Raw genomic sequence first — 71,978 nt, forward strand, 5'->3', positions numbered from 1 at the left:
CTAAAGGTGACAGTGATCCCTTATAGAACTTAACTGTCAAGAAAACAATCAGTCTAAGTTCATTAAAATAGATGTGAGGTAACTTAATTGAAGGGCATCACTCCTTCACTAATTTCAAATCTAAGTAAAATTATTTCCCTGTCTCTGATTCATTTGAGGGAAACAGCACAATTACCACTCTAAATTTCTACCTAACCAAAATAAGATATGATATTATATATTATTATACTGGTAGTAAATGAACCTCTCCCAAAAATATTAAATACAAAAAATTTATTCCTAAATTCAAAATTCATAAGTGAAATTCCCAATCTCAGGGAAATTGTTATTACTTGAAAACAAAAGTTTAATTAATTTTTGAATTAATTATTCAACAAAATTAAATCAACGTTTATCAGAAAAATTAATTAAATTAAATTATAAAAATAATAATTAAATTTAAAATGAAATTTAAATTAAATACAAATTAATTCACAAGTGTTAGATTTAAACAATTACACAATAGAAAATTATTCAAACTAATTAAACAAAATAAAGAAAGTGCAAAAACCTAATGCATAACATGAAAACAATTAAAGCATTGACAGTACAAACATAAAGCCTTTAAAATGGACATGTCAAAAGATCAAAGCAAAAGAAAAATGCATAAAAATAATTTTTTCCAAACACTAACAATAAAACCCCGAAGTGCACTTCAAAAAAGTTTTTTTAAAATACCTGCAATCAGTTGCAACTTCTCACTCTAAAAGAAAAGGGCTGTTACAGTTTTCAACAATCTTTCACACTTTTCGTGGGCGCCTTCACAATAATAATAATAATAATAATAACACTATGCTCAGATTCCACAAGCAACACACACATTACTAAGAAAATTAGCTAGCAATATTGAGTGACCAATTCATATATAAACGTGAGTTACGTGACGATAATGAAACAGTCTCGCGAGTGAGCTAGCGAGGGAGAGAGAGAGAGAGATTTGAGAGAGATGCTACACTCCCTAACACACGCAGCTACGTCCCAAAAGTGAATGTTTTATATGCGTAAATATGTGTATTAGGGTGACTGGACGTGGTTGAGTGTACAAAAGTCCGAGACGAAAACATATTACATAATCTGCATTCGTGTATGTGGATGAATAGGTCCCCTTGTGTTCGTCATGGGACCGCTTGGAACGATGAAAAATTAGCTGGCTAATACATTCTCAAGTTATGAATAACAACCTTCACTAGAGGCTTATAAGCTCTTACTCTTTCTCTCTGTCTTACGTATGTTTCAAAATGAAAAGTTACACTACTTAAACATGTTATCTTTAAATGCGGGAATCTGAACACAAAAATATATATTTTACAACATGATACACAGGTTCTGAGGGGAATTAATTTTATTACCAAAATTTTAATTGCATTACAAAACTTGCATTATAAGAATATATGTATATATATATTTATATATATAGATATAATATCTATATAATAATATATACTATATATACATATATTAGATATATATATCTATAATATAATCTATATAGATATATCTAATATATATCAGTATTATATATATATATATATATATTATATATATATTTAATATATATATAGATATAATATATATATTATATATTATCTATATATATCTCATATTATATCTATCTATATCTATATATCTATATATATAAAGATATAGATATCTATATATATATATAATATATATATATATATATATATATTATATATATATATATAATACCGAATAAAAATGTGATGAATGTAACATAGATAAAGACAAAAGCCTATAATATTATACATACACTAATACATGCATATGCAGTCGTGGCTCTCTATACTGATACCATATATCTTGAACTATTCTTATGGTTCCCAGAGTAAAATAAAAATTGCGACTGAATGACAAACATTTTTTGATAGGACTTCTTCCTAGACACAATTTCTACCAAGGCAAGAAAGAAAGGCTGAACAAAAATATTTCTGTTTAATCCAGCTTTTCTTCAAGGTCATTTGCCCAAATATCTACTGTCATTATGAAATAAAAAAAGAAAAAATCTGTTCATTTGGCAATTTTGCTTCATGCTAATTCCAGTCTCTCTCTCTCTCTCTTTCTCTCTCTCTCTCTCTTTCTCTCTCTTGGACCGTTTTAGTAACTTTTACTTCATTTCTAACCGAATACCTACCTTTTTTGTTTATGGTTCTTTATATCTATTCGAATTCACGCCCCCCCCTCTCTCTCTCTCTGTTGTTAAAAAATGTCAGTGTTGCTTCCAACCGATCCTCTGCTGTTTTGCTGTGTCGCATGTTTGTCTCTTGTTTTCGGATGATGGCTCTACATTTGCTAGGAGTGTATGGAATCGTTGGCTATGATTGAATATGCTTATGCGCATTTTCATGTAGTTTCTATAATCATGTTCATAGCCATATTGTAATTACGTAGTGCTGTATGGCTCCTGTAAACATCTCTCCTATTCAGCCAATATTTGCATCACACTCTCGTCTTTTTCATTATACATCTGCAAATTATCATGCAGCACACCGCTTTCTTTTATGAGCAATACTAGTCACCATAGTTTTCGTACGGCACTCGAGTCGACAGTGTACTAGCATCGTCAGGCAAGTCCGCTAGTACAAGAGGTAAGGTCCTTTGAGCTAACCGAGAATGGCCAAAAGCGAGAAACGTTGTTTCTATGGTAAAAAAGTTTGCTGAATTCAAAAATGAGCGTCTTACAAGTCCCTGATGGGACATATGCCTATAAGAAACTATTTACCATCATGACGGCCGTGACTGAGTTTCGACCAAATGTGACAACTTAAGGCGGAACTGTTAGTGATTAATGATATCTTTACTAATGTTTTAAAAACCATATATTGGATTTTTTACGTTTCAACTCATGACCAAATGAGCGCACAAAAACGTTTCTGTGCATCATAATAATGTTTATAAATATCCAACATTACAGTTTTTATTTATTTTTTTTTAATTTTTATTTCAGAGTGATATGATTGATGAATGCATGATGGCAGAGACTCCCAATGAAGCAATCCCAGGATCTTCCAAGCCTGTGGAACGCATTTTCATACTTCACATTACATCAGACACAAAAGACAGCGATGTTGAGGAATTTGATGAAAAAACATGGAAGACTGCGAAAAGAGCGTCAAATGTGAGGAAATAGGCTTCTGTTTGCGAAGCGTTGCAATCTCTAAATCATAGTGAGGAATATGGCTACCACAGGCAGTGGTACAAGAGATTCACTGCAGTACCCAAGGTCCTTCCTGAAAAATAAACATATAAAGAGAGGACAGATTATAACCACCAGTCTTTGCTGCGATCGAAAATATATACAATATCTCCAACTACATCCTACACCGGAGTTCTCCAACCTGTGTGTATATTCTGCAATCGGTCTCGGAAAAAACGTCAAGGAACCGTGAAGGTTTAGGGAAATGTGAAACCTCTGAATTCTAATGAGAAAATTAAATATTCAGCAACTGTACTCAAGGATAAAGTCTTGTTATTGAAAATAAGTAATGTAGATTTTATAGCAAAGGAAGTTAAAATTCACCACAGCTGTCGAAAAGACTATTTGAATGAAGCAGAAAGACAAGAAAAGACGCACAAGGACAGTGAACATGCTCAAATTCGTGATCTCCATGAGATAGCTTTCAAAAGAGTGTCTGAGCACATCTACATTTATTATACAAAAAGGTTGTGATGAATTACTGAACTCTCTGAAGTCCCGTTACCTCTGGATAATGATGGGCCTTGGTGAATACGATTCTTCATACACATAACAAAAATCATGTGAGAAGATATTGACTCAGTTCAGTGACAGATTAAGGACATATCGTTTGTCAAACAAAGGCACTGTGGTCTGTGCTAATCATATTGAGATGCATGATGCAATGAAGGAAGCCTTTTTTTGTGCTTTCTTCTACCAATGCTACTATTGCTGATGGTACCTTACAGCTTCACCCTGTCATTCTACAGCTACAGGAAAACACAAATCCTTGCCTTAGGACCTGTTGCTACCTTATGTGCTGGTGAGGCAGATGCTCCTGCAGAGCTTCTTCTATTTTTCCAAGACACTCTACACTGGCAGCCACTCTTCTGTAATGAGTCCACGTGTTGAACGTTATGTCCAGCCATCTGCGACGATTCAGTATTTGCAACAACTCGTGGAAGGGTAAAACTAGCAAAGCACAATCCTTCGGACTTGGTATAAAGAGCATGACTGGAAGCAGGAAGGTCTTGAACATACTCAACCATTTTGGTCACTGTATAAGCTATAAGGTAGCTGAAGCTTTGGAGACAGATATGGCTGGCAACCACTGTGGTAAGAAGGTAAAGTGTAGCTCCAGATGGAATAGTTCAAGAGCCTAGTTTGTCCAGAGGTACAGCATGGGACAATTATGAAGAAAACCCTGAAAACATATCAGGGAAAGGGACTTTACATGATACCATTGGCATTTGCTACCAAAATGTTCTTAAAGAAGACTTATCAACCACCAGTCCATCAGGTAAAGGTACAACACAAGCAGACATACCACCAAAAAAATTTAAACGAAAAAGAAAGTTTGACTCTAAGCTGGTTCATCCTATTCCGTATCCAACAAAGAAACCTTGTATCTCTACCTTTAACAATTCAGTTAAAGGAGTTAATAAACCCAGTCACCTGATTCAGATAAGAGGAATGTCACGTGAACTATTTGACGATACACCAATGTGGTCCAGTTAGAATTCACGCAACACATTAGATAAACAATTGCAAAACCAGCTATGCAGATACAGGACCAAGAATCTCCAATGTATGATGCTCTCTTCATATGCTTTGGTGTTTTTCACATCATTGCTTATATTTTTTGCTTCACTTGGACATTTCATAGATGAATCTGGAGGTCCCCATACTCTTTTGGAAACAGAGGTCTTGGGACTTGGATCGCTTGAGAGGATTTATAACTGGAAAACACTTCAATCGTTGCAAAAGACTACACCCACTGCTAGCCACAGCTTTCCAGGTGTTGCATTTTCAAATCTTTCTTAAAAGCAATGGAGCAATACCTGCAAACCTACAAAGAATGTTGCATGCTTTGAACTCAGGGCCAAAGGTATTGCAGTGAATCCCTTGTACCATTGCCTGTGGTAGCCATATTCCTCACTAAGATTTAGTGATCACAAAGTTTCGCAGACAGAAGCATATTTCCTCACATTTGATGCTCTTTTCACAGTCTTCCAAGTTTTTTCATCAAATGTGTTCCACGTGCTTGGAAGATCCTGGGATTGCTTTAGGAGTCTGCCATCATGCATTCATCAATCATATCACTCTGAAATGAGAATTAAAAAAATAAAAACTGAATATTGGATATTTATAAACAATATCATGATGCACACAAACGTTTTTGCACTGCGCCCATTTGGTCATGAGTTGAAACAAAAAATCCAATATATGTTTTTTAAAACATTAGTAATTCATTTAAATGATACAAGATATCATTAATCAATGACAGTTCCGCCTTAAGTTGTCACATTTGGTCGAAACTCAGTCACGGCCATCATGATGGTAAATGGTGGCTTACTGGCATATGTCCCATCAGGGACTTGTAAGACGCCATTTTTGGATTCAGCACACTTTTTCACCTTAGAAACAACCGCTCTTGCTTTTGGCCATTCTCGGTTAGTTCAAAGGACCTTAGCTCTTGGACTACGTTCATTCGTCAACTTTACTGTGTGGACAAAACTCACGGGTAAGCCCGGCAGAATTTGCTCGCCTTCTGCATTCCCCGGAGATCACGCCCACTCTTTTGGACAGGCCTTTAGCTATAGCCTAAGTTCTCAGAGCCACAGATGTTAAAGGCCCCATACACACAATAATTACAATGATCATCGTTATTGAAAGTAACACCGAGTCTGTATGGGGTCATTGTCCTACCTAAAGTGGGTGTTGCCTAGTGATTGGAGAATTTTAGCAGAAACATGGCTATGCCAGCTCCATATCTCTGTTTACTTTTAATACTTCCAGGCTATAAAGAGTGGGGGCTTACCTAGCGATACTAGTCAGTAGTTTGGCATCTTTAGCAAAACAAATTTTGTAGGCTATAGGCCATATGAACCATAATGGGTTCAAGTGATACAGAATTTTGGAGTGATTTTATTGAATTATGTAAAGAACACCAGTATCTTTGGAAAATGAATAAAAAAATATATTGAAAAATGAAAGAGAAATAATGCCTACATAAGTCAACTTGAAAAGTTAACGAAGGTTGAGTCAGCAACCAGAGAATCAGTTGTTCAAAAAGATAATCAACTTCATAATAGCCTACCACATGGATATGAAAAAGTCGAAACATCAAAGAAATCAGGAGCTGTCCCTGAAGATATATATACTCCATCTCTCTGGTATTGTGGTTTGATGCATTAAGGGACAAAGACATGACAAAACCTTCTTGTTTCAATTTAAGCATCCAGGATGCATCACATGCGCCAAATTAAACCTTAAACACCGAGCTGGTATTTCAGAAATCGTCTCCCTTATGCCGGCGGGGTTCGGAAGTGAGCGCCGAAGAAAAAAAGTTTTTTTCAAAAAGTTCCAGTATTCTTAGTTTAGTATGTAACCATCAGAAATGAAAAAAGTATCATTATCATATAAGTATTGGAATATATGACTACGAAAAAAAATTTCATATATAATTGTATACAAAGCGCGCTTTGAGCAAAACGGTTGAAGCTAATGAGTTAATTCTTTTTTTGCATTGTACACTAAATTGCAATCATTTTGGTATAAACAAATTGTAAAACGATCAAAGCAACACAGAGAAAATATTTTCACAAAATGATGCGTGAATTCATGAAGCGCAAACGTAAAAAAAAGTTTTTTTTTTCAAAAATTCACTATAAATCGAAATACTGTGCTAGAGACTTCCCGTTTGTTGCAAAATGAAGGTAAATGATTGAATATTACCAGACTGTGAGATTTTTAGCTTACAATTGCGTTTTTTGACCATTTCGGTCGAATCAAAGATGACCAAATGTCGAATTTTTTCTATTTATCGTGATTTATATGCAAATTTTTCAAAATGATAAAAGCTACGACCATGAGTTATTTTATGTTGTATTTTACATGAAATTTCACACATTTTCATATATAAAACTATAAAACGGCTAATATAAAACAGTGCAAATATTACGACAAAGTGACTCAAGGATTTCGGAGCTTTGCGGACAAGATACCCCGCGCGGAGGGAAGGAAAAAGTTTTATTTTTAAATTCACATTAAATCGAAATATTGTGCTAGAGACTTCCAATTTGTTTCAAAATAAAGGTAAATAATGGAATATTATTAGGCTGTAAGAGAATTAGCTTACAATTGCGTTTCTTGACCATTTCGGTCGAGTCAAAGTTGACCTAATGTCGAATTTTTTCTATTTATCGTGATTTATATGCATATTTTTCAAAAATGATAAAACTTACGACCATGAGTTATTTTCTGTTGTATTCTACATAAAATTGCGCACATTTTCATATATAAAACTCTATATAACGGTTAATATAAAACGGTGCAAATCTGACGGCAAAGTGACTCAAGCATTTCGGAGTTTTGCGGCCAAGATACCGTGCGCGGAGGGAAGAAAAAAGTTTTTTTTTTCTAAAATTCACCCTAAATCGAAATATTGTGCTAGAGACTTCCAATGTGTTTCAAAATTAAAGCATATGGTTGAATATCACTAGAATGTTAGATTTTTTGTTTACCCAAAAATCCAAAAAATACCCAATCTATATATATATATACGTATATGTATATATATATGTATATATATATATATAGTATATATATATATATATATATGTAATATATATATATATGTATATATATACTATATATATGATATAGTATATATATATACTTATATATATATATATATAGATATATTATATATATTTGTATATATCTTATTATATTATCGTGATATATACTTATATCTATATCTCTATAATGTATATATATACATATATATATATATATATATATATATATATATTTTTTTTATTTAATATTTAAAAAAATAAAATATTAAATTTTTTTTTAAAATTCTGGTACGAATGCATAATTAAAAGGAATGCGGGTGAAAAACTTTTTTTTTTTGGCATAAAACGAAATAATATACAAAACACCAATAAAAACCGATATATAAAAACTTGCAATGAATATAAAACTAAATATAAAATCAAAGCAGAATACTCACTCGTAATCCTGACTCTTCATTCTATTCTTGTTTTCTCCCTCCTCCATTGAAGAGTCTTGCATTTTTTTCTTCTCGACATTATGAGGTACAGGTGGAGGAGGGAGACGCACGCCGTTACTGCTAATGGGCCGCCGCCCTTCAGCGGCCCTCTGCGCCCTCCGTTTGTCCCCTGGTCAGGCGCAAGGTGTGGTACTTGTGGTCACACTCCCTGATCCTGCAAAGTGCTATATTGCAGGTGCGACAGAAGAACCGGGTGTCTCTCCTTCTGCCATTCATATGGCACACACGGCACCGTCTGCCTGCGCCCTTGTAGGGGGTCCAGTGTGTGATCACCTGGCTGCAGCCGACATACAGGGTCTACTATCCGACGGGAAGTCGGAATCTGAGCGTGGGCAGGATCATCAAGGGCGCGGCAGCAGGGGTGGCGGCAGCAGGGTCAGCGGCAGCAGCAGGACGGCCGAGGTTGGCCCTCCTAACATCTGCCCTTACCTTTAGGGGCAGATCTGGAGCTCGGGGCAGGGGGGCGGTGATGGAAGGCCAGTCATCGGGATTAAAGTTGATGAGGGCATTCCCGGCCACCTTGAGACTCTGGATGTGGGACAACCTCCGGATTTCCGAATTGTAGTACCCACAGTAGAGGATGTAGGCATTCTGGAAGGCCAACTGAAGTATGTATTTGATGAGCTTCTGTGTCCACCTCCTGGTTCTCCGGGCGAGGGGATAATACTGGATGAGTTGATCAAAGAGATCAACTCCTCCTATATACCTATTGTAGTGCCCAATGACAGTAAGCCGCTCGACACGAAACTCCTCATATGTAACTCGGCCCTGCTGACATGTCTTCTTTCGCTGAACGACCTCTTCTTGGATGGGCTCATGACTCGTCGTAATCATGGGGACGAGTTGGACCCCTTCCAACAGATGACGAAGACATCTCCCCTCCGCCGCCAGATGTAGCGGCTGGCTAGCGAACCTCTTGAGGACATTTGGGGCCCCACGCACCAACCGAAAGGTACCACTGATGTGCACACCTGCTTCATACAGTTCCTGGGCCTGGGATACCGAGTTATAATAATTATCTATAATCAGTGAGGATAATCATTTCAGCATGAAACGAGGACCAGCTTGAGGTCAGGTTAATGGCTCTATGAGGTAGAGTAGACTAGGATTTCATTTTAAAACTGCAAAACACGAACTATACAAATTCGTGTCAAGTCTTAATTTGAATATTAACCCCCCAACCTTTATTCCCTAGTGCCCCCAACTTATGTCTGTATGCAAGATTCCCTTTTTTATATGAGAATAGATTTCGGAAAGAATGTATCAGGCTATTCAACGAACAATTACCCGCTCTTAATCTCAAGTTAATCCCAGTAAACCCACGAAACATTGGATCTCTTTTCGATGTTAAGGACAGGATTAGGCCACTGTTATTTAATTAATAATATCTTCTTCTTCCCAGCTTTTTCCCATTTTTATATGGGGTCGCCGTTTCGGATGAGCCGTTTCCATCTATTTCTATCTTGCGCTTCTGCCTCATCAATTCCCTTCTCATGTAAATCTCCTCTCACACAGTCCTTCCATCTCTTTCTTGGTCTCCCTCTCTTTCTTCTTCCTTGCACCTCCACTCCCATAGTATGTCTCCCAGCGTGGTCCTCATCTCTCCTCAACAGGTGTCCATACCATCTCAGCCTCCCCTCCTGCACTTTCTTTGATACTTCCACCACCTTAGTTGACCCCCTTATGTAGTCATTTCTGATCCTATCCACTCTTGTTACCCCAGACATCCACCTAAGCATTCTCATTTCTGCCACATCCATCTTCTTCTGCTCTGCTTTTCTCATGCTTGCTGTTTCCGTACCATACAGCATTGCTGTTCTTACCACCGTCTTGTGAAATTTTCCTTTTAACCTAAGCGGCACTCTTTTGTCACAAAGAACTCCCGAGGCCGCTCTCCAGTTGTTCCAGCCTGCCTGTACCCGATGTTTATGATTGTCCTAAATGTGATCTTGGCACTTTCATCGGATGTACCAGGAGCTGCTGAAAGTCCGAATTTCCTCTCATCATCAGGGAGTTAGTTTTAGAATGGGCTGTCGATTGTCTAATTCCGAACAGTCCAATGTAAGAAATCACAGCAAAATTGGTAAAACCCACATAGATTCTAAAAATTTTAGTATTGAGGGGAGAACCCGACATGGAGAGTTAACCACACTCGAATCTATTATAATAAAATTAACTGTCCCTACCCTTATTCACCAATCAACTTCTACCAAGCTGTTCATCACTTAAAGTGCCGGCTGTAACCTCACTGTTAATATTAACCCCTCTCACCCCTTGCACTGGTTTTCTCTGTCATAACACTACCAGTGTGGGTAGGAGTCTTTCTTATATGTTCTGTAGTTTCTTATATATATTTTAAATGTTTTTGAAATATCTTTCAAAGGTTTTTATGGTTATCTCTCTTTTTTTATATTGTCTTTTGATATGGCGTTGACAAGTATATGATTTGTATACCTCTTATTGATTATACACAATTACTGTTCAGTTCATCGCTTTTTCAGCATTGAAGATGTATCAAGAGATATGAAACATCCGTTTATTAAGTGAATAAAAAAAGTGCCTTTCCGTTACTCCAATTTATATATATATATATATATATATATATATATATATATATATATATATATATATATATATATATATATACATATATATATATAAGCGAACACCACAGGAAAATGACAGGCAGAAGGTCGGTACAAAGAACTTTTATATATATATATATATATATATATATATATATATATATATATATATATATATATATATATATATATATATATATATATATTTATTTATGGATCAAACTGACAAGCAGTAAAATTTGTACTCTAAAATAATTGTCATCTCTAATGCTGTCATCCCAAATAAGCTTGATCCACAGTCATAATAATATTATTATAATAATAATATTATAATAATAGTCTAGGTTTAATCTCATCCTGTGGTAGGGGTGTAAGAGTACTACCACAGTGGGCCGTGTGTGTCGTAAAAGGCGACTAAAAGTACAGCTGGCTAGGCCCACTGCCAATAACTGTGGTTGATAATAGCAAAGGCATGTGGTCATATTAACCCCCTTTGCCAAACGATAAACCATGCCTGATGATGCCTTTGGAGAAGGTGCATTAGGCAACCGACCCCTTAATGTAGGGATAACGGAGGGAAAGACGAAGAAGAGCCCAGGTTTAATAGCCTGATACCTAACAGCCAATATTTAATAGTCTGTATAATCATTTTATTGGATTTTAAAATTTACTGTATCTAATACTATTAATAAGGATACAATAAATACTGTAGTTTGCAGAGCTGTATAAATCTTATAGCTGCCAGTACAGATGTATATGCTGGCTTGCCCATTCTGGTTACTTCTTATTAGACTAAATCTGCTTTGGTAGCCACTTTGTTGCCTCTTAACATATTCTGGACTTCAAAGTCTGTTGCAGAAACTTAGGCTTATGCATACTAGGAGGTTTGAAAATATTCTTTGGCAAAAAATGCTTGCTGCAATATGTGTGGCTCTTTATCCCGTCTTTATCCCAAGTAAGGTAGTGGTCTTGCTCTTTGTTCTTGTCAGGAAAATCTTGAACACAAAATTGACAAAAATCAGTTCTGAATTTTTAATATTATTAACAACAGGCTTTCTACACTGACCTGCAGATAATTCTTAGGCATATTTGAACCTACGAGGCTGCTCACACATCTTATAAGAGAAATTATTTATTTGATTACAGTACAAATGTAATTACAATCTGCATAAATTCTTATTCATACAGTTGTGATTTAGGAGAAAATACACTGTATGTACTTTACAGAATCAGATCAATGCATCTGAACCATGAGATAGAAGCAAAGGCATAACTAGGAGTCTATTAATGGGGGGATGATATTAAGGGTTTTAAAATATTTAAGACTATGAATTTGTGAATCACGTTTTTATAAAACTCAAATTAGCTCAAATATTTTGTACAGGTTCAAGTGCAATTATTACAAGAAGGTACATACTTATAAATCTAAATTAGATATCTTATTTAATGGTTTGGCAATGAAATAAAACCTCTTGGCATGTAAATAAAATATTAAGAGAATCAAAATTAACACTAACTTATTGTTAAGAAAAATATTGGAATTATTCATTTAATACATCTATGATATGCTTAAAAACAGTTAGATCAAAAGTAAATATGACATTTGATTGCTTCAATTAATGACTTCAAATAAAGTATATAATAAGATATTTTACAGTTATATAGTAAAACTCCACTTATCTTCTTGTGAAAAAAAGGCCAAACTACTTGATGTATAAAACTTTAATATTAGAAATAATACCGCCGCCAGCCAATAGGAGATCAGCATGGGGCAGACCCCTTGCTGACGACCCCAAATATAAGGCAGACGGACACAACTCTAGAGGCAGTCCAACCTCAGCTTCCCAGCCTAGAGGATGTCTGGCAGCTCCAGACAAAAGCTCGCTATAAACAAACAGGAGAGAGAGGAACCGTTCATGACTTTGAAGACTATGATATCAAAGTTTATCTGTATAAGCTGAAATATATACATCGATCTTGGCCCTATATTTGATGATGACCTCCATAGTTGCTCTACTAGCCTGTTTAAGTAGTATGGAAAAAGTCGCTATTCGAAAAATACAGAAAAATCTCTACAAGTGTAATGCTGATAAGGTAGCCATCACATTTAATAATAATAATCAATAATAATAATAATAATAATATAATAATAATAATAATAATAATAATAATAATAATAATAAATGAAAATTAAGCTTAGGCTTTTACTACAAGCTTCATGTCAAATTTGGGGGCCTCCTGGGGGTGCACCAGTTTCAAATGGGGGGTACATGCCCCCATGCTCCCCTGCAGTTACGCCTATGCATAGAAGGTATTTGTACAGGTTCAAGTGCAATTATTACAAGAAGGTACATATATAAAGCCATGCAATATGTCAGCCATACTGACCTTTAATTCAACTTACTTATTTACATTGTAAGTATAATTCAGGATAGAATATAACAGTAACTTAAGACTTTGATAGCTAACCAAGATTTGAGTTGTATTTCATAGTTTGTGGAGAAAGACAGATAGAAAAAATCAGCATTCCTGAAAGTTATGCCAAGACAGGGTACCTTTGCTAGGCTAAGGTTGGGCTATGGTAGGCTACCCTTGCTTATTTGATGATCAACCCTGGTAGACTGGCTAGTTGGTAAAGTTTACTTGTAGAATAGCTAGTTGAAAAGTTTACTTTTAAAGCTATAATGTAGTATAAATTTGAAGTAGAGGGTAAAAATGATAAAACAGGTTGCCGCCGTTGAGTCCTCAAGGTTTACCCTTTCCATGGTCTATCCATGGTGACCAGACTAATGTCAAAGAATTCTCTTAACTGGTGTTGTGGTCAGGCATTGTGTCGTAATGATAAACATTATAGAGTGATAGAGTATAAAGACTCAGGATAAGAGGGCACTTTCTATTACCCTCAGCGAACGCTAGTAACCAGTTTACCTACGTCAAAACTGCAAGAAGAAGTGGTTATGTGCATACACGCTGTCAAATTGTTTACATGCAATTCAAATCCAACCAGGCCGCCATTCTTTCTGTTGGTCAATGCAGGATGATCCCTTATCCAAATTCCATGGCTTTTCATCAGGGAAGCGGGAGGGTTTTGAGGACTCAACAGCAACTACCAAAACTAAGTTTTTCCTATGTCAAAACCTGTTTTTTGATAGTGTAGTTGCTGTCTCATCCTCAAGGAGCCTTACAAAGAAATTGACAGTTGACAAAAAGCTCTTGAATCTTAACCCCAACAACCCAAATACATTTTTGTCCAGGGTCAAGCCACTAGTTTCAAGGCCCCATTCTCTATTCCAAATATCTTTAGTTTTGGTAGCAGAGAACAAGAAACTAGGTGCGAACTCACGTTTTTTAGGGTGAAGTTCTGTGGTGACTTACCTAAGCATGATAGGTATGGTTGTAGTATTGTCAAACCTTCCCCAGTGATAGTTAGCATACCTGCCTGTTAGGAGGACCTGACGTTTACCATTGTAGCGCCTATGGGTCATGACTATCCATGCCACCTGCCAATACACAGTGTAGGTGGATTTGTTCGAGCTCATGGCAAGTATTGCTAGAGTGTAGGAAAAATGGAGCTTTTGGGATGTCTGCTGTGACCTCTAGGTAAACCTTAAGTGCTTGAACTGGGCATAATGTTTTACCTGCTAATTCTAGTTTGCCTAGGATAGATTTCCTTCTTAAAGAAATCCAATTCTCGGCAAGGAATGACAGGCCAGAGGACAATAATAATTGATTGCCAGCCATTCGCGTGATGTATTGTCCCTGTCTAAGAAAGCCCAGTTTACTAATACAAGCTCCTGATGCCAATGTAATCAAGAAGCACCTTGTTTAGGGACCAAGTGATTGGAATTCTTCTAGAGCGAATCTTTGTAGTGCAAAGGACCGCAGAAGGTAAGCGGCAACTTATATACCAGAGTCAAATCACTAAATCATAAAACAATGGTTCCATAAATGCTTCCTTGTATTCCATGATTGTTGTAACTGCAAGGCGTTTGAAATTTTAAAATTGTTTCACTAGAATTTTTGACTGGGCTTTTGGTATAGATATAATGTAACTACATCTTCCATACATATTGATATTGCCAGAGATAAAAATATAATATTTGCACTAGGTACCTAGCAATGGTGGGGAAGTAATCTTCATGGTATAGATGATATTTAAGAAAATCCGCCAGTGAATTGTCTTAGAAAGGAGGACCCTTAAACGACTTTCCCTCCTACTGACTAGGATAAAAAGGTGGGCAGTTCTGAAATTTATTTCTTTGCCTATTGTTAAAGTAATAGGAACCAATGCCTGTTTGGCCAATTTGGGGCTATTAAGTAAGCTGTTCGAAATCTGGAACAGTGGAGGAAAATGGCATATCATCCTCCATACATTGCAGTCTTGTAGGAAGGCATATCTTGCTGTTGCTTGCCTGGCAGTTTCTGATTCTCATATGAGGCAAACAGATCCACTTCCATTTGTGGAAGCATGTTGGCTATTTTCTGAAAAAGGGTGGTTGTCTAACCCCACTCTGTTAAGGCTGTTGTTTTCCTTGATAGGGAGGCTACTATTACATTGAGAGGCCCCATAAGGTGAATTGCATTCAATTACCACTTCCTTGCTTGTCCCATCAAGGATGGCTAGCATTACTATATTGAGAGGGGGTGAGTATCATCCTGACCTCTTAATGTAGGACATTGCAGTCATGTTGTCTAAAACCAACCAAATGTCTCTCTTCTGGAGGTTTGAGTTTTTTGAGAGACAAAAGACAGCCACCAGCTCCAGGAAATTCCAGGAAATTGATATGACAATTTCTCAGAGTAGCTGAACACCTCTTTGCCACCTGACAATCCTCCCAAACTGTCAGTGAGGCATCTGTGCTTATTGCCATTCATACAGACTAAGGAGTCAAGGTGACCTGTATCGTCAAAGATTCCCTCCGGGATCAACTTGTTTAATCTTTTGATAAGGTCAGTCTCGCATCTTGTTTGTTGTATGCGATAGCTAGAGTTTGTTCAAATTCATTTGTTGTAATCTGAGTATTAGATCAATTGCACTGGCCTGCATCTCAAAACTTTTTATGCAAAGGTCAAGGGTTTTCCAACTGATTTAGGACCCTTTTTGCATGCTGAATTAAAAAATACAGTTCATTTTCCTGGGTTAAGTCTGGTTTCTAAGATATAGTCTACTTCTATTCCAGCATATTCTTCCAAAATATTGTAATTATCCAAGCGTTTATGGGCTTTGTTTTTGCAAAGCCGGGTTATGGGTAACCTTTTGCAATTGTTTTTATTTCTCTCTTCAGGTCTAGATATGTATAAAAATGGATCGGAAGTGTAAAAACCATCCTAATAGGTTCTGTTACATATGTGGACATGTGGTTCTTCCAGAATGTCAAGCAAAAATCACAGATTTTGTGAAGAAGGCCTATAAAATTTACTTTGGAGTCAAACTAGGGGACCAGGATAAGCCATTCGCTCCCCATATCTGTTGCAAAACATGTGTAGAGAACTTGTGGGATTGGAGGAACAAGAAAAGGAAGAGTATGCTATATGGTGTCCCAATGGTGTGGAGGGAGGGGAAATATCACGTTACCGACTGATACTTTTGCATGACAAATCTAAAAGGCATCAGTTACAAGAACAAGCACCATGTTCAATACCTTGATGTTCCTTTTGCCATAAAGCCAGTCCCCCATGGCCCTGATCTTCCTGTTCCCGAGCCAAATGTCAGCATGGAATCTAGTTCTGATTATGAATTTAGTGACATGACTGATACAGCTGAGTGTGGTGCATACAGGCCAGAAGAGGATGGCCAACCGGTGCCTTTGACCCAAGCCGAACTCAATGACCTGACATGAGACCTGAACCTTTCCAAGGAGTCTGCCCAGCTACTGGGTTCTTTTCTTCAAGAGAAACGTCTACTGGTACCAGGAACAACATTCCTGGTACCAGTAGGAAAATTTTTCACGTAGGAAATTCTTCAGGTTTGATGAAGCAGCTTCACAGGTCTACTGTAACAGTATTGCTGACCTGATTGAATTACTTGGTCTGATGCTATGGAATGGAGAATTTTCATTGACTCATCTAACAGAAGTCTCAAGGCAGTTCTTCAGAATAACGGAAATAAGTTTTCATCGATCCCTGTTAGGCACTCAGTTGAAATGAAAAGAATCCCACAAAAGCATGGAACGTCTGTTGTCTGCTCTGAACTACCGAACATGAATGATTGATCTGTGGAGATCTTAAAGTTGTTGGACTCATCCTAGGACTTCAAGGTGGCTACACAAAGTATCCGTGCTTTCTGTGCTTATGGGATAGCCGTGGTATGACCAGCATTATGTCAGACAAGAGTGGCCGTCAAGACAAGGTTTAAAACCTGGGTCACACAACGTTCTGTCCCACCTCCTGGTTGAACCGAGCAAGATATTGCTTCCACCCCTCCACATCAAACTCGGTTTCATGAAGAACTTTGTAAAGGCATAGGATAGGGAAAGTAGAGGATTTGCTTTCCTCCATCAGAAGTTTCATCATGAAAGTATGGAGAAACTTAACCCTTAAACGCCGACTGGACGTATTTTACGTCGACATTTTTTGTCTCTCGGGTGCCGACTGGACGTATTTTACGTCGACATACAAAAGCTTTTTTAAAATTCGTGGAAAAATACTTATAGGCCTACCAGCCTAAAACTTTTGAATCACGCGCCTTGGGGGATGCTGGGTGTTCATGGATCAAGGTGTTTTTTTTAGAAGCGTGACCCAAGTGCGCATGCGCGAAATGCTTTCTTCTCGCTCCAGTCAGCATCAGCGGCGCATCGTCCGAGAGCGATCTTTTGTCGCAATCGTGTTTTTCTGAACTTGTGCGAGACTTTGAACATTTGTGTTGCTACAGGACATTCGTAGAGATGTCTCAACGACGTGTGAACCGGGAAAGGCGCGTTTTACCCATCGGAAGGGATCGTGTAAGACGCGTTCTGGACTTAGATACTGGCGAAGGGCCAAGCACCCAGCATGACCCCACGCCTCAACGCCGTTCTGTGCGACCACGTGTGGATGAAAGGGGTTCAGGAACACATCGTATGCCTTTGGTTACCCCTAGGAAGCATGTGGGCATCCTTAGGGGCATTCGTAGGCATTTGGGAAGCCTCCAACCAAGGGACATAGACGAATATCTTTCGGAGCTTGATCGGGAACATGTCGCAAGTCCTCATTTTGATGGCGGATGGTCATCGAGTGATGAGGACATTAGTCCCGATGTCAGTGAGGACGAATATATGCCCCCAATATCCGTTCGAGGCTCACATCCCGAAAGTGAGCTCGAATTCAGTGGCTTCAGTGCATTTGAGGGGGAATCTGAGGAGGGGGAGGATGGGGATATGGGGTCTAGTTTCATCGCCGAGGACGATACTGAAAGCGAAGGCCTAAGTGAGGGTGATGGGCCAATGGGGGAGGGTAGTGTGCGAAATCGTGCCGAGAGCGACGAGGGGTGGACGGAGGACCACACCCCTCCTAACATGCACCCCTTCATGGCAACCCCTGGGCTCACCGTACCAGTACCCCTGACTGCTTTGGGGTTCATCCAGCTGTTCCTTACGCGGGAATTGCTGGAATACCTGGTACAAGAGACGGTGGACTACGCTCAGTACTGCCGGTATGAACTACGGACGACCTTGTCTTATTACTGGCGGGGTTGCAACCTCATTGACATGGCGCATTTTTTGGGGCTCCACATTTATTTTTGTATGACACCTGCTTCCGACGTCAGGCAATATTGGAGGCGGAATTATTTTTTATGTATGCCCAATGTGCCTGGCGTTATGTCCCGTGATAATTTCCTGGCATTGGACAGGTATTTCAACGCCTTCAACCGAAGGGCCATACCCCGGAATAACAGTGATCGCCTCATCCTAATCCACCCAGTGTTGGAATACATTCGTGATCGGTGTAGAAATCTCGTGGTTCCTGGAAAGAACCTTTCTTTGGATGAGGGGATGATGCCTTACAAAGGATGTCTTAGTATAAAAGTCTATAACCCCAAGAAGCCGAAGAAATATGGAGTGAAATTTTTTTTTATTACCGAGTCCAACACTGGATACGTCGTGGACTTTTCAGTGTATTTCGGGGTTTTCTCCACGCTGCGTGACACTGTATTAAGTCTTGTGGGACGTTTCCGTAACCAGGGATATCACCTGTTTATGGATAATTATTATAACTCGGTATCCCTGGCCCAGGAACTGTATGAAGCTGATGTGCACGTCAGTGGTACCTTCGGTTGGTGCGTGGGGCCCCGATTTCCCTCAAGAGGTACGCTAGTCATCCACAACACCTGGCAAGAGGAGAGACAGAGTGGCGGCGGAAGGGCGCTGTCTTCGTCATCTGTTGGAAGGGTGTCCGACTCGTCCCCATGATTACGACGAGTCATGAACCCATCCAAGAAGAGATCGTACAGCGGAAGAAGACACGTCGACAGGGCCGAGTTGTGTTTGAGGAGTTTCGTATCGAGCGGCCTACCGTCATTGGGCACTACAACAGGCACATGGGAGGAGTTGATCTCTTTGATCAGCTCGTCCAGTATTATCCCTTCACCAGGAGAACCAGAAGGTGGACCCAGAAGCTCCTCGAATACATCCTTCAGTTGGCCCTCCAAAATGCCTACATACTGTACTGTGGGTACCGCGGTGACAATCTTCCGAGGTTGTCCCACATACAGTTCCTAGAGGTAGCCGGGAATGCCCTCATCAACTTCGATCCCGATGAGTGGCCTTCCATCACTGACCCCTGCCAGAGCTGCAGATCTGCCCCTAGCGGAAAGGGCAGATAGGAGGGCCAACTTCGGTCGACCTGTGCTGCCCCTGCTGCCGCTGCCCCTGCTGACGACGCCCCTGCTGCCGCCGCCCCTGCTGACGACGCCCCACTGCTGCCGCCGCCCATGCTGACGACGCCCCTGCTGACGACGCCCCTGCTGACGACGCCCCTGCTGACGACGCCCCTGCTGACGACGCCCCTCTTGCAGCCGGCCCCGCCATCACCGCTTCTCGTCAGGTAGTGGACCCTGTGTGTCGGCTGCAGCCAGGGGATCACATACTGGAGGCCTTAGAAGGGCGAAGGCAGAAACGGTGCCGGCGTGCCATATAAATGGCAGAAGGAGAGAAACACCCCGGTTCTTCTGTCGTCTCTGCAAAATTGCTCTTTGCAGGATAGGGGACTGTGACCGTAAGTACCACACTAAGGTCACGTATTGGAGTGCGCCCCCTAAACCGACAGCGGAGGGCGCACGGGCCGCCGCCGGTCCATCAGCAGTAAGGGCGCGCGTGGTCCCTCCTCCACCTGTACCTCGTCATGTCGAGAGGAAAAAAATATAAGACTCTTCAATGGAGGAGGGAGAAAACAAGAATAGAAACAATATTTAGATTTATGGTGAATTTTTGAAAAAAACTATTTTCTTCCCTCCGCGCGCCGATTCTCAGCAGCGAATCTCGGAAATGCGTAGGTCACATTCTCCTAATATTTGTGCCTTTTCATATTAGGCTTTTTATATAGTTTTATATATGAAAATGTGCGCAAAAACATGCAAAATATAACAAAAAATATTGGAAGGTTGTAGCATTTCTCATTTTTGAAATATCTGCATAAAATGTACGATAAATAGGAAAAAAACTATGATCGGTCAACTTTGACTCAACCGAAATGGTTGAAAAACGCATTTGTAACATAAAAATCTTACAGTATAGTAATATTAAATCCTTTATATTCACTTTAAAACAAATTGGAAGTCTCTAGAACAATATTTAGATTTATGGTGAATTTTTGAAAAAAACTATTTTCTTCCCTCCACGCGCCGATTCTCGGCAGCGAATCTCCGAAATCCATAGGTCACATTCTCCTAATATTTGTGCCTTTTCGTATTAGGCTTTTTATAGAGTTTTATATATGAAAATGTGCGCAAAAAACATGCACAATATAAAAAAAAATATTTGAAGGTTGTAGCATTTCTCATTTTTGAAATATTTGCATAAAAAGTACGATAAATAGGAAAAAAACTACGATCGGTCAACTTTGACTCAACCGAAATGGTCGAAAAACGCATTTGTAACATAATAATCTTACAGTATAGTAATATTAAATCATTTATCTTTACTTTGAAACAAATTGGAAGTCTGTAGAACAATATTTAGATTTATGTTGTGCCTTTTCATATTAGGCTTTTTATAGAGTTTTATATATGGAAATGTGCGCAAAAACATGCAAAATATAACAAAAAATATTGGAAGGTTGTAGCATTTCTCATTTTTGAAATATTTGCATAAAAAGTACAATAAATAGGAAAAAAACTACGATCGGTCAACTTTGACTCAACCGAAATGGTCGAAAAACGCATTTGTAACATAAAAATCTTACAGTCTAGTAATATTAAATAATTTATCTTCACTTTGAAACAAATTGGAAGTCTCTAGAACAATATCTAGATTTATGGTGAATTTTTGAAAAAAAACTATTTTCTACCCTCCGCGCGCCGATTCTCGGCAGCGAATCTCTGAAATGCATAGGTCACATTCTCCTAGTATTTGTGCCTTTTCATATTAGGCTTTTTATAGAGTTTTATATATGAAAATGTGCGCAAAAAACATGCACAATATAAAAAAAAATATTTGAAGGTTGTAGCATTTCTCATTTTTGAAATATTTGCATAAAAAGTACGATAAATAGGAAAAAAACTATGATTGGTCAACTTTGACTCAACCGAAATGGTTGAAAAACGCATTTGTAATATAAAAATCTTACAGTCTAGTAATATTAAATCATTTATCTTCACTTTGAAACAAATTGGAAGTCTCTAAAATAATATTTAGATTTATGGTGAATTTTTGAAAAAAACTATTTTCTTCCCTCCGCGCGCCGATTCTCGGCAGCGAATCTCTGAAATGCGTAGGTCACAATCTCCTAATATTTGTGCCTTTTCATATTAGGCTTTTTATAGAGTTTTATATATGAAAATGTGCGTAAAAACATGCACACTATAACAAAATATATTTGAAGGTTGTAGCATTTCTCGTTTTTTTAATATTTGCATATAAAAAAATTTATAAAAAAATTCGACATTTGGTCAACTTTAACTCGTCCGAAATGGTCAAAAACTGCATTTGTAAGCTAAAACTCTCACAGTATCGTTCCATCATTTAACTTCATCTTGAAACAAATTCCAAGTCTCTATAACATTATTTCGATTTATGGAAAATTTAAAAAAAATATATGTTTTTACGTCCGCGCGTTACGAATTCATGCATCATTTTGTGATAATATTTTCTCTGTGTTGCTTTTATTGTTTTACAATGTGTTATATACCAAAATGATTTCAATTTAGTTTAAATTACAACGAAAAAAAAGTAACTTGTTGCCTTTAACCGTTTTGTGCACAGCGCGATTTGAATACAATTATGTATGAAATTTCGTTTCTGTGCTATCATATATCGCATTATTTATATATGATAATGATAATTTTTTTCATTTCTGATGATTGCATACTAAACTTCAGCCAATGACAAAAAAAGGAGCCAAAAATGAACTCTTAATCTTGAAAACTAAGCGCGCTGTAATTTTTTGAAAAAAATATTTTTTCCGCTTCTGTGCTCACTCCAAAACCCCTCCGGCACACGGGAGACAATTTTTTATTTACCGCTTTGGCGTTTAAGGGTTAAGGCAGGTATGTTTGATGGTCCTCAAATAAGGGAACTCATCAAGGATGCTAGTTTTGATGATGCACTGAATCCTGCTGAACTCTCTGCCTGGTTGTCCCATAAGTCAGTCATTGCAAACTTCTTTGGCAACCACAGAAAATCGTATCAGAAGGTGGTTGATGAGTTAATGGAGAATTTCTGCCAACTTGGTGTGCATATGTCAGTGAAAATGCACTTCCTCCAGTCTCATCTGGACTATTTCCTAGAGAATTGTGGTGACTTCAGTGAAGAACAGGGTGAGCAATTTCACCAAGATATCAGTGTTATGGAGGAACGCTATCAAGGCAGATGGAATGCCAAATTTCTGGCCGACTACTGCTGGTGCCTGAATATGGATGTGGAGTCTGCTCAGCACTAACGGAAGTCCCTGAAGAGACCATTCACCCATGAGTAAGCCTTCTGTGAATAAATCAGTCTGATATTTCTAATTTGTGTTTCATTCACCTACAAATAGATGGAAATTTAGGATATTTTTAATGTGCTAATATTTCATTAACTTGAAATGATTGAGTAAAATGAGCAAGATTTTTGGATTCAGTCCAAAAAACTGGCCTAAAATCAGGTATTATATGTTAGACATTGAAAACAGTGCAGGCCAGTGTTATTGATGCAAATTGCAACAAGCTCATCATACATTCTAATTGCTGTTTGGAAACTCAGCTGTGCCCGGAACATTTTGAGGACATGCCTTATTCTGATTTGAGTACGATGGGGAGAGACAATGAACCATGAAAAGTATCCCAACACAGTCCCAGCTACTGAAAGAGTCTGCTGGGTGTGAGGTGGGATTTTGCCAATTTATCATAAAACATTTTGACTGTAGTCAGTTGACCACTGCTCTTAGGTTTCAAGCACACTTTTCTTGTGGGTCCCCAGATCGACCAGTCGTCTAGGTGGGCTATTAGTTGTATTTATGGTTTCTCGAAGAACTACCATTACTAACTTTGTCAAATCTTACGGCATGACTTTGAACCTGTACATGTCTTTTCCTATCTGGAGCCTTAGGAAGGGGCGGAAGGGAAGCGACAGGGACGTGCCAGTATGCATCTTTCAGATCTATAGCTGTTAAAGCCCCTTTTAGAAGAATTGAACACACCATGGCAACGGTAGTTATTCGGAAAATTTGGCAAACAGTGTGCTTGTTCAATGTTGATATATCTAAGACCACTCTTCAATTGGGAGAATCATTTTTGGGGACACAGAGAGAAGTGCTTTGTGGCAAATATCTGCATGTTTCTCTATGGCTTTCATTAACAGGGCCTTTCTGCACATAACATTTAAGGAAAAAGACTTATGTGGTGATTGAAGGCTCACCTTTTTAAGCGAGCCTTTTTGGGTTGGGTAAAGGGAAGTTTTGGGTTTTTGTTTACTAAATTCCCGTTTTTCCCAAATAGAGCACTCTTGTACAATTCTGTTAGTGGGCTTGCTTGTTAAGCTTTTAACCACAACAGACTCCTCAAACGGGTTCTTACAGAAAGGGTTATGTAATGATGAAGTTACATTGGGAAGTGACTAGTTGGAGCCCTCCAATGTTTCCAATCATATTTTTATGGAACCACTTTAAAAATTCATAGAATGTTTGCCACAGGGTTCTCACAAGACTCTTGACCACAGCAGTAATTATTGTTCTGGAATAATTTGGAAGCCTTTTGATGGCAACTTCCAGTAAGATGGTAGAGGTTATAACACTAGATATTTATTTGCCACAATGCTAGGCTCATTGAGGCCTGTTATGACCTGCATTCAATTTGTATTGAGTGTAGGGGTCAATCTTGCACACCAACTTTGACTTGTGGGGAATATGTTGTTGGGATGACAAAACATGGAAGACCTTAACTAGCCATTTGAGTAAGTTGGAATGAGACAAAAAGAGAAAGGTTGTTTCTAGAACAAACACTAAGAAACAGCTAGATGGTCAGGATATAACTGCTGGTACTGTCTCTCCTTCCTCTTATGTTCAACCTTCCCCTCTCCTAGTCAACCTAATCCTAACCCTAACTTTCTAGCACCCGAACCCAATGCCGCTGCCAGCCTCGAAGCATGAGTAGACCTAAAATTCTCTATCATGTTACAGGTGATGGAGACTTTAGGAGCATCTATTAAGATGCTAATGGAGAAGTTAGGTGATAAAGTGAGTGACAGTGTTAGCGTTGTGGAGGAGGTGGCTGTTCGTCGTGCTGATTCCCCTAAGGAAAGGTCCCTGGTGGGAGTCATACTAGTAGCCAAAGGGAGGTCAGTGGGCTCTCCCCACAAGCAGTCGCTCCCTCAGGTGGTCCTGTTGGAAAGTCCCAGACTGTAACAGTGCGCCATTGGACAGGCGTCTCTAAGGAGTCTTGACTTTCTTTGAGCGGGTTGAACTCTGAGGAGTCTTCCTCCAGACGCCAATGGCGCTTTGTACATGAGTCTTATCCACTGAAAAGGAGAACTCATAATGTATCGCCTTCCCCTGTCCCCCTTAAGAAGACTAGTGTTTTACAAGAAGACCAACGTTCTTCTTGTGGCTTCTGGAACAGTCCAGATCATTTTTCTAAAGATGCTAGCCTTCCTAAAGGGCAAAATAAATCTCGTTCATCGTCTAAGCAGTTGTCCTCTGGAGGTTGGTCTGAAGAGGTAGCACAAAGGAAAAGTTCTGAGTGTCTGTTGGCGCCGGCTCTTTATCATCCTGTGTTTCCCTCTCCAGATCCTTCTTCTGCCTTTACCTCTGGCTCCAAGAAGCGGTCTGCACCTGAGTGTCTGTCGGCGCATGTGCAACCTGCTTGTATGGACAAGGGTATTGTGTGTCCTTTGATGGTTGTAGGGATTCAATTGATGCAGGAGCGTCCACTGGCGCAGGAGCCTACACTAGCATGTGAGTCTTCTCTTCTTCCAGATCAATCTTTGGTGTTCTCTCGTCCTCTGGTATTGGAACCATTGGTTTTTCAAGAGAGGGTTTCGTTCCGGAGTGCCCATTGGTGCCTGAGCACCCATTTAAGCGCCCATGGTGCTCAAGCACCCAAGCACCTTTTGTGCATCAAGCGCCTAGCACCCATCAGTACCTTTGGAACAACCAACTGCTACGGATGCAGTATTTCGAATTTCAACGATTTTGGATCCATCCAATGTGGCAGTTTAAAGTAAGCTTAATAGTATCATAGGCTTTATGAAAACTCCAACACCTACTGGTCACCTTTAACTGTTTTGTCCCCAGTTTCGATGGAGAGAGGTGAGGAAGAGGAGGAAGAGGATAAGGAGACTGCCTACAGCTTATAAGTCGTTTCTTCGCTATGGGGTCGTCATTATCACCAATACTCGCTAACATCTATAGGGTATATTTCGAGACCAATCTAGTTCCTAATATTAATGTACCTAGCATAAAACTGAAAGGTTGGTGGGATATGTGGATGATATTTTTGCCATTTTGTGAGATGATGAAAGTAAAATAGAAACTTTTCTAAATGAACTCAGTAGGTTTGATAACAACATCCAATTCACTTTAGAGAAAAGCAACAATAATAAACTGCCCTTTTTAGACATACGGATAGAACCAAAGAAACAGGATATGAATCCAGCACATATAGAAAGCCCACACACACAAACTTATATATTCGTTTCTTCTCTTTTCACAGTCAAGAGATAAAAATAGGAGTTCTAGTAGGTTGACCATCAGTCATGCGTCTGGTCCCCCGCCCCCCAAAATATCAAATAATTGCCTAGTGGCCGCTGGCTTTAGAGGTTGCAGGTGGTAGTAAGTCCACTGTGACAAGCTTTAACGCAAAGTGTGAATCTTGAAGTGTATCTTTAGAAGGAACTGTAGACTCCTGAAGTAGGCTACTGAACCTAAACTCAGACTAACCATGTAAAATAATACAGTAAATGTAGTGCTGTACTCAACAAACTTTTCTAGAGCATTAGAGTTTGGTAAGTTACTAAGGCAGTAAAATTTGTTCAGAGCAAACACCAGTTATGATTTTAACTGATGTTTCAAATATAATGTTCTGTATTTAATTAGTATTAGTTATAATTGTCCAAATTTTACTCCAGACTTTGTTTTATTCAGCAAATCATAATGCATTGAATCCCAGCTCTAATTGACAGGCAAAGGTACCGTCTTAGCTGGCGCTTTTTTTTTTATATGCTTCTTATATAATTTTATTTCTATTATTACATTTACCTCTTTGGCAAAAGGCGGTTACCGGTTTTAATAACGTTGTATTCAATCTGAATATAAATACAAGAAAGATACTATCGATAGACAGCATTTCTTAAAACAGATTACCATTAGCTACCTCTAAAGTAACTACATTTTATGTTTAAGTTACTAGAAAATATGTTTTGTCATACATACTTGCACTCATATTTTAGAAAGCGATTAGTAAATTTCCTCTGCTTAATTCTTCAGGTAGCCAAACAACGAACAATGGAGATGCGTATCTGGAGTAACGAAGGCAACAATATTTCCTAACATAGTCAGGTGTCATTATCATATCGGACTTACTTCGACGACAGGACTCGAAATAAACGTTCATATTCTCTCTCTCTCGTCGCATGCGCTCGAGTATTTGAAACGCTGCCAAAAATTACTTCGGGCTCTTATCCCGGTTTGCTGCGTGTTCTTGTAATGTGTCTTTAACCAATTTCCTTAGTTCTTAATCGCTTTGCTTCATACCTTGCAGCTTTTGCGTCCTTTAATAAGTGGCAATGCAAAATAGTCCTCTCTTCTGTTTGCCACCACACTTGTTAACTGCACAGCTGATATTGATTTGCAAGGACGTGACCTTGGCGTGGTATCGATATATACTTGAAATGACTTCACACGCTACTCGATATTGGTGCTTTAATGCCAAGATCGACTCTGTAATTCATGATAACCAGCGCAACTATGTGATCAGAAATTTATTTTCAGTGGGGATCCCAATAGCTAAGAACGTCTTGCCCATTTCTAAACTGAAAAGATTCATGTTATAATAAAGGAACTGGCAAAATACTGATGGAAGAATATACTGAATAACTATCAGTCATCGAAAACCTCTAGAGTTTGACTATCAAACCCTTAAACTCTGAACTGGACATTTATTTCTCTGAAAAGAACTGTCCACTTTTCCATCACTTGGCTTAGGTGAGAAGAACCATTGAAATTCTTATTTGCTAGTACATAGTTAATATGATCAAGACCTTGCATCTACACACAGACAAAAGGTCTCATACTTATGCATCTTAATTGATGTGTTACCACTCGCCTCTTCATAAAGGCTATTCCTTCTGTGATATCAGAAACGATTCCCCCGTGTCTCTATGTTTACCTTTCCTCACTGGAAATGTAAAAAAAAGAAGATATCGTTATTCCCTTCAAGAGTTGTTCAAGCGATATCTCCCACCAAACGTTTTGGCCTCTGAGTAAGACTTATTCAGTTACAGAGACTGCAATGACAAATCAGTTCCGACCGGTTTCTTTTTCAGTTTCGGGTCAATATTTGAAAAGGTCGCACACCTTCGGCAAGCATGAAATTGTGGTGTCACTTATTTCCGACTATTTCTTTGTAGTTGCTGGGTAACAGACATTTTCCGCATTTGTTTCGCGTGACCTGCTTAGTCTCTCTTATTTCTAAGAATCACTGCTTGTAGCTTTTTGATGGAATTAACTTCCTGATTCAATACAGACGGCCACTTACTCTAAAAAAAAGTGATAATGGTTGCAGCAATGTTAATATTGCAATATTTAAGTGACGATTCTGCAATGTATCCCTATTGTACTCCCGTAATTTTTGTTATTAAGAAAAAAATATTTATTTTCCTAAAAAAAGAAAAAAAAAAGGATGCGCACACACTTTACAGACCAATGTCTACTGTAAACAGACCATAGCTTTTCCGGGTACCGTGGTTACGCACGAATTTACGGGAGCAAATCGAAGTGAGTCAGAGGATTTCCACTTTATTTAGGGAAGTTTGATCATTTCAAATGTGAAGATATACGAGACCGAAGGAATAACATAAGTTTATTATTGTGGGAATCATGAAAATGAACAGGATACTTGAATAGAAGTTGTCATAAATATAAACTCGAGGGGCAGTGCTGGAGGACGTCCTTCATGTTTGATCAAGATCCAGGACGCCGTAGAAACGCCCATCTGGAAACGCCCCTCCCACCACCAAGCACGAGCCGGCCCGGCTCCACATCGACTGAATGGTTGCACCACATTCCAGTTGCACTGTTGCTGTGCTTGAAGTGGTGCGACAGGGGACGTGGCGAATCTCTCTCTCTGCATTTTTATGATTATTGGCTTTTGAAAACTGTGATAGAAAACAACACTGTATCTACCATGTTTGGGATTAATAGCAGAACGACCATCAATGAAGACGAAATCCAAAGTGAACTAAGTATGTTATTTGAATGATTGTCTCTTAAATATTATGTAAAATACCACAAGCATATTCTCTGATTCGTTCTTTGTGAATACGGAGCAGTCCCCCTTATACAAACATTTGCACTCATTTCAGGAATTCTCGAGCTGGCTGCCATATATATATATATATATATATATATATATATATATATATATATATATATATGTATGTATATATATATATATATATATATATATAATATATATATATATGCATGTCACGTTTCACTCTTTCCTTGTGATTGTAACTTGGTTCGTATAATCGTCACGTGCTTACCTTTTTGTGATTTAAAATCAAACACACTCACATATATATGTATCAATATACACATATACATACGTACATATAACCATGTTGTATTCATGTATTTAATATATACACACACGCACTCACACACACACACACACATATATATATATGCATATATATATATATATATATATATATATATATATATATATATATATATAATATACACATTGCCTAGCTTTCTGATACTCTATATTTCACCACTTCTCACACACATTCCTGTTAGGGCTAAACTTGGACTTGAAGGGCATCGGGAGTGTCTTTGTTCATTCCAGTGACCTCAACAACTATTTATTAGACTAGTATCCACCATTTCTTACATTTTATTTTACACCCCATCTGAAACACTCTTCCAGTTGGGGCTGCTGTTGGACTTGAAGGGCATCGGGCATGCCACTATTCATCTCAGCCACCTCAAAAGCTATCGATTAGACACTACTATCTGTCATTTTCGGTTATTTTTAAGTGTTACCCCACCTTCACACCCCCTTCCTATTCGCGATAAACTTGGACTTGAAGGCCATTGGGAGTGTCATTATTCATCTCAGCAACCTTGAAAACTATTGGTTAGACACTAATATCTTTTGTTTTCGGTTATTTTTACGTCAACTCCCCACCACTTTTCACCCCCTCCCTATTGGGGCTGAACTTGGACTTGAAGGGCAGTGGGAGGGCCTTTATTAATCTTAGTGACCTCAGAAACTATGGATTAGACACTAATATCTGTTGTTTTCTGTTACTTTATTTTCATTCCTTTCTCACCCCTTCCCCGCACCCTCGCCCCCCACTTAAAACTGTTGCCCCCCCTCGGGTGTCCCTCCCATTTTGAGTTCATGAATGTTGTAGTAAAAGCCTAAGATTAATTTTCATATTATTATTATTATTATTATTATTATTATTATTATTATTATTTTATTATTATTATTATTATTATTTTTTTTTTTTTTTTTTTTTTATTATTATTAAATTATTTTATTAAAGTTTTTATTCATCAAGTAGTTTGGCTGTTTTTTTGCATACAAAAATAAGTGGAGTTTTACTATATTAACTGTAAGAAATAAATCTAATTTGAATTTAGTAGTGTGGTCAGAGGTTCATAAATTTTATTGAAAAAATATTTGAGCAAGTTTGAGTTATATAAAAACGTGATTAACAAATTGATATGCTTAAATATTTAGAACAACCTTAATATCTATCCATGTGACTTAAAAAAGAAAGAATAAGTATTATAATATGTGCATGCCCAGTGCTCCCATATTCAGACTCCTATACTCTGATTTTTTCCATCTGTCCATCCGCCTGTGGTGGTAGCGCATGGTAACACTGTGTCCTGGGCTTTAAATAGTTACGTATGTCTAAGTTTTAGGTAAATAAAAGGATATCTGGGTCTGCATTTGCAACTGAAAAGTGTTTTAATAATTTACTGTATGCGAATTACACCATTAATATTCGAAATAGGATATTATTTAAAGCCAGGGACGCAGTGTTACTATGCGAAAACACCAAAGGCGGATGGACAGATGGAAAAAAACAGATTATAGTTATGCCTATGCATATCGTATTAGTCCCATATTAGCATTCAACATTTTCAAGAGATATCACATGGCAAGTCCAAAATTTTTAGAACACGAATCACAAGATATCTTGGGTTTGTCTAGGAAGGAGTTAAGTCCAAGTTCAGATCCAATAGGAAGGGGTTGGGAAGCGGGTGACAAGTAAAAATAACCGACAGTGACAGGTAGTAGTATCTAATCCTTAGTTTTTGAAGTCACTGTGATAAATAGTGACACTCCCGGTGCCCTTTAAGTCCAAGTTCAGCTGCAATAGGAAGGGGGATAAGGAGGAATGGGAAGAGGATGGCATGTAAAAATAGTTTAAAATAACAGATATTAGTGTGTAATCCATAGTTTTTAAGGTTGCTGAGATGAATAGTGACACTCCCGATGCCCTTCAAGTAAAAGTTCAGCCCCAATAGGAGAGGGGATGGGAAGGGGGTGGTGTGTGAAAATAACCAAAAATGAAAGATATTAGTGTGTAATCCATAGTTTTTGAGATTGCTGAGATAAAGAATGACACTCCTGATGCTCTTTAAGTTCAAGTTCAGCCCCAATAGGAAGGGGGATGAGGAGGGGTTGGAATGGGGTGGGAAGGGGGCGGTATGTAAAAGTAACCGAAAATGACAGATATGTGTCTAATCCATAGTTTTTGAGGTCGCTGAGATTATTAGTATCACTCCCAATGCCATGTAAGTCCAAGTTCAGCCCCAAAAGGGAGGGGGGTTGAAAAGGGGGTGGGAAGGGGGTGATATGTAAAAATAACAGAATACAACAGATATTAGCATCTAAATCATAGTTTTTGAGGTTGCTGAGATGAAGAGGGACACTCCCAATGTCCTTCAAATGCAAGTTCAGCACCAGTGGGAAGGAGGGGTGTGAGAAGGAGTGGGAAGGTAAAGATATGTAAAAATAACCTAATACGACAGATATCAGTGTCTGAATTATAGTTTTTCATGTTGCTGAGAGAATAAGAAATGGCAACTTTTTCAAATGTCCTTTCAATCTAAGTTCAGCCCCAATAGAAAAGTGGGTTGGGAAGGTGGTGACATGTATAAATAATGGATACTAGACATATTAGTGTCTCATCCAAAGTTTTTGAGGTTGCTGAGATGAATAGTGTCTCTCCCGAAGCCCTTTAAATCCAAGTTCAGCCCTGATAGGAAGGAGGGTTGAGAAGTGCCAAAATATAAGATGTCAATATGTCTGAGAATATGACTGTTATAACAGGAAAGGGAGGGAGTGAGATTACACACACACGCACACACACACACACACATATATCTATATATATATATATATATATATATATATATATATATATACATAGAGAGAGAGAGAGAGAGAGAGAGATAGAGAGAGAGAGAGAGAGGGAGAGGAAGTGAAAGAGAGTGAGAGAGAGAGAGAGAGAGAGATAGAGAGAGAGAGAGAGAGAGATTATCATTTAGTTTTCTTTGGCAGTGCCTGGATAGTCAGTTAGTATATATACACATTCATGCATACACACACACACATACATATATATATATATATATATATATATATATATATATATATATATATATATATAGTAACTTCCAACAGTGATACAACTATACACACACACACACACACACACTTGAGACCAGCAGCAAGATGGACTGGCTTGTCCCCCCACTGGCTGGGTTTGACATTGATATAGTGTTTGCTGAGAATTAATAATGTACTAGAAAATTTTTGCTATTGGAAGGAGTTTCGGGTCCCACTGACACGTGGTCCTACAAATTCTTAGCTGTCGTTCTGGATTAGGTCATCCTGGTCCCTGACTTACTCTTTTATTTGAACATTGAATATTGAGTCTTCACATAGAGCCTGTCAACAGTACATCTTTGCATAAACTGCCTCCACGCTTACCGCTTAATGAATGAATAACCCACATGATCCTGCCGCTGAATGCTCTGAATGAAAAGTAATGATAACAATTCATCATTTATTGTATGAATCTCCAAAGTATAATTAGCAGGGACTATCAAGTTTTGGAAGTAAATCCATTTGTGAAATTTTGTCAGAAGATTCAACATTTGTAATTAATCGTTATAAAGTTTTTGAATTTTTAAAAATTTAATTGGCAAGACATAAAAAGGATAATTATATATAAAAACAAATCCTTGGGGGCAGCCATGTGAGAGCTGAAATCAGCTCAGTGACCAAGTGAAACTATTCTAGTAATATTATTAATAATAATAATAATAATAATAATAATAATAATAATAATAATAATAATAATAATAATAATAATAATAATAATAATAACTAACATTTAGATAAAAATCTTCGCTTGAATCCTGAACATGATGCATGGCTCTAGCTAGACTGCTTCTTGAAGTTTCTTGGCATTTGTATAAAAATCATTGTAAGAATAAATAATTTGTTTTATGTTTTTCCCTATTCTTGTCCCTGCTGTTTCCGTATTTTCTGGCCTATTTTTCTCCTGAGAAATAAGCCTGCGATGTTACTGATAATATGTTAAATAGCTTAAAGTTTGATGACGAAGATAAAACTGTGAAGAAGCAATGATCTAGAGAACAATAACAAGTACAGATAAAGTATCCTCTCTATGAATTACTGTGAAAGTTCTCAAATGACTAAAGGCGCCGCTGTCACACTAGCGACGTCATTCCGTACTCTGGTTGTCACACACGTTCTTCTTCATACCGTGGTTGTCGTCGTCGAAACGTAAACAAACCATCTGAGCTGTGACTTCCCGGAATGATAAAATAACTATGCTTTATAACACAAAGCAACTAGTGGGTCGCGCTTGCATGTCTTTAATGATGCTGCATAGAATTAATAAAAAAGTCTTTGGGTTCGGTCCTGGTTAAAAAGACGAGAAAAGTTTTATTTAAAAAAATAAGCTAGGGCTAGCCTAGATAGGCTATTCGGTACCTTGTTTACACAATCACAGTCAGACTGTATATAAATTAAGCTAGAGAACCACTGCAAAAATTTTAAAGATTTTTGTTATATTATTTGCTAATGCAAAAAAAAAAAAAAAAAAAAAAACAATGAGAGCAGACCTAGGCTATATAACAATCTGATATTCACGATATATATAGCATGCTTATCTGTATAAAGATCAGCAAGTTCAGGAAAGTTTTCCCTGAGTCGCATGGTGATCTCTTGGTAATTTTTTCATTTAAGACCCTTTATCATAAAACTATCATGCTTATGGTCCCATAAGCATCGTCTCTCCCCCATATCTTCGACCAAAAATTGTTCTGGCAATCTTGTCCACTGTATACCAACAACCCCAGCGAGGCTGGGGTGGCTTACATTGTTACATAGTTACCTGGGACTTACATTAGCTGCTATAATTTTATACTTTCTATGAAATGTAGCAATGAGATGAGATGTCTCTCATTTTCATGTTAATTTGTGCATATATTTATTATTGGTTTTGTAACGTTCCATGGTTTGATGAGAATTCTTAGAATAATGGATTTGCAAAACCCAGATCGTTAATAGTTCCTATGGTTTTTTTTTTATTGTTTTCTTATCAGGACATTCGTCTTTATATTAATGATTATCTCGTAATCCGACTTTCAAGTGCATCCTTTTTTAACCTTTCCTTTTCCCTTTGATCTTTGCAGTTCAGAATGGAAGTCAAGGCAGGCAAAGTCGATCACATTCCATCCAAGCTCGTGATTCGAAGAATGATGGTAATAATGGCACCCAAGTAAGGGACAACGAAGATGACGAAGTCGCATCGCTACTAAGATCAAAAAGTACCTTGTCTCTGCCCATCAGGAGTCTCTCTCCTTTTCGGGACGCTCGCCCACCAACGAATTCTTTAAACGACGACAATGGTGTAAGTACTAGCAGAAGCAGCACTCCTGAGCTGACAATGGAACCATTAGAAGAGGACAAAGAAGAGGAGGAGGAGGAGGAATTAGGAAAAGATTTATTTCAGCTCCAGTTTAGGAAGTCTTTGCTGAAAGCATTGAGTTCCTTTTCTGAATCAAGTGAGAAATCAAAGTCATTCCTCGCGGCCAAAGACGCTGACCTTCCTCACACGTCCCTTGCAGACCACAAAGGAACAGAGTCCCAGAAAATACAGAAGATTTCTGTCGTTTCCAAGAAATCGAAAGCTAAGAAGAGGAAAACAAAGCATCTAGCCGAAGAGGTGTTTGACCAAAATTTAATCAGTAAAGAAGTCTGTGAGACCCGTGTTAAGAGGAAAATGATTACAAGGTCATCTGCTGCAAATTTTGTGAAGGATTCGACCGATCATTCTACTTATCTCAATATTTCACAATCTAAGGTAAACACTGAGAATTCTATTATTCGTTCTTCATTATTCTCAATTTCTCGTTGTCCTGCCTCTATGAAATGATATATTCAGTGCTGTTTTAACTTACTTTTATCTTTGAAGCTTTTCTTCGCACAAAAGGGGAAAAGATTCTTTGTCTCATTAAGAGTGACTGACCTTTCATTCATAAACTCATTTTCCTGAATGCCCTTCTTTGCCCAGTCTTTGGTCTTTCATCACCATATGGCGACTTTCATTGGTAACTCCAATAATAACTTCCTGTGCTTGTCATTTCTCACCTCATAATATTCTTAATATGCTCATCAGTGAACATCACATCAAATACTTGACGTATATAGTACATTACCACCCTTAACTCTTGCAATATTCAGGCCTATTCTTTTGCAAATGTCACATGTCACTTCTTCAAAATATTACAACATTGAAAGTCATTACTTATAGTGCTGGGCTCATTTGGTCATTAACCATTTTCTGTGCATTCTATTCCTTTCAGAACCAGTTCTCATCACTCCTAAAACTTTCGTACATTTACTTCAAACATTTCATCATTTCTTATTTTCCCAGGTTTTCTGGCTTCCCAACTTTTTAGTTTGTCCAGTTATGCAACGATTCATGTCCGATCCTACAGCTAAACCTACATTTCTTTTTTTCGTCAGTCTTTTATTTCTTCTCTCTATAAAAATTTGCCTACTTAAGTAATAACAGACTTGCCTTAACGTCACGGTTTTTTACGTTTTCAACTAAGCAGTTTCTACTATTTGCCTTCCATTGAATTTTTGCAAAAAGCGCCTCCCACTCCTAATTCGTCTAACTACTTGTTCCAGCCAAGTTCTTCGCCATATTTTAAACTCTTTCCTTACAATCAGGAGCACTTCCTGTGCACTTTGTCGGTTCCGAAAATTAGCATATATGCACAAATATATACCATAAACAGATGTCTTTGTGTAGTAGTGATATAAACTTCAGTAGAATACACACACAAACATATATATATATATATATATATATATATATATATATATATATATATATATATCTTACACCCTTTTGACAAAACTACATAAACTGGAAACCCTTACCTGTTGACAGTGGCGCCCTCTATCTGCAAACATGTCATTAGGCTATTAAGCTCACATAAATACCAAAATATACTATTTATTACCCAAAGCAGATGAACATAAAATAGAACAAAATGATTAATAAGTCATAGTGATAAAAACCCAAGTCTGCCCCACAAAGAAAACTAATAAGTTATCATTCCACTCTCCTGGCTAAGTATTCACTCCCAGACCCAAAATGTCAATCGTTTCATTGTATTAGTCAGGATAGAGAATCCCGTCTCTAACATCATGGAATAGAGCCCATCTGTAATAAAGATACATAACATAATATTAAGTAAAGAGATACACTTCACACTTCTCTCTTTTCAAAGGCAATATTAAGTAAAGAGATACATTTCACACTTCTCTCTTTCAAAAGCAATATTAAGTAATGAGATACATTTCACACTTCTCTCTCTTTTCAAAGGCAACTGTTTCTAAGTCATTTAAAATATGTGCCATACCTTTTAAGATGGGGTTTTCTCCCGACACCTGGCGTTTACCAAACCGACCTCTTTCCTATCACAAAAGGAATGTGTCTCTCTTTCAATTGCCTTGGTCGGTTAGACCTGTGACATTCGTACAAACGAATGTGCATACTCGACACACCCCAAACCGCCCTGGCAACAGTACGAACAGCCTCCAGATTAAAAAAGCTTACGCATCAGATTCCTTCATTCAAGATGGTTGCCTCTACAGCTCAATCTGTCTCCAAGCAAGACATGATATGTAATTCACTAACACATCACACACTTGTAAGATATATATATATATATATATATATATATATATATATATATATATATATATATGTGTGTGTGTGTGTGTGTGTGTGTGTGTGTGTGTGTGTGTGTGTGTGTGTGTGTGTGTGTGTGTGCTGAGCATATTAAGAATATTATTAGGCGAGGAATGAAAAGCACTGGAAGTTATTACTGGAGTTACCAATGAAAGTCGCCGTATGGTGATGATAGGCCAAAGACTGGGCAAAGAGGGGCATGCAGGAAAATGGGTTTATGAATGAAAGGTCAGTCACCCTTAATGAGACGGAGGATATCTCTTTATGGTAATAATATTCATCTGTATATATTTGCTAATTTTCAGAACCGAAAAAGGGCACAGGAAGTGCTCTTGATTGTATATATATATATATATATATATTATATATATATATATATATATCTATATATATATATATATATATATGATATATATATATATTATATATTATATAGTATATATGCTATATATATATCTATAATATATATATATTTATATATATATATATATATCTAGATATATATCTATATATATATATATCTATATTATATATATCTATATTGTATATATATATATATATATATATATATATATAGTATAGCTATATATATCTATAGATATATATATATATAGATATATATATATATATATATATAGATAGATATATATATATATATATATAGATATATATATATATATTATATATCTATAGACATATAGATATATATATAGATATAGATATAGATATATATATCTATATATATATATATATCTATAGATATAGGATATATATATATATATATATATATATATATCTATAGATATAGAATAGATATATATATATATATATATATATATATCTATAGACATTAGATATAGATAATATATATATATATTATATATATATATTAATATATAGATATATATATATATATAAACACATATGTGTGTGTATAGATCTACTATGTCGATATGTCTGTTGTGTGTATTAAGCATTTATCGTTAGTGCGTTGAGACGAGATAGAATGAACTCTGATAAACTTTTCCCTCCCATTTTTCTTTTCATCCATTTTCAGTGCTCGTACATAATATTGCTACGAGTGTCAATTTGGAGTTTTTATTTTTCTTTCCCTCGACCAAACTCGAAAACTTAAAGAATAACTGAGGGAGTAATATAAGAGAACTTTGTGTATTAGGGAGAATTTGGATAGGAGAAGAACAAAAGAATTAGAGTAAAATAATTCATGTCATCTTCTCGTCAGACCAAGCTACCGGCCGTAATTGCCAAATCCCAAAAAGGCTCACCTTTGCTTAAGGGACCAAAGCCCCCTTTTCCACTGTATTCTTTTGTAATACGGTCCCCGAACTAATTTGACAGAAGCCATTAACAGGTATTTGCCCTCCAAGTCGCGAGAGTTCACACATTCTCATGCTGGGGTCACACATTCACGTATAACGACGGCGTATGCCCACGTATGTGGATCGTGGGCATCATCGCGGTGAAATGACTTTGAACAGCTGGTAAACAGGACGCGGGGTGACGGACGTAAAGCCAGCACCGTAAATTGCGCCACAAATGTACGCGCACTGACTTTCTAACGCCGATAGTGTAACATTCTATGTACGTCAACTTCACGTCGGTACCACGTCCACCGTTGTGGGGCTGTAGGGTACAAAAGGGCCGGCCTGTAAACAGAGCAGACTGTTAAGTGATGGAACATGTATGAGTAATGTAAAAACATTGCACTTCTGAAAATCAAGGTTGTAAATTCACTTTGACAGAATTCTACATGTACTGTAAAATATTGAATATTTTCAACAGATAAAAGAAATGAGGTCAGACATTATAATATATATACCATTGGTAGTCCCAACATCTTGGGTTTCTTCTGACGGACGATGTGGGACTTGAGAAAGTGGAATATGTTCAATATCCACTTCTTCCGGTCCGTCAGTCGTCTGCTCGCCCCTTGGCCACTCTCCTCTTTGGTGAGGCGTCCGAAGCGGCTCCTGAGGGGCGTGAACCACGTCCGGAGCTCGTTGCCAGTCACTGGCGGCCTAAGTGACTTGCCCTTGTCATCAAAGGCCTTCCACACCTTGGCTTTGTCCTTGTAGGCAGCCATCCCCTTGTTGTATATGAATTGGGCCTCGTGCTCGTACCACTGTACCCACCAGCCTCTCATTTTCCTCCGACAGGATGACACAGAGGTTCTTCTCACGCCCCGGTGGCATGTCGTCCTCGACGTCTTGACTGTTCTCCGTCTCGATCAAGGGAAAGTTCTGTCTGTCATCAATGGGGTTAGCTTTATGGAGAGTTTCCAGGTCACTGTCATCATTCTGTATCACATCCAACTCCGACTCCTGAAGATGGAAGATGACATTTCCCTCGTCCTGAGTGTCTGCAGGAGTGGCTGTAGGAGTCTTCTCCAGGCCGAAAGAAGGTCCTGCAAGAAGATGTGACGTTGATGGTCCCTTCCTTGGTTTTTTTGTGAGGTTCGGCATCTTGAAGGGTGTTGTGGAAAGTACTTGGAGGAGACTGCTGGTCTCGGAGACGGAAACAACAGCTAACCTGAGGGCGCCGACCTGACCTTTTATACCACACTACAGCGTTGCCATGTTGTGCAGGGTTGTAAATGTGCGAATCGGTTTCCCCGTAGGCTACAGCGCAATTAGAAGGCCCATGTGCTTTGCGGCGGGAAGAAAACAGCGGCGGCGAAAAATGCTGGTGACCCCTGCGCCTACCCCGCAACAGTCACCATGGGTCCCATGTGCAATGCTTGGAGCTATGTCAGGTGACATTTGGCGTGACCACCCCCTACTTGTTTTGAACATTTCAAAACTGGAGTGGGCTACGGCGCTCCAGTAGGCGGAGCTTAGCTCCCGGATGACCCGTCACTGTACGTCCACGATTTTACGTATGTTTCACGGAATATTTATGGTTTACTGACTTAAGCTGTTGCCAACTACCAATTTCCACTCGACCCTATCTAGTAGCATCATTGCACTCTGTCTTCCACCCTTCCTCTGCCAGCGTCCAATGACCCTTTTTAGGTAATTGTGAGGATTAGTGTTTAAGATGAAAGGACCCAAAGAGAGCAATACAGCCTGAACCAGATGCAATCAGAATCTCTACGGCCAGGTATAAACATGCCCTGACCTGACCTACCAATTTGCACATTGCCCTAGCCTACTCCCGCAGTAGTATGTCCTGCTGAAGTGTTGTCACACCTGACAACTTCCCCGCCACTATCTCTGCCCTGGGTCTTGATGCTGAACTTGGCTAGCCTCCTGTACACCTGTTCTACCGGCAAACTGGACTGTCTAGATGTCTGACAGCTCGACCAAGTACTCATCCTTGAAGTTACTGTAGGACTGGCTGATGAAAACGTTTCCTGTCGAATATTTTGTGAAACCCTGCAAGCGACCCAGGTCCTTCCGCCGACGCCCTAGCTCTGACTACGTCTGTCTCGTCCACAGACTAAGGTAATTGAAATTCGAAGTTGTTCTGTCGGCCCTTCATCTACTATTCCTAGCACTCATTCCCTGTTTTAACTATTTTCTCATATTCTCCTTCTGTAATATTCCCTCTCTGTCAGAGACCACGTGATTTTAAATAACTGAATTTCTTGTGAAATATGTGATATTAGTATGTGCTACTTTGCTTACAGCAATACTCATTGCATTAACGTAATCTTGAAGGATTTATGAATTGAGTATCTTGTATAATTCTCACCTCGCTTGTATCATTTTACTTTATTTGGCCATCACTGGTATTTGTATTTCAACTCTGACTGCTTTGCAGATTTGTGTAGACTGCCCAGTTGTGTGCCTCATCCTGTATATGACCCGTTCTACCAGTGCTAATCTTAGGGTCATATTCCTGAGATTCCAGCAAGAGCTTACTCGCTTACAGTGCGCCACCACTTAGTGTTGATCAGTGTTGCTAATATAAGTTCTTGATCCATATTTTATGCACCTATGTGATCCTGTAGGATCAGTGATTCAGCTTGCAATCAAGGGCCACCTTTGTTTTGCTATTGTGAATATTAGTGTTAAGGTAACGAGTACCACGGAGCCAAATAATCCTCGTGTAAATTACATCTTCTGATGATCTTATAGAAATTATATTGTTTAAGTGGACAAATTACGTTTACATTCAGTCCTTTGAAAGGTAATTCTAGCGTTGTCTATAAAGGTTTCTACTCTTTTTCTGTTCTTGGCTTGCGTGCCCCCTTAGGCGTGTTCTCACAAGGTATATTTTTGAGAAGAGTCTAGTTTTATATTACTCATATTAATCTTATTATCTGACACGCAGACTATGAAAATACACACACACACACACATACACACACACACACACACACACACACACATATATATATATATATATATATATATATATATACATATATTATAAATTTATAATTATATTTTAATATAATATAATATATATATTATATATAATATATTATATATATAATAATATATATATATATATATATGTGTGTGTGTGTGTGTGTGTATGACCTGATCTAGGTCATTCGTGGGTTTGGGATATGAAAGAAAAACAGAAGAGAGATAAGTTTACGTGCATGCGATGTAGGACATGCAAAAATAATAATTGAGGAAACGTTTAACACAGGTGTATTTTCCTCAGCTACAGAGATGGCCTTTACTTGTTATTATTACGTTAACTATACTAGTGCACAACCGGACGGCAGTTTGGACTGTTATTGACACTACATTGCGATACACGTCTTTGTGGCGGCCGAATAGCGTCTCGACCTACTTTGAGATTCAGGGTCTCTGTAACACGGTTTTTTGGACTTTGCTTCTTGTCAAAGCATCGGATGTAGCTGAAAGTTGACATATGTATATTTTACAACCACACACAAATTTTGTCAGCATTATCAATAACCTAAGCCCGATAGTTTTAATTTTTGTAGAGTAAAAATGATCTAGCCGACGCCATGGCCAATGATTACGAGCCAAGAGTCGAAAAACATTCATTACGTAAGCAAGGTAAACAAACACCTTTTGACGAAATGTTGCCCGCCCATCCACCAGACAGAAACTCCATTGGCTCTGAAACCCAAAGACTTTATGAATGGCGGAACGATACATAGATGTGGGTGGGGTATCAGTGCTAGAGTAGTAATACTACTGCAGCAGTAGTGCCGCAACAGTATAGCAGTAATATACATGAATTAAACGTTTAGACCAACTGCTGGGATTCTTGAGGATCATTTAGCACTTCTTATAACTACTCGAGAAATTAGTTGTTATAGCCAGAAGTTAAATTTTCTAATCCAACAATGCCCATGGTAGCCTTCAGAGTTATCCTGAATTATAACGAGGCGGTGGAGCCTCATGAAGTCATCATTCTGACGATCATTATTGGTGAAGGTTTAAAGCCAATCAATATACGGTACCGGCTATCTTTTTTTTTTTTTTAGTAAATAGGTAGATAGCCAATAAATAAACATTGCTTGACATTGGTTATAGCAGTTATCAAATCAAGCTTGTCTACTATGTTTTTGATAATTACCAACTATTCCCTACATCTTGCCAATCTGATTGTGACCTATAAAGTAGACTGTAATTTCTTAAGAAACTTATTTTGGGAGTTAGACTAATAATCGAAGTGTTTTTGTATTTATTAACATATTTAGTTGGTTTGTTCATTATGACAATTATCAGTAGAGAGGTTCCAGAGTTCATAAAGGTGTACTGCTTTGCTTGTATTTAAATTTGTATGCCATTGTTGCCAGAGGTTTAGCCTTCGTTACGTATAGCCAATCATCCATTGGGAAAGAGGGAAGAAATGCTGTCATAAGTTACGTAACGAGTGCGTTCGAAACCTTTTCTCTGAGTAAGTTGGCCCGTCTTCAAAAAAAGTCACTTTTACATTATAAGTACCAAATTTATTCAACCTGTGTAATGCAGAATACAGTCAAAATTTATGTGTAGATATAATATGTATTCTGAATAAGCGTTTATATTTATGAAATGCATAGATAAAAGTTATTGCGAAAAAAACCGTGTTACAGAGGTCCTGAATCTCATAGTAGTCTGTACTGTATGGGACCTGCTAACGAACTGATTTGACCGCTGGTGCTGCCTCTGCTTCAAATGTCCCCTTCACACGGCATCGTTATGCAAGAAGCTGATTGGTTATTCTGGCTCCTTAGATACAAAGGCCAATCAAGAAAGGATATAAGATGCGTGGCACTCTTTTGAACTGCCCAAGCCACGCCAACTATTATCGTCTTTGGCGGTTGACTTATGATGTTACACATACACACAGTATCACTTATAACGGTTTCATGGTACTTCAGAATATCACGGAGAGGCTTATACAAAACTCTATTGAATCAGCCTATATATATATATATATATATATATATATATGTATATATATATATTATATATATATATATATATATATATATATATATATATATATATATATATATATATATTATATTGTTTAGGCCTTCAACCGGAATGCTCAACGGCCGACTTATAAAGTTGATCATAAACCTGGAGTGAATTCCAGGATATTGAGGGAAATGCATAAAGCTTGTGTTATGATGCTTATCTCTTGTGACCTTGATTAATACAGAATCAAAAAACGCTTTGTTCAATAAATTGACTACACAAGGCTAAAATGGATAATTTTTATCTGTCTGTCCTGAGTGAGTAATCTTGTAATTATACGTACAGACTTTTCAAAAACATGCATAGCAATAGATACAGATAGATGATGGAATGAGGGACATGTTTCATGGGCAAAGCGAATTTATCTTCAGATGCAGTAAATGCATAGAAGAAAAGACACAAATGAGTAGAAGATGTCTGGAAGGAATGGAGTCCAGGGCTTATGGAATAGGTACTGTGAAGTGCTGTAAAAAGTGAACTATTTAAAAAATGGAGATCTAAACGATAAGTGAGTTGAGGGAAAGTGTCAATTAAAGGATACTTATGAAAGTTCCTGTTTAGAAATTATGGACAGCAATTGGTTGAGGAAGGAACGGCGCCAAATGGCTTGGCACACAAAATTTTGGCCAAAAGGCCCAGCGCTGGGACCCATGAGGTCATTCAACGCTGAAAGGAAGCTGGCAGTAAAAACGTTTGAAAAGTGTAACAGGAGGAAAACTTCGCAGTTGGACTCTGAAACAATTGTGGCGAGAAGGCGGAGAGTAAGATGGAAGAAAGAGAATATGAACGAAGGTACAGTAAAAGGAATGAAAGGGGGCTGCAGCTGGGGGCCGAAGGGACGCTGCAAAGACCATTAAGCAATACCTACCGTGCACGGCATGAGGTGCACTGACAGCACAGCCCCCACCTCCTACGGGAAAGGCGCCAAATGGTCGGAGATAATACGACACTTACGAAAGTGTAATGGAGTGCACAGACCGAGGTCTGTAAACGTTGTGGGGTGGGGTTTGGAGCGAGGAAAATGTTCAAGGAAACGCATGACGGAAATAATGGGCGTTGAATGTGAATGGAAAGTGTTTGAAGTTGTGGAGACAAATTGTTGTTGTAATAAATAAGTAATTAGGATGAAAAGGTAGGAAATTGATGGGACTTTACTTAGTATAGTCAAGAATCTGTATGGTAGTATTCTGGATTAGAAAAGAAAGACATAAGACTGAAGAGTCAACAGGGAAAGAACGGTGTAGGTTTAGACAAGACAGAGGTTGTGTGAATGCTTGTTCATTAAGAAGCAGCTGACAGTGAAATTTGATACTGAAGAAGCTAATGACAAAGTGCTTTGAGATACATCTCGAGGATTGTCGAGGATATAAGATGTACTAGAAGGTTATGTATTGATATCAATGGCAAGTTTTATGATGGAATATGTACAATGAATGGCAGGTATGATATGAGTGTGGAACTGAGAGGGGTGTGTTATATACTCAAGGGCCGCTATTTGATACCTTTATGGACAGTGTAAAGTGTGGAGTTTAGAGAAAAGAGAGTTGTAAGTGGAAATTTGATTATATAACCCTAGAAGCTGGAATACAGAACATTCATGTCACCTGAATAAGGGGATTGCTTGAGTCAAACAGGTGTTAGAAAATACGTGAGGACGAAAAGTAGGATAAACGAAGAGATGGGTCACAGATCACGTTTGAGTAAGGAAGGTGTCTGCAAAAGATAATAAAATGGAGTAGGCCAAAGTTCCAGTAAATGAACGGAATCCTGAGCCAACTCTACCTTTTGGAAATAAAGTGAGGGCTTTGAATGCCAAAGAAATCATTCCAAAGCCGTTGATATGAATATTTTTGCAATGCATTTGTGACATAAGAAGAAGAGGCAGGTTTTTTGGGATGTGTGAAGAAGATATACAAAGGCTACTTTAAACCAAATCTTATTATTTGAGATGGTTGAAACATACGGAAAGAGCTGAAAGCGTTAGATTTGTAAAAGTATGTCATTTGGAAGTGAAAAGATGAAGGAAGGGATTAAGAACTAGAACGTGTTAGATGGAATGAAAGAATTATTTAAAAAAGGGCCATGTTATACCAAAAAGAGGAATGAATGGCGCAGTGCTAATAAGTTTTATTCGTCACACAGCCCATGAGCCGTCCTGTAGGTTCATCAAGTGACTCCAGTTGTGGAAGTTTTCTGTACACTTATTTGGAGCCATTGCACACACACACACACACATAAATGTATATATACAATGGTAGGTGAATATAGAACGGAAAGCTAGAGAGCATGGCAAATACTGATAACAGGATGAAAAAGCAGGGAGTTCAGGACTGGTAAGGGGGCTAAAAGTCATTATGATTGGTGTGGCTAAGAAAACGATTTAGGGAAGGAAGCAACTATCTATACATGAGGCAGACTAGGGATAAATGAATGCTCAGCAGCTTGTAAGGTGAAGATGAATATAATCTATAATAATATAATCCCAGTGGATATTGTTTGTTCTCCCCGGGTGGGGACGGGTTAGGTAAGGGAACAGGAGGGTAGGAGAGATAGCCACCCTTCTCCTGCAAACCTGTTTGTCCACCCCAGGTGGGGCAGGGTAGGCAGGGGATTGAAAAGGTAGGGGAGATAGCAACGCCGGGTTCCAGGGCGGTCCAGTAAGCTCGTAAGATTATAATCTGTGATGGGAAATGCTTATAGTCTAGACTGAAAAGAAAAGCGAAGATGAAAGAGAAAATTTTTAAGGGGATAATTCTCTGCCTGATACTGTTTAGAGAAGCAGAAAGGAAAGTTGAATTGAGAGAAGAGAAATGAAGTGTGCTGTTGAATGTGAATGAAAATAATTTGAATATGATGAGATGAAATATTTTTGTAGTAAATAAAATCAGAAGGATGAAAAGAGTGGATAATTTTTCTATATGAAGTGCCAAGAAGGTTGGTATTTGTGGAAAGATGAATTTGTCTTAATGGAGAAGAGACAGAAATTGCAGGTGATAAAATATGAGAGATATTAGAATAGAAGAACCTCACCTTACACACACACACACACACACACAAACTCATATATATATAGTATATATAGTATATATATCATATATATTTTATATATATATATATAAATATAAATATATATATATATATATATACACACATTCATATATATATATATATATATATATATATATATATATAACATATATATATATATATATATATATATATATATATATATATAAATATATGTGTGTGTGTGTATATATATATATATTATATTTTTATTATATATAGGTATATATTTATATATATATATATCATATATATATATATATATATATATATATATATTATATATATATAGTATATAGTCTATGGGCACTTCGTCTATGAATCTAAATTTACCATTGCGGGTAACCCAGCAATCACCATATTAATGAACAGAATAGGACTGGAACGAAGGGGGAATAGCGGGTTCATGCAATTGTCCATGTGATGTAAGGGGATGTAGTCAGATTAGAAATGGACGTGGTTTTCACTCTTCTCTAACGGGAAAAAGCACGCGATTAAAAAATTATATATATATACATATATATACATATATATATATATATAGTATGTATATATATGTATAAACATATATATACATATATGTATATATATGTATATATATATATATATATATATATATATATATATATATATGATAATAAAATCACTTTAGCACGTGATTCATTTATCACACTTACTATGTGGATATGCGTGATTGATAGTATTTTATATATATTTATTTATATATATTAAATATTATATAATATATATATGTATATATATATATATATATTTAATATATATATAATATATATATACACACATATATATATATATATATATAATATAATATATATATATATTATATATGTATAATAAAAACATATATATCCATATATGTATATATATGTATAGTATATATATGGATAATAATCATTAGCCACGTGATTTTCATTTATAACCACTTACATGTGGATATGTGTGATTGGATAGGTATTATATATATAATATATCTATATATAATATATTCTATATATATAATATATCTATATCTATATAGTTATATAATATATACATATATATATATATATAATATATAATAATAGTATATATTATAATATATCTAATATATATCTATTATAATATATATTATATATATGTTTTGGAGTCGGCATCAGCCCACCTCTACCTTGTTAGCTTTGTAGTGCACATCACCGTGATTCATATGGACTGATTAAGCTTCAAATGTCCTTTAATATCTAATTCGAATTAGATGTGAAAGGACATTTATAGCTTAAAGAGTGCATATGAATCACGGTGATATATATATATATATATATATATATATATATATATATATATATATATATATATATAAAACTATTGCCTAATGAAATATGTATATCTCTCAGTATTGTATGTACAATATGTTTAAATAAAATATGTTCAAATTTCATAATAAGATTAACTTAGAATTGATATTTAAAATAATGTAAATCTTTAATCTGCATTTTGTCTCCCAGTAACACGTGTTTAGAACAGGATATTATGGCTGTCAACAGTAATAAAAGGAAGGCTCAAGTTCTTCGTCTTGTTGTGGGAAAGCCTTTCACCACTTAGAGATGAAGGGGACTCGGTCTTCCTCGTCTTGTTTTGTAAACAGGTCATAGGCACCTCGCTGTATTACGTCATTGTTGTATCCTGTTCCCAAAAGGATTCTGTATGATATATTGCCAAGCATATTCAGGAAGTGACGTCATTCTTTTCTTTCCAGAACATTCCATGACGTCATTTAGAGTTTTACGCTTTTGAACTAAAGATAGATTTCATATTCATTCTTAATATAGAGACTCAAGTAACATGAAGATTGCTTACTTTGTCACTCTTACTGTTTGTTAAAATTTTTATGAAATTGCGTTTTTGTGTGAAATCTGCAGATATTTCGTGTTTTTCGTAAGAGTGCTCATTCTCAAAGTGTTTTGTGACAGGCCTATCAAGTGTTTTGGTGAAATTTAAAGCTGCAGCTTGTAAAGAGGTATTGTTATGTTGTTACATTTTTGAGTCAACTTAAAAATACTTAAAATAATAAATGTATTTATTTAATTTCTTTCACATTTCAATTTTCTGTTTTGTGATTTTTTTAGTTCTTTAAATTTTTTTTTATATTCTGTGTTTAAAATATCTTAGTTTTTCACATTTAGTGGTAAATTTGATACATTTACACATTTTGTGTTTTCATGTTTTTGCATTCACAATTTGTGTTTGATTAAGTTTATTTAATTTCACACCTTAACACTTGTAAATTAATTGGCATTTACTTAGATTTCTCTTCGAACCTTAAGTATTTCTTAACAGTTTGAATTTTGTAGTTTTCAAGTACTAGTAAATTTTCTTGTGACTGTGAACTCCATTTATAAATTTTGACTGAAAATAAATTGTTTGTATTTACATTTTTTATAACTGTTTCATTTATTGACCATCAGTGATAGGATTAAATTCATCTACCTGCCAAAGAAATACTTTCTGATGTTTCTTCTATTTTCTTGAAGTGAGTCAAGACAGGGGATATAATTAAAATTGTTTGATGGTGTGATGCCCTTTAATTAACCTAAGCTTATAGGAATAAATCACACTTGCTTTGATGAACTTAGTCTGATTTATCACATGTTTAATAAGCTTTTTAAGGGATCACTGTTGCTTTTAGAGTACTCAGTCGTATTGTATCTGTTATGAAAGTTCAAGTATCTGGTTGCTGTGGGGTAACTTTGAATTCTATGTTTGGTAAGTGAAATTACCAGGCATTTGGAATGCTGCGTCACAATATATATATGCGCATATATAATATACATATATATATATATATATATATATATATATATATATATTATATATATCTTATATATATATCTATATATATATCTATATATATATATATAGTATATATATATATATATATATATATATATATATAAATGGAAGTATGTATGTGTGTATGATCCACATGCACTTTGAAATGCATCGAGCAATTTCAACCAAACTTGATATAGATTCTACTTACAATCTGGGAATGAATACTGTGGGGTTAGGACATCACTGGCACAAATGGGGAGGTGTGGGGTGTGTGTGTGTGTACTATGGGGGAAAATGTAAGATTACAGAAAACGACAGATATCAGTGTCTAAGGTTGAGGTTGCTGAGATGCATAGTGAGACTTCCGATTCCTGGTAAGTGAAAGTTCAGCCTCATTTGGAGGGTGAAAAGGGGGTGAAGCGTAAAAATAACCAAAACGACAGATATTAGTTTAATCCATGGTTTTTGAGGTCACTGACAAGAAAAGTAACACTCCTGATGCCCTTTAAGTCCAAGTTCAGCCCCAATTGGAAGGGGGGTGGGAAGGGGGTGAAATGTAAAAATAACCAAAATGACAGATATTAGTGTTTAATCCATTATTTTTGAGGTCACTGAAAGTTCAGTCCCAAATGGGAGGGGGGAGGGGGAGGAAGGGGTGACTTGTGAAAATAACTGAAAACAACAGATGTAAGTGTTTAACCCATAGTTTTCGAGGTTGATGAGATGAATGGTGACTCTCCTGAAGCCTTTTAAGTCCAAGTTCAGCCCCAATAAGGATTGCCTTGAGAAGTGGGTGGGATGGGGGTGATGTAGAAATAACCAGAGAGACAGATAATAGTGTGTAATCTATAGTTTTTGAGGTTGCTGAGAAGAATAGTGACTTGCAATGCCCTTTAAATCCAAGTTCAACCCTGATTGGGAGGCGGTGAGAAGGGGTAGGATTGGGGGGAAAGGTAAAAATAACCAAAACAACAGATATAAGTGTTTAATCCATAGTTTTTGAGGTTGCTGAGAAGAATAATTGACACTCCCCATGCCCTTCAAGTCCAAGTTCAGCCTGATAAGAAAGGGGATGAGAAGGTGGTGGGAAGGGGTGACATGTTAAAACAACTGAAAACAACAGGTATAAGTGTCTAAGCCATAGTTTTCGAGGTGCTGAGATGAATAGTGATTCTCCTGAAGTCCTTTAAGTCCAAGCTCAGCCTCAATAGGAAGGGGGGTTGTGAGAAGCAACTATCTTAACACGAGAGAGAGAGAGAGAGAGAGAGAGAGAGTTTATCAGTTGTAATAAAAGATTTCCCAAGTAGTGCTGGGTTGATCAGCTAGTACATATGCATACATACACACACGTACACACACACACACACACACACAACACACACATATATATATATATATATATACACACACACACACATATATATATATATATATATATATATATATGTGTATATATATATATATATATATATATATATATATATATATATATATATATATATGTGTGTGTGTGTGTGTGTGTGTGTGTGTTTTTGTATGTATGTATGCATGTATGTATGTATGCCACAATCCTGATAATATTGACATATATTTCATTTGTTTCTTTTTTGTAGATAAATATTTTCAAGGCTGCTGAAGATGGTGACCTTGGAGCAGTTTTGGGATTGCTCCCTCACACTGGACCTAGTATTAGGAAGGGGAAGAGGAGACAGTCCCTCCTTCATGTCTCTGCAGCCAGAGGACAGAGTGACGTTGTCATGCACTTGCTGAATTTGATCAGTCCTAATACTGTCAATAAAGACGGCCAGACACCAGCCCACCTGGCAGCCATGAATGGCCACACCCACATATTGAAAATAATGTTCACTGATAAAGAGTTCGATCCTGATCTGGAAGATAATTGGCAAAGAACCTTCAGAGACTTGGTAAGATATCATTTGACGACAGTTTTGCTTATGCCTATACTATCATGTATGATCCTTTTCGGGCACAGAAAACAATTGCAATTCATGTTATTAAAAATGTTCTCCTCTCTCTATGTCTCTCAGCTTGTAGCCCCCCTCTTCGAAGCGTCTCTGCTTGGAAACAAGAGAAAGATCGAGGTTTTACTTGAACTTGGAGCAAACCCTGACTATCATGCCGGAAAACTAGTTGAAGGAATACTGTCACGCGAGCTTAAGGTAACAACAGCCCGGCAATTAGCTGCTGCCATTTATGGAGAACCTTTCATTAGAGTTTACTCAAAGGTAACTATAAAACTTTACAATCTTATACCTAGATTCGAAAGGTAACAAACATAGTCTTCACGAAATATGGGAGGTACTTTTGGTATGAAATATCAGTTATTTTGGCAGATCGCTTCCACAACCGTAGAAATATCCTTAGGTCATTTAGCCAAGTCACACGCATGATGACTAAAGTACTTTTCATTTTGTTGCAGAAAAGGAAAGACTCTGTCAACGGTCTTAAAGTTACATTCACGAGGATGCCCAAGCCCAATTCAAAGAAGCTGAATTCATTACAGGTACATCCTATCTATCTATCTATCTATCTATCTATCTATCTATCAGTGCTATATATTTTAAATATTATTGTGCCAGTTAAATGCAATGTTATTTTTCAGGAAACGTCGCAAATGTAGCGTTCATCTTTTCGTAATTGCTCATATTTATTAATATATTAATCTGTTACCAGCGACGCTTTCAAAGCCCCCTTTTTTTCAGCCGTGTGTGCCGACAATGTTCCTCGTCTGAGAAGGATGTAGTATATTATGAATCATGTTCTAGCAGTAAAGATTTAGGAATATGACACAGCAAATGAAACACCATTGGAAAACGTCGGCCCGTCCTTTTATCTCTGGAATAATTCACCAAAGCGTACACGGCAACTCAGGTTATATACTTCATTCATCTCCATTCAAGGCATCTCAGTCATTTCCAGTTTTGGGCAGTGCCCCCAATCATACTCACTCCAGCAGGCTTTACTTGATATAATAAAAGCATATTGTTTATCTGAAAAATGAAGCAACGCATAATGTTTCATTAAAAAAGTAGAAAACAAAACTCTTGTGCATTGCAGTCTTCTGTTATTTTAGTGGCATGCATTTTCACATTACTGCGTAGGAGCTATCATGTGAGGCACCGAAATGGTGTATTGAGATTGTTTTCACTGACGTCCTGTTTCCACGCAAATATCCTAAACAGTCTGTTTTGGCAAATTTACACCGAGAGACTCACATCCACCGCAGCTCATCAGACCTTAACAGAGAACTCTTTTGCTCTGAATGAATTTGTAATTCTCCGTTGATTTCATTACTTGTTTTGAAACCAGCCTTTACAATTCCTGCTGGCCCGATATTTCCTTTTCATGGTCTCTGGTGATTATTCAGAGTTCTTAGAATCTTTGTTCTGATAACGATATATTTCAAACAGATATTCTCTATGAATCAAAATTGTAAATGACCTATTTCTATTTGCACGTAACCACTATTCAGTTTAATAATAATGATAATAATCTCTTAAAGATGACTTGGATAAGGGTGACAACCTTTTGAATGTTGTACATCCTACTTGATAATGTTATAAATACTCGTATGTCAGTCCTTCATCACAAATAAGAATCTTCAATTACTCATAATCAAGACCAGTTATACAAACTCTGTGACCCGTAGTGAGGGTTCTTGCTATCATCAACCAGCAAGTTCGGTTAAAAAGTGAATGAATTCTCTAGTTTCGTAAGTTTTCATTAGATGTGAACTATTGCACGGTCAAACGAAAACATTGATGAGTAGTTAGTTAGCACGTTATTTAGGATTAAGCCCGCCTTATGCCGGCAAGAGTTCTTGCTTCTAGATTTTGATGCAATTGCTATTTGAGAATATTAACGATAGTCAGCATTGGTTCTCTTTGGGTCGATGTGGCAAGAGCATGCTTTCGGCATCCTTTAGCATTGATACTAACTTTGCACAGAATAGGAAGGGTTATTTTCCTTGCTTTTTCTTTTTATTGGTGAAAAAGAAGTCCATTCATTAAACACAAGCAAAGTCATAGACCATTTCATTTTTGACGCAAAAAGAAGACTAGTTGCAACAAAGCAAAGTTGGTTAGGAAAATGCTGAAAATGCTCAGAAAAGGGCTCTTGATTATTTTATCCTAAGTCCTTCATTTGAAAAACATAAGGGATTAACTTTTAAGAGCTGGTCGATTATAGTGATTTAGTACTTACTATTTCTAAGAAGTAAATACTTTTGAGATATGTAGATGTGAACACATAAAATGCGATGAAAAATTTTGAAGTATCACTGAAAACCCTCTAATATAGTACGTAAATAAAAATACGATAGTATTAAGGAAGAATGTACAGTTCACTCACACAGAGGTACAGCAAGAGCTACTTTAATGCAATTATTTTTAGTAATCAGGTGAATGACAATGTTTTGTCATACCTATTTCCTGTAGATTCCCGAAAATTAGTTGTAGGAACCATCGTTAGCTGTCTTATATTTCCATTGTTAGTGATACGAGTATAATGCTGGTTTTAAATGTGTTATATGTTACGTCCAGTTATGAAAAATTATAAGTAGATTGTGCCCTGTCAAGAACCCGCCGATCGTGTGATTGAAGAAGTGGAAGCGTAAGACTAATCGGACTCATTGCAGATAAGAACTCAGAGAATTCCTATCTGCAATTATACAATTACTATATCATCAATAGTCAATTAGCAAAATAATTTGGTAAAATTTACCTAAGTGTGGTGCAACCATTGACCAGTTCACTTTCTGAACTTTTAGCTTACACTACAACTCGTTTCCGAGCGCAGTTCTTCCAGGGCATGATACTGTTTCTTTATTACTGGCGTTTATGGAGATTGCTTTTGGAAAAGGCAATCAGCTTTTCGCGATCAGTAACTACTACAGTCCTTCGCAATTCTGTCGAGTTACCTGGTGAAGAATGGTAATAAATTATTTCTAAGATTTAACATTGTACGCTTTCTCCTATCAGATATATGTTTACGAGTCAGCTGAAGAACAGCATGTAAAAACATTAATCCAATTTATGTTCAGGGAGGATACGGATTTATTGCACATTCACCTACCATTTGAATGCATTTTTTGCTCTGTGCCAGCCAGACTTTGTCAGATGTGTCATATTATTTGAGCGGAAAATCGGTAAATAAACAAACAAATAAATAAATAAATGCCTCACCAAACATTCTGGTAACCTTAGGCAAAACATTAGGATGATTAAGTGACGCTGGTGTATGTTCAGAACAGATTGTCAATCGAAATTCTGCAATAGAGACAAATGTCAATGTCGATTTATCTAAATTCATTGAATAAAATGAATAAGTAGCTCATAACATCGACACGAAGAGCTTTAGCTGTCACGGAAGTAAGTGTAGGGCACGTCTTGACTCAAGGCCAACAGAATCTTGACTATGGCAATTTACAGGGGCGGACTCGGATGTTAAAGCGGACCGGGCATTTTTCACGCAGAGTAGCCCCGTGAGAGGGAAGGGGTGAATGGTGACCGAAGGAAGTTAAGCAGTTATTGATTTTTTTAGATAGTATCTATAATAATTAAACTGTTGAGAAATAGATAAATAAATAAATAAAATATATAATTCAATAAATGAAAGCTCCACAGCAAACATGTCTTTAATATCTGAAGAGATCCACTGACAGATGTTATCTCGGATGATTGTGATAACAGATTTAACAGTTATTTTTGACACCAAAGTAACGAGAGAGCCACGTCCTCTTGAACTTTTCACTTCAATATGTCGCTGCTTACTGTTCTAAATGACTCTGTCAGATGCTGATCTGTTCTGGAATCGTATTTCCTAAGTAGCTTTATGATCTCTAGAAAAGTTCCATGGTCGGCCTCGACACTGTCCTGTGTGTACGCTGCTGCTTCTTCATTTGTTCCTCTGTAGCTCAGTCCTCGCTTCCCAATTAATTTGACCACATCCACAATTCTTTCCATCATCTCTCGTTTTCTTTTCACCCCTTCACGAGGGCTTCTTTTCACCGCTTCACGTGTGAGGAAGTGGGAAATACTGGACTGCTGTCGCTCTACTTGGTATGCTGCAGAACATCTCAGATGTAGTTCTGTGCGTTATGTTCCTCGACACGCACATGTGTGTACATGTCTACAATCTGTCATGCTGTTGATGAAAGTGGTGTTATCCGAACTGTTAGAAAATGCCATGCACACTGAAGAGTGAAGGGAATGATTTTCCTCATTATACGACAGGCTACCATCTTTTCGTATGAATGACCTCTTAACAACAACTTTGTCAGTCTTTTGATGTGGATGGTAAGTAAAAAACTGGGAACGTCCATCATCTCCATGTGGTTTACTAAAGTAGCAGATCGAAGAGCACCTGTTGTCTGAGGTCGGAGCGAGTGAACCGTCACTCTGAAATGACTGCATCGGCGAACTTATAGATGCAGATGAAGAAGCGGTTGGAGCATCAACTTCAGGTAGCGCCGCGTAGCGGTGCCTCCAGGCAGGAATCAGTAGTCGATATTTTCGACGTACCAGTAACTGGTGTCACATGTTCAACTTCAATGACTATAGGTGATTCAGATGATAAAGTCTCACCTTCCAGTTTCTCCAGCTGTGAACAGGGTTTAGGGTTAGTCTTGAAAATATCAGATTTTTCTACATTCTGAAGCACTGATTGCAAGCCTCATTTTCTTTCGCTCTCGCTCTTTCTCTGCACCACCCTTTCTCTTCTTCTGGCTTGATTCATCCATCGTCAGTGTCACTGGTGTGTCTAGTGAACTTAACTCAAAAAACGAAAAAAGTACAACTTTGTCAGCTTCGCATAAAATCGATGTTAGAAATGTAAATCGAAGCAATAGTCCCTTTGCAGTACAGTATATCACGTAACTCACAAAGTCTGTGAAATGTTTTATTCTACCGTCAACCTACTTTTGCACCACCCTGATATATATATATTATATATATATATATATATATATATATATATATATATATATGTGTATATATATATATATATATATATATATATATATATATATATATATATATAATATATGCAATTTATGTAATGAGGAATTTTATAATTGCTATTGCACAATAACGCAAATTTGCAATGGTGTAACTATTTTCGCTAGAATTATTACCTTCAGAACTAAGTTAATGACCATAATTCACTATACAGTACATCTTGCTCAGCAAGAAACTTAGAAATCAGTTAGTATCACAAAGCAGCAATTATTATGGGCATGACATTAATGGATATAATTCACAACGCACTGCATTTCTTTCTTAAAGACAAATAACACCAATAACTACTTGATAGTACTGGAAAAATACATACCTGATGATGCTGTTGTAAGTATCGACGGATGCCAACTGCAGGTTGGTCGTTGGTCAGGAGTAAAATGAGTTGATCAGTGCAGCTGAACCTTCAGTGTGGAACTGTTGCAAACTGTGTTGTCAGCAGGGCTGAAGCTTTGGTCTGATGGGTCAAGAGAGGCATCTGCCGTTAATCTTGTGATCAAACTTGACCTCACATTCCTGTCCCCCTTTACTGACCTCATAAAGTAAATTATAGCGTTAATCCTCTAACCCAACCATATAAAGCTTTTTCCCAAGCGTAGCTGGCCCCTGTACCGGCCCACTTAACCACAAAAGAACCGGCCCACCGGGCATTGCCCAAATGCCCTAATGGCCAGTCCGCCCCTGATGACAAAACTCCAGCAGTTTAGTGACATAGGTACCGAATCTTCAGGAACAGTGAGAGGTGGGAGTAGCGCCTCACGCGGTCGCTTACTGCATTACTTCAGGTTCTTTGCAGCTTCCCTTCTGCCCCTACCATCTGGAATCTCTTCCATGTCTTATATAACTTATACTTCCGTTTATATTCCTTTCTGTCATCTTACTGTCCATCATCTCCTAACAATTGTTTCGATATTATTTTCAGCGGTGAATGACCTCACAGGTCCCATCGCATGGACTTTGACCTAAATGTTATATTCCAATCCCATTACAGTAAAAGGGAGGTATAAAAAATTATTTATGTTTATCTAATGAAGTTTTTTTTTTTAACTTTGATTACTGTAGCACCTGCATGAGTTGCTGAGCTGCACTTGGTGAACACATTGAAAAAATGCCAGGAGCCAAAGGTACGGAAACAATTCCAGAGTGATCAAGTTGCTGTCAGCAAACGACAAAGCACCAGCATGAGGCGGCAAAAAAAAGAAAAAAGAAAAAAGACATATGATAGGATATCTTCATACGAATCATCATCACTTTTTCAAAAGTACAACATATAAGCTTTGGAATGTTCTATCGTAACATTCTTCAGTACTTTAATATCACCTCAAGCTTCGCTGTCTTTTAACGCGCATAATTGTCTGTGAACATAACCTCTTGGTTTTTAGATATCTCACCCAACTGATTTGACTAATCAAGCAGAATTCTGACAGATCACTTTCACTATATAGTACATTTTCTCATTGCTCATTCAACATAAACACATGATTTTGAACATATAAAGCCTTTCAAGCCTGACCTCTTTTTTTTTTTTTCTACTCATCAGATCTCTTAGATACCGAAAAGATCCTGGTGTTTGTCTTTTAGTTTCATATCAATTATCCTCATTCTATCTGATGGCATTGGTAAATTCTTCTTACTCACTGTACTGGGTGTATTTGAAAAGTGATCTATTCTTCCTTTATCTCACAAACATTCGTGACATCACAGTATACAGTTCAAATTATGATCTTAAGCTTTTTCTTACAGGTAACATTTGTTCTAATTTCTAACGCAAGTATTTAATTTTTTCATCCATTTCGTGTGTATTGATATACATACATACATACATACATACATATATTATATAATATAATATATATATATATATATAGTATATATATGTGTGTGTATTACATATGTGTGTGTGTGCCTTTAAGCAGAAGATGTTCTGTAAACATATGCATTTTAAGGCCTCATTTGTCGGCGAGGTGAATTTTCAAAATAACCGTTATCATTAAATGACCAAGTACAATGGCGCGCACCGTATATCTTAGTAGTCACGGATATGGGGAGGGGAATGGAGCTGATCAATTCACTTGTTACTCTAAACAACTTCGCTTTTCTGTCAAGAGAGTGCCCAGGTTACAAGTGCCAGATTCTTTATTTATTTTTGAGCAATAAACTGGAGACAATGCCTTACCGTTCCAGTAAAGTGGAATATGCAGATACGACGATTGTTTATGGGCTTTGCAACAGTGAACTCCACTGTTATAAAAAAAGGAAATTGGCAATTAGGCTGATGTGAATAAAATACTACTTCCAAATTAAATGTATTCTTTAGATACTGGACAAAGGAGAAATATGCATGTATCATAGAAACCTTCTCCATCTTTGTCAATGGTATTCAGCGGACTACGATAAAGAAAAGAAAAGCAAGCCAATGGAATCTCCCCTCAACGAAAGATAGGCCTCTTCATTACACACTGATCAAAGATTTAAAACATATCAAAAACCTCTCCTTCTCCATCAAAAGTATTCATCACGCACCAGTCGAAGGAAAAAACACACCTAATAAAAGGCTTTCGTCTCTGTCAGATGAAAAAGACTTTCTTGATACACAAAGCAAATCATTAAAATTAGATTATGGTGAAGTCTGTTCACAGGTGATTTACTAGTTGAAAGGACTGTAATGTTACATTTTTCAAAAACCTGTGAGAAAAAAATAGTAATTAAAAGAGTATCAATCCAGTTGCCTAATGCACTTCATCAACCCTTCCCCCCCTATGTCCGTGACTACTCAGATATTGCGCACACCATCTTGACTGACAGCAGCGTTAAGGAAAAATGGTTATTTTAAAAATTCACCTCACCAACAAATGAAGCCTTAAAATGTATATGTGTATAGAACATTTTCTGTTTAGAATGACTTTTTCGTTCATTTCCTAAAATATTTGTATAAACTCGTGTTACACCTTGTATATAATATATATATATATATATATATATATATATATATATATATATATATATCTATATATATATATATTATATATATATACTAGTTTGAAATAAAAGTTGTGTGTGTGCGTGTGCGACCCCCTAAGGCCAAAGTTCAGTCTAAACTTTTATTTTATTGCCACGTCCAAATACACGACAGTACATATACAATAGATATATATTGTTATGTATTTCGATGTTACAATTAAAATAAAAGTTTAGATTGAACCTTGGACTTAGGGGCACTTACCCACAACCAAATACGTAATGAAATGTAACACAAGCAAGTAGCATACCTAGTACATTACATCCAAAACAAAAGATTGTCGCCATTGAATGCTAGTTGTAAATGGATTACTTTAACCTGTAAGACGTCAACCACGTCATATGATGTGTTGCAGAAGTCATCCCACACAGGTTATCCGTCATATGATGTGTTGCAGAAGTTCAAGTTTTTAAATTTGCGCACCTTCATAGCTCATTGTACGTATATTGTTTATGTTGGATGGGTACTTAGCAAACCTCCAGAAATGCAACAGTACCTGAGGCCGGCTCATGGTTGCCAGGTGAACCTGCAACATGAAGTGTCAATGAACGAAAGACAATGCATGAGTGGCTGGAACATGTCCTTCAGGTTGTGAGTCTAAAAGATAATTCTAACTCATTACATCTTATTTAATGTTGTAATAGAACCCATGGGATAGGTACCCAAGTAATCTTCTTTGCATTTTGGGGTGCTTGGTATACTCTACTAAATGAAGCACTGTATGAGGCATTGTTACAACATTAACAAAATTAATTCCATTATAATTACAAAGTTACCACTACCATTCTACATGATCTTGTCTAGGATATTGGGTATGGATGTGCTTAATCAGAGGTCACTCTGGCTACCTCCTCTGGATAGGTACCAGGATTTCTGTGATGGTAGGCACTGTACCCGAATGGACAATGAGTGCCAAAAGGAGAGCTCATGGCTCTAATAGGCCACTTGGACCTTCCCCCTGCCCTTTCTCCTCTTTTTTTGGGTCCTCCAAAGTCTATCTATGAAAGTCCTAGGAGGTGATGGGGCCATTGACTCTGGGGAAAGGACAGGAGTGCTGTCAGGAAGAGAGTCAAGGGCAGCACTAGAGGCTACTGAGAGGCTCCCTACTCTGGCTGTTGCGAGAACCGAGGCAAGGGCAATACAAGCTTATGTGTCCGGATGGGATGTTTCCTGGTCGACTAGAGAAGATATAGTAGCAAGGTATATCAGAGGTTCATCCTTTGATGACTGAGGTGATGGGGACGCAGGATTATCGGGTGCGGGAGGTTAACAGTTTGCAATGACCAAGGTGTGCCACTGAGACTGGCTGAGTACCCCGCCTCTCTGGGTGGGGAGTGTCACATGCCTTGGCAGATGTGGCACTAATCACATTGACGTGCTTGGTAGTTTTTCCATGCTTTGGGCAGGCATGATTTCTGGCACTGTAGTGATTGAGGGCACCACAGTTCTTGCAGGGGCCCCTTTGATGGGCTTCAATGGCTGTAGTGTCAGTGGGTGATGAAGTCTGCTTGGCAGTGGATGGAGAAGTGCCATTTGTGTTCTTGGACTGCTTAGGAGGGTGTTGCTTAATAGCTCCCCCTTTAAATCAGCAGTCAGTTTCTGAGTGTCCCTTTTCATGGCAGTGGTTACGTACTGGAGATTTTGAAGGGATTCCATTCTTCAGGTGAGCTTGCCATAAAGATGACTAAGTGGCACTATTGGTTGGTGAGACATGCAGAAGATGGGTGATAGGTTTCCGAATTGTCAGCCATACAACAGCCTTCCTTGGGGGCACACTGGAAGAAATTCTCTTGCATTGTCCAGTTGAATAGGTCCCCGAACTCCTTACACTCCAAGATGTTGAACCAGTACGACCATCTCAGGTCTTTTGATAGGGCCATTCAGCCCATGTCTGACCGATTTCTTTCAAGGGAGCCCTGAACCTTTGTCTCCATTTCTCTCGTATGATTTTGATGCTTTGGTTATGGTCTTCCCAACTTCATCCATGTCTCCCCCTTTTTCCACTATCCATTGTGCAGATGGTGGCCTTAGGTTTACCTTCCATATGCTTAGAGAGAAGTAAGGCCCTCTCAATCTTGGTGGTACTGTAGTTTGCAAACACCTCTTCTATCTCCTCCAACCATAGCTCTGGATAGTCATCAGTTTCACTTGGGCATCAGTGAGTTGATGGCAGATAAAGGAGACATGTGAGGTGTGGTGTTAGCAGCTGGTTGTTGTTGGCCAGAGCTGTGGCACTGTTTTCTCTGGCTTTCTCCAGCTAAATTTCCTTTTCTTTTAGAGCTAGCTCATACTTCCTATCTTCTTCTCTATCTGCCCTTCTCTTTCTTCCCTTGCTTCTCTTTCCTTCCTCTCTTTATTCTTTAGCTTCTTCATATTTCCTTTGTCTTCTCTTTTCTTCCTTTGTTCTCCTCTATTTGCCATTTCTCTTTCTGCTTTTGCTTCTTCGTACTTGGTTTCTCTTTCGTTTGTTGCCAGTTCATGCTGCCTTTGTTCCTCTTTCCTGTTCCTCCCTTTGGAGTAAGGCATCTAGCTGTGCCTGTGCCTGAGCTCTCTCTTACCATGAAACCCACCTCCTTCCCCAGATTCATGAAGGTTTGGTAACTTTCTGTCGATATGGTTCTGGTAGGTTAGGGAGTATTCCAATGGCCCGGGAATAAGAGTATTTTGGGGAAGTGTTCCTTAACTTTGGTGACACTGCTGGAATGGCACTTTTCAATAAGGTGGTACCATGGCTGAGTGTGCCGTTCAAAGGTCTCACTAAATGGAGTGGTCCTTGGTGAGCGAAATGACTCTGGGACTCACTGACATCATATTGACTCATGGTACTATGGGTCGACATGCTGGTGTTGGCACTTTGTGTCCAAATGCACAGGTGCAGTTGTGAATAACACAGGACTCTTTTTTGGTGGCACTGGGGTGCCGGTTTGTTCCGAGGAACAACACTAATTAGTTGTACAAAAATTGTATGAAATAGCCCTCTGCGCAAAGCAGAGTGCACAGTTCAGGTAGTACCCGAATAATAACCTGAATGGTTGAGGTAAATGCTTGTGAAAATTTAGCATAAGAAACGTGGCACGTGGACATAAAATTAGGACATCACAACGTGATGTCCTAATTTTATGGCTTTCCATGAGAAATTTTCTCCCCTTTTTTCCCAATAATTGTTATGTAAAACAATGGTTGTTGTTCCCAAGTTGCATACATTCACAGAATTTCCACAATAATTTCAATAACCTATGCTACAATTTAAGTAAAAGCGGATAGTGTATGTGGGTTTATTCTCAGCAAAACTCTCTCCCTCTCTTTCCCCGTAGCAGTGGATATGATGAGGATGACTCGTTAGTTTTAACTAAATCAAATGGACTCGGCTCTTAGTGATTAAAAATAATATGTGTATGCTGGTTCCTGTTACATTAAATAATCGTAAAAGAGGTTCTTGTTACTATACATTTCTATTTATGATATGATTTTAATTTACATGAGCTCAAACGACAGTTGTTTCTAAACGTGGTTGCTATGACAACCAAAGACATGCGAGTTGCTTTTACAAAATGATAATCTAGATTCAAGATGACCGCTGTGATGTCACGCTGGCAACCAGCCAAGATGGTAGACTAGCTCCCACAATGCTTCGCGAGTGACAAACTTACTAACACGTGTCCTTTTGTTACTCTACAAAATACGCAGGAAAATACTAATCGGTTCTGAAGCAATGATTCCTACATATATATGATTGTGGATGATTCTTTTAAAGTGCGAATAATGATTTTACTTTGCTGAGAATGTTACCGTAAGAGTCAGTTCTGAAAACAGCTGATCGGTAGTGGATCAGTCTTGTCACACTCAAGTCATGCTAAACGAACTTTGTTCCAGACAGGATACTTTTAAGCAAAGGTGAATTTTCAAATGATTTCAAAATTCACTTCACAAGCAGGAAATGTTATAGGCGAGTTAGGGCTTGAGAAATATTATACACTATCTTGGGATGAAGATGGAGATAAATATGATAGATATAATTTTGAAGAAATTTGATGCGGAATGCAATCCCAGATCAAATATAATTATGGAAAAATACAAATTTCTTAAGCGAAAACAAGAATCTAATGAAAGTTGTGACCAATTCATAACTCAGTTAAGAATTTTATGCGAAACTTGTAGTTATGATGATGAAGAAGAAATGATCAGGGAAAAATTTATCCGTGATTTGAATGATGATAAGGCTAGGGAGAAGTTACTGGATCATGTGCAGATAGATACAAAGCCAATGACCTTGGAAAGAGCTGTGAACTTTGTAAAAAATTATGAAACGCGAATTTAACAAAAGCAGCAAATGACTAGTAGCAATATCATACTGAAGAAAAGGAAGTTAAAGTCGTAGGGAAGAAGAAAAATAAGAACACAAACCCTCGAAATAAGCCTAAGTCCAATAATTCAAAAGACATAAAAAATTTCAGATATTGTAGTAGAACTCATAAAATTAGGATGTGTCCAGCATAATTATGATCAAGTTTGCCAAATGTAAGAGAAAGAATCATGTTGGTAAACAGTGTAAAACTAATTGGAACACTGAAAAAGTGAAAGCTTGTGAAGAGAATAAAGATAGTGATAGTGACCTTCAGCAAATTCGCACAATAAATGAATCGATAAGAAACATTTCTATGTGTCATGAGAGAAAACAGTTTGTAACCATGATTGTATATCAGAATGAAAGAAATGTTCAAATTGATTCGGGTGCTACATGGAATGTTTTGAGTGTTAAAGAACTGAAGCGTTTGATTGGCAGTGATAAGGTAGATACTTGCGATAGCATCAAACTGAAATTGTTTAATAATGAAACGATCAAGGCTATTGGAATTAAAAATCTAATGTGTGAAGGAAAAGGAAAGCAGTATAAACTGAATTTTTATGTAGTGAAGGAAAATGTTTCTTCTGTAATAGGTTATCAGGCTGGACAGATTGAAATTGATCAAAATTCTTGTGAATTATAACGTGAGTGCTAAGCAAGAAATAAATGAGGTTTCTTCAAAAGTGTTAGATAAAAAAGAAGATTATTTCTGAGTTTCCTGATTTATTTGAAGGTTTGGGAGAACTAGGACCTCAATGTAAGATAAATATTGATAATAAAGTGTCACCAGTGATCCATGCTCCAAGAAAAGTTCCTTTTGCCCTTAAGAGAAAATTGAAGAAGCAGTTAAGTAGTATGGAAGGTACCATTATTGAAGAGGTCTCAGAACCTACAAACTGGGTTTCTAGCATGGTTTTAGTAACAAAACCCAATTCAGATTTAAGGATTTGTTTAGATCCTACAGATCTGAACGAAGCTATTGGGAGACCCCATTATCCACTTCCAATAATTGAGGAAATTCTACTGAGACTGGGTAAGGCTAAAATATTTTCAGCTCTTGACGCAAAGAATGGGTTTTGGCAAGTGCAGTTTGACGAAGAGTAAATTTATTTGACTACATTTAATACGCCTTTCGTAGGTATGGATGGAATAGAATGCCTCTTGGCATATCATCGCCACCAGAAGAGTACCAGAGACGAATGCATGATGCCTTACATAATTTAGATGGCATAGAAGTAATAGCAGACGATATCCTAGTTTATGGTAAAGGAGATCTGAATCAGGAAGCTTTTTACTTTTTACACGATAAGAACCTATTAGCTTTATTGCAAAGATGCCGACAAGAAAACATAAAGTTAAATCAAGAGAAGATGAAACTGCATGTGACAGAAGTTAAGTACATTGGACATTTGGTAACAAAGGATGGTATTCATCCAGATCCAAAGAAAATTGAAAATTAATTGTCTAAAAGTGCCAAGTGGTGTTAAATAATTAAAAAGATCTTTAGGAATGGTTAATTATCTTTCAAAGTTTTTACCAAGGTTGTCAGAAATAACTCAGCCATTAAGAAATCTGGAAAAGAAAAATGTTGAATGCAGTGGAACTCTTCTCATGATGAAGCATTCTCCAAGATTAAGAAACTAATTGTTGAAGCTCCTTGTTTGAAATATTTTGACAGTAATTGTAAAGTATCTTTACAGTGTGATGCTTCAGTGTTAGGATTAGGTGCTGGCCTATGCTTCTAAATCGCTAACTGTAACAGAACAGGGATATGCACAAATAGAAAAAGAGATATTTGCATTGTTTTTGCTGCATTATATTATGATCAGTATCTTTATGGCAAAGACGTTATTGTAGAAACTGACCACAAACCTTTGGAAAGTATTTTTAAGAAACCATTACTGAAATGTCCTAAGAGTTTACAAAGCATGTTATTGCAGTGCAAAAGTTTAATTTGAATGTTAAGTATAGACCAGGTAGTAAAATGTTTAAAGCAGATACATTGACTAGAGATTTTTTGTCGAATACATTTTCAGGTACTGATAAATCTGATGTGATTGCATTATTTGAAGAGGTTAGTAATGCAAATATGACAGAACATGTTGCTGTGACAAATGAAAGACTTGAGGATATTAGACAAAAGACCATAAGTGATGGTGCATTGCAAACGTTAAAAGAAACAATTCTAAAAGGTTGGCCCACTCATTGCAAAGAGGCTCCTGTAATCATAAGATCTTTTTTTAAATTTAGGGATGAACTTACTTTTGATAATGGTATCATTTTTAGAGGTAATTGCACTGTTGTCCCATCATGTTTAAGGTCTTACATGCTGAAACAAATTCATTATGCTCACAATGGGTGCAGATATAAAGAATTATATTTCGTCTTGTGCGGTGTGTAATAAGTATGGTAGTAGACAAATCATGGAATCCTTAAATTCACGTGATTTTCCTTATAGGCCTTGGTCTAAAATTGGAATGGATATTTTTAGTGTTGGTAATTGTAACTATTTGATTTTGGTAGATTATTATTCATCATATTTTGAAATGAATTCATTAGAAAAAGTGTTAAGGTCAAATGTTGTGAGCAAGGTCGAGTCATTTATCACATTATGGTCTATCGGACATTGTAGTAAATGATTGTGGCTCACAATTTACACCACGAGAATTTCAAAATATTGTAAAGAAATGGTCATTTAAACATGTAAAATCATCCCCTTACCACCACCACTCAAATGGCGAAGCTGAAAATGCAGTAAAATTCATGAGACAGTGGTTAAAAAAATCAGAGGATGGCCATGATCCCCTATGAGCATGTCTTGAATGGAGAAATACTCCAACTGAAGGGTTTAACTCTTCACCTGCCCAAAGACTTTTTTGGTAGAAGAACTCGAAGTCAATTGCCTATAACAGAAGATTTACTCAAGCCCAAGAATCTTGATAGGGTACCAGATATTCAAACTAAGAAATTGATTAGGCAAGCTAAATTTTATAACAGATCATGCAAGAATTTAATCTCATAAAACCATGTGATGTTATCCGTGTACAGCCAATTCCAGGAAAAAAGGAATTGAAGAAAGGTAAGGTAATAAAAGAGGCTTCAAAAAGAAAATATAAAATAGAAGTAGAAGGCAAAGTATATTTTAGAAATCGCAAATTTCTAAGGAAGACAGTAACTGGTAATTATATTGATTCTGATACTGAAATTGAAACTGAAGTTCATATGAATGAAGTTGCAAATAAATCTTGTATACATCCTCAGGCTGATCACTTAGAACCACAAAGAACCAGCAGTGGTCGTGTTGTTAGGAAACCCCAATATCTTCAGGATTATTTGTAATAAACTTAAATAGCCAATTAGGTATTTAGGATTAGATGTATTTTACAGGGACGATTTACATGTAGAAGAAACGTTTTTCCAAATTTTGTAGAGAAAATGTAAAAGAAGGGAGGTGTAACAGTATGTGAATGTTGTGATTTCGTTTTTGTAAGGTAATCAGTGTAAGAATATTATGTCTAAGTTTTTGAATCTTAACTGTTGTTTATGTTTTGATAAGTCACGTGACCAGTGTCTTTCGCATCTCCCCATCACTCTATTGCTAATTAGTAATCTGTTCAATAAACTTATGTTAACTAACCTCAGCTTATAAATAAGAACCCATAACAGTTAACACCTACAATAATGCGTATCAGTAACAGCCCTTCTAAAATGACTAACTAGCAACTAACTATCTAAACAGGATACTGGGCGACTTATTCACAGCTCTGTGCTACACTCGAGAGATGGGCGATTGTTTAACTTGCTGTGTGAAAATTGAAAATTACCAGCAAGAATTGGAGTTAGCTCTGCTCTTGCTGTATTATCGCAAAATCAATTTTTAAACGTTAGTTTTTTACTATTCGTTACTTAACACAACTGTAATAATAGAACACCAATGATTTAAGACACAGTTATCTCGTCCTCGATCCTGTTCCACATATATGTATATTTTTGTGAGTTATTAATTTGCATTGAATTTATTCTGGGTTCATCTTAACTTTGTAGGCTACCTAGCAGAAGCTAATATGCTATTTGTTTTATAGAGATCTGGCGAGGTCAGCCAATGTTATGTATTTGGAAGTGAACGCCAATTGAAATAAATATTTATATTAAACTTGGGCCTTAGGAGCACTTACCTACAGCCAAATACATATTGAAATGTAACACACGTAAGTAACTTACCCAGTACATTACATTTAAAACAAAAGAAAGTCGTCATTGAATGTTATTTCTAATGGGTTACTTTAAATTACTTTATTTACACAGTAATGAAGGAGATAAATTAAGTATATCTTAGTTTTACCAGACCACTGAGCTGATTAACAGCTCTCCTAGGGCTGCCCCGAAGGATTAGATATTTTTACGTGACTAGGAACCAATTGGTTACCTAGCAACGGGACCTACAGCTTATTGTGGGATTCGAACCACTTTGTATCGAGAAATGAATTTCTATCACTAGAAATAAATTCCTCTGGTTCCGCGTTGACCGAGCCGAGAATCGAACTTCGGACCACCGGGTTGGTATCCGAGCGCGAATGAAGGAGATAAATGAGAATGTAATTACACGAATAAATCTGCTTTATTAAATATATCAAGATGCCTAGCTAAAGAAATAGGATTCTTATAAACTTTTAAGGCTTCAGTTAGTGATTTTCAGGTCTACGAACAATAACGAATGAAAATAACCTTACTCTTTCATTTCACATCTACCTTCCGTACTAAAGGTTTCAAAGTTGCAACACAGCAAACTTACCATACGTTTCCTTAGATTGTTTTAATACTGATATAGTAAAAAAAAAACGAGCAACTAGATACATAACCACTTTTTCACACGAAATTAACAGGTGCTACTTCTTTTCTACTATAAAAAGCAATTTCCGAACTCTATCGGATGAAGTATTTTATGAACTTGCTCATTTGAGGTAAGCCGAGTCAGCCCTCCCACCCAGCCCCTTTGTTTCCCTAGGTTCTCCATCTGAAATGTCGTGGAAACTTTTGCTTGCAAACTTTACGATAAGTTGAGAAGTATACTATTGTTTTGTAGTTAAAATGAACAAAGAAAGATATTTGATACATATACTTTTATGTTAAAGGTAATAGAACTAGAAATACTTTCTATCCTTAATAATGATCATGAACGAAGCAACCATGAAACTCAAATTATCTAATTTTTTTTTCTTACCGGTTATTAGAGAAAATATACAATATTTTAACAGTATTACATGCAGCATTTGATCAAATTTGACTTAAATTTACCAGAATTTCACAAAAATTTTATCTTGTACATTTTACAAATAATCTATGTATTTCAGTGCTAATATTTTCCTGTACTTGCCCATATAAGATTTTATCAGTATACACATATCTATTTTTTATTATCCTTGATTTTACAAACAACCAATTTAATAAGGGCAAAATCGCTACCTATACATCGTTTCAAGTCTTTCTCCAACTGACATTTCAAATCAATAAACTCTGGGAATATGTAAAATAATGACGTTGGATTTTCTCAGGTGCCGCTTACTTCAATTGACCTTAAACCAACGAAAGCTGCTATTTCAAGTGTAGGCACATAGACGTAACTGCGTGGGGGGGGGGGGGGGGGGGGGGGGGGGGGGGGGGGGGGGGGGGGGGGGGGTGCACGTGCCCCCATTTTGAGTTCATGAAGCTTGTAGTAAAAGCCTAAGCTTAATTTTCAGATTATCATTGTTATTAAAGTTTTACACATCAAGCAGTTTGACTTTTTTTTTTTGTATACGGAGATAAGTCGAGTTTTACTATATTAACTGTAAGAAATAAATAATTTTTCATTCTTTTATATACAAGCGTGATTCACAAATTGATAAGCTTAAATATTTTAAAACAACCTCAGTGTTTTTCCATATGAATTAAAAAAAAGAATGAGTATTATGATTGATGTATGCCCAGTGGCCCCATATTCAGCTGTGCCCCCCATTATTAGACTCCCAGTTACGCCTATGTGTAGGCAGCAGTACCTCATTTACTACTTGGGACCCACAGAAGCAAAATGGAGTTTAACAAAGACGTCATAAATCACTACTAATGAGAGTATCATTACAGTAGATCCGATGATCCTATATATCTATATATATATATATATATATATATATATATATTATTATATATATATATATATATATGTATATATATATTCATATATATATATAGTATAATTATATACATTTATTTATAGACAAATGGGACATTTTTATAGCTGTTGCGCTAGCGTTCAAAATGTTATAACGCTCATTCAGCTAGTGTGACGATTCACTCTTAGGGAGGTAAGCAATGGCGCCCTTGTAGTCAGGGTTCCATGGCGATGAAACCATAACAAAGGTTTATTAGCAGCGGTTGCAGTACATACTTCACATCACTGAACTATACTTGCTCCCAGTAGTATGAGTGACCATGGAATATTTCCGTAGTGTGTACGTGTGGTTGTTTGTATGTATGTATGTACGTGTGTTCGTGTGTCTGTGTTTCGGAAATGTTTGTTACTCTACCAGTACACGCGGACGCACACTACACAAACTCATAAAAAACTCCCCCACTATAAAGTTTAGTAAAATAGACTGTATTCATTACCCACGCTCACACAAGCAAATATATGTTGGTGTTTGTATGTGAACATTGTGTGGGTATGCATGTATGCATTACTCGGCTATCATTCATCGATCAATATTGATTATACTCCTACAAAAGCTGACTGGAACGGAATACTTACACTACGAAGAAATAAGGTTTGGAACTGGCTCTCTTTCTTTCGCTTTTGTTATTACTATTTTGTTTTTCTTTATCTAGTCTTATTGCTCTTCATAAAAGCAACTTCATTTGATTCTAGTAAACATCTTTGGTGTTCTAGAAATGTCAACAGTTTACATATTGGGTTCTATTTTTATGACACTGATCCGTCATTATCTCTTAGTAATGCAAGGAAGAAAATTCTATCTGGTATTATGCAGTAACTATAGCACTATTTTATAATGAGTGCACACACACTTTATATATAAATATAAATATATATATATATATATATATATATATATATATATATATATATATATATATATATATATATATATATATATATATGAGTGCACATTCACTATATATACATATATATATATATATATATATATATATATAATATAGTAGTATATATATATATATATATATATATGTATTATTCAAGTTACAAATGTCCTTTAATATCTAATTCGCTCTACCTGTGAACTGATATATTTTCATATGTGTAAACCGCGAGGGAATTTTTTAGTTGATAATGATTTCGTCCTCTTGTGGGTTTGAACCTGCGAACAGAGACGAAATCAAGACGTCAGTGACGTTATCGATTCGGCTAACAAGTGAGGTTATAAGTTTATACGGATTCCGACCTTACAAATCACTGTAGAACTCGGTTATTCAGAATTAGAATCGATATCCAACTCCCTCTACGATGTTAACAAATTCGAACATTTGACGAACGTAGCCATATTACGAATATTTATCACATCATCGTGCTTCATATAAATTATTCAAGCTACAAATGTCCTTTGATATCTAATTCACTCTACCTAGGAATTGATATATTTTCATATATGTAAACCGAAGGGGAAAATTTTTAGTTGATAATAATTTCGTCCTCTCGTGGGTTTGAACCACCGTCCAACGGACAGAGACGAAATCAAGATGTCAGTGATGTTATCGATTCGGCTAACAAGTGAGGTTATAAGTTTATACTGATTCCGACCTTACAAATCACCGTCGAACTCGGTTATTCGTAATTAGAATCGATATCAAACCCCCTCTACCATGTTAACAAATTCCAACAAGGTAGAGCGAATTAGATATCAAAGGACATTTGTAGCTCGAATAATTTATATGAATTACAATGATGTGATAATTATTCATGATATGGCTACGTTCGTCAAACTTTCGAGTTTGTTAACATGGTAAAGGAGGTTGGATATCGATTCTAATTACGAATAACCGAGTTCGACGGTAATTTGTAAGGTCGGAATCGGTATAAACTTATAACCTCACTTGTTAGCCGAATCGATAACATCACTGTGTCTTGATTTTGTCTCTGTCCGCTGGACAGTGATTCGAACCCACGAGAGGACGAAATTATTATCTACTAAAAA

The 71,978-nt window shown here is 37.1% G+C and overlaps 1 protein-coding gene across 1 annotated transcript; it reads left to right on the forward strand.

Moving 5' to 3' along the window:
- The first annotated feature begins 28,804 nt into the window (after positions 1–28,804).
- LOC135215391 (uncharacterized) lies at positions 28,805–54,218 on the forward strand. The gene is made up of 6 exons (XM_064249981.1): positions 28,805–28,965; positions 34,484–35,154; positions 50,990–51,301; positions 51,425–51,622; positions 51,817–51,900; positions 52,100–54,218. Exons 1-6 carry the CDS (start codon positions 28,908–28,910, stop codon positions 52,127–52,129), a joined length of 1,353 nt encoding a protein of 450 aa, XP_064106051.1. The 5' UTR covers positions 28,805–28,907; the 3' UTR covers positions 52,130–54,218.
- Positions 54,219–71,978: the final 17,760 nt, after the last annotated feature.

The sequence above is a fragment of the Macrobrachium nipponense genome, chromosome 5, assembly GCF_015104395.2.
Source record: "Macrobrachium nipponense isolate FS-2020 chromosome 5, ASM1510439v2, whole genome shotgun sequence".
NCBI classification, from domain to species: domain Eukaryota; kingdom Metazoa; phylum Arthropoda; class Malacostraca; order Decapoda; family Palaemonidae; genus Macrobrachium; species Macrobrachium nipponense.

Coding starts and splice junctions, on each gene's coding strand:
- LOC135215391 (XM_064249981.1), top strand. CDS start 28,908: ATGTTTGGGATTAATAGCAGAACGACCATCAATGAAGACGAAATCCAA. Junction 51,302..51,424: donor AAAGAACCTTCAGAGACTTG/GTAAGATATCAT, acceptor TATGTCTCTCAG/CTTGTAGCCCCCCTCTTCGA. Junction 51,623..51,816: donor TCATTAGAGTTTACTCAAAG/GTAACTATAAAA, acceptor ATTTTGTTGCAG/AAAAGGAAAGACTCTGTCAA.